The 60,948-nt window shown below is 58.4% G+C and overlaps 1 protein-coding gene and 1 pseudogene across 2 annotated transcripts; one reads left to right on the plus strand and one right to left on the minus strand.

The window, feature by feature from the left end:
* The first annotated feature begins 7,277 nt into the window (after positions 1-7,277).
* On the plus strand, positions 7,278-34,891 carry EPHA2 (EPH receptor A2). 2 transcript variants are annotated; one of them, XM_069575171.1, is made up of 17 exons: positions 7,278-7,481; positions 11,750-11,817; positions 13,926-14,595; positions 22,675-22,830; positions 22,914-23,246; positions 23,944-24,059; positions 24,485-24,638; positions 25,082-25,181; positions 25,697-25,752; positions 25,918-26,043; positions 26,137-26,322; positions 26,452-26,513; positions 26,675-26,884; positions 27,041-27,190; positions 27,846-28,039; positions 28,584-28,739; positions 33,958-34,891. In XM_069575171.1, exons 1-17 carry the CDS (start codon positions 7,397-7,399, stop codon positions 34,061-34,063), a joined length of 2,928 nt encoding a protein of 975 aa, XP_069431272.1. In that variant the 5' UTR covers positions 7,278-7,396; the 3' UTR covers positions 34,064-34,891. The 2 variants fall into 2 exon arrangements, with proteins under 2 accessions (XP_069431272.1, XP_069431271.1); XM_069575170.1 differs by having other exon boundaries at positions 7,300-7,481; positions 26,137-26,513.
* Positions 34,892-54,656: 19,765 nt separating this feature from the next.
* On the minus strand, positions 54,657-55,218 carry LOC138434772 (small ribosomal subunit protein eS10-like; annotated as a pseudogene).
* Positions 55,219-60,948: the final 5,730 nt, after the last annotated feature.

Genomic DNA, 60,948 nt, shown 5'->3' on the forward strand with positions numbered 1-60,948 from the left:
CAAGGGCAGGATTTGCAAGGAACCCACTTCAAAGGGTCCCAGGAAGCTTGAGCAAGCCCCAGAGGAAGCAGCGCAGCCTCAAGCCCAGCTCCGGGAGGGGGCTTCCTCCCACCCGGCCTCCTCTCCAAATGTGGGCGCCACCTTCAAGTTCCCCTTCCCCAGCCTCAGACCACCGCACCTGGGGAGCGGAGCTCAGGAGCAGTCTGCTCCGCCACGTGCACCCCTGGAGGCTCACGTGAAGGCTGTGCTCAGGCCTGCCTTGCGGCCGCTGCTGGGAAGGCGTTTCCTTGAGCAAGGTGCAGCCCTAGTACTGGCACATGTGTGCAACGCACATTTGCTGAGCACCTGCTGTATGCCAGCTCCCCGGGCACGGCGCGATGGAGTGAAACTGGGCTTCTGTCCCGAATGGAGTCCCTCTGCCTGAAGGGGAGGGAAGGTGAGGAAGTAATTATAACCCCGGGTGAGAGCTGAGGTTTGTTCCAGGGTGAGATGATTGATTCGCCTGGGAGTGCCCAGCTTGCTTTTCAAAGTGACTTTTGATTGTAAAGGCAAAAGTAGCTAAGGTTTAACGCTCACTCACCGTATGCCAGACACTGTGCTAAGGGCTTAATGTATAATCTCCTTTAATCCCAGCAGCCATCCTGGAGGCTGGAAGCCATCATTATGCCCATTTTACAGATGTGGCAGTTGAGATTGTAAGACTTGCCCAAGGCCACACAGTTGGTTAACAGCAGAATCCAGGTCTGCTGGGCCCGTGATTCGGTCATTCACCTGCCAGATCTGTCCTGGCCCACACTGCAGGCGAGAAGCTCTCCTACATTTAGTGGCGGGGCAGGGCACGGGGGGCGGCGGGGGGGGGGGGGTCCAGTGTCTCTCCTCCAACGTTGTTCCAAGGCAAGACTTGAAGAAGGAAAAGGAGAGGACCTCTCTTGGTGGTCCAGCGGTTAAGACGCCACACTCCCAATGCAGGGGGCCCGGGTTCAAGCCCTGGTCAGGGAACTAGATCCCACACGCCACAAGTAAGACCTGGCACCACCAAGTAAATGACTTTCAAATAAGTACATGAATGAAACAAAATGGTTCGTTGTAAAAAAAGAAGGGATAGGAGTTGCTGAAGTGGAAAGGGCACCTGGGGAGATGATACAGTTTGGACAACAGCAGGCAGATATGAGACCACATGGTGTGTTAAAAGAAGGCTGGCTAGACTGGGCTCTGGGGTGAAGCACACTCAGCTGTTTAGCTCCACCTCTGTGGTCCTGGCAGTGTGGCTTTAGGCAGGCAAGTTCTTTCTGAGCCTCAGTTTCTTCACCTGCAGAAGTGGAGACAATATTAACTTCCCCTTCTAGGGATGAGTTCACAAGTAAAAGTGGCTTGGCACATAGTAGGCCTTTGAGAAAATGAGTGCACGGAAGGGAGAGAACTGGTTCAGAGGGCCAGCGCCAAATGTGGCCGTCTGTGGAGAGGCTCCTGTGCCCGGGCACTGCTGTAACTGGTGCTGGGGCTGAGAAGGGCTGTTGGATTCATACCTCGCCTCCGGGAGCTTACAGTCTAGTCCAGACAGTGCAGAGGCTCCGAAGACAAGTAAGAGTTGAGCTGGCTGAGACCAGGGTCCCAGGGCCTGTAGTAGGGGGTTCCCGGAGGTCGAGGAGAGCCTGATCCCTGGGGGCTTCGCTGCAGAGGTGGCCGCTGGACTGCCCTTGAAGACTGCTGCAGGGCATCATTCCCGGTATCCAGCCGCAGTGGCCCTCTGGGTTCTGAGCAGTTCAGTTCTTCCAGAGGCAGTGGAGAGAAGTACCTGGAAGAGGGCATGCCAGATCTGTCTAGGCTGCCTGGGCTAGGACTCCAGTTATTTTCCAACTTAAATTATTTGGCTGCGCTGGGTCTTAGCTGCACACAGAGGCTCTTCATCGCATCAGGCAGGGCCTTCCGCTGCGGCGTGCAGGCTTCGTTGTTCTGCAACGTGTGGGATCTCTGTTCTCTGACCAGGGATCAAACCCACGTCCCCTGCGCTGCAGGGCAGATTCTTAATCCCTGGGTCACCAGGGAAGCCCCTGTTTCCCAGCTTTTACAAGCAAGCCTGATCCTTTGCAAAAGGACACAGGAACAGCGCTCCCCTCATGGGCGAGACCGTGGTTTCAGTGTTCACCGTTATCTGGCTGTCCTGAGCACCCCCGCCCCCAGTAAGTCCTAGCAAAGGTGGGCACCTGCGCATGCTGGTGGGCTGAAATCGGGGATTAGCAGGTGAGAGCCCTGCAGCCACACCCACACACACACACACCTACACACAGACACACACCCACACACTCACTTTCACACCTACACACACTCACACACATATGCACACACACCCAGACACACACACATTCACTCACTCACACACCCACACTCACACACATACACCCCCCACACACACCTACACACAGCCACACACATATGCACACACCCATACACACACACACCCCCACACACACACACACCCACTCACACACATATTCACACACACCCACACACTCACACTCACACCTACACACATACATGCACACACCCACACACACCCACACTCACACAAACACACCCACACCCACACATATTCACTCACACCCACACATGCACACACCCACACACCCTCACACACACACACACCTACAGTCACACACATATGTATACACCCACACACCCACACCCAGACACACACACACACACATTCACTCACACACATACACCCACACCCACACCCACACACTCACACCTACAGTCACACACATAGGCACACACCCATACACACTCACACACACACACTCACCCACTCACACACACACCCATCCACCCACACACACCCACACTTACACACATATGCACACACACACCCACACCCAGACACACACACACACATTTACTCACACACCCACACTCACACACATACACCCCCCACACACACCTACACACAGTCACACACATATGCACACACCCATACACACTCACACACCCACACACACACACACACCCACTCACACACATACACACCCACACACTCACACTCACACCTACACACATAGATGCACACACCCACACACACCCACACTCACACAAACACATCCACACCCGCACACTCACATTCACTCACACACACATGAACACACCCACACACCCTCACACACACACACACCTACAGTCACACACATATGTACACACCCACACACCCACACCCAGATACACACTCACACACACATTCACTCACTCACACACATACACCCACACCCACACACACTCACACCTACAGTCACACACATGCACACACCCATACACACACACACTCACCCACTCACACACACCCATCCACCCACACACACCCACACTTATACACTCACCCACACACACCCACACTTACACACATATGCACACACACTCACACCCCCACACAGTAACACACACACACTTACACCCACACACTCAGTCACACACACTCACACCCACCCCACCCCCACATACACTGACACACCCACACATACACACACACACCCACACACACACTCACACACCTACACACACCCACACACTCAAAATCCCACCTACACACACTCACACACATATGCACACACCCACACACACCCACATCCACACACCCACACACTCACAGAAACACACCCACACCCACACACACTCACATTCACTCACTCACACACCTACTCACACACATACACACCCATACACACAAACACACCCACACCCACACCCACACATTCACTCACACACACACACATACACACACCTGCACACTCACGCTCACACACACAGCTACACAGAGACACACATGCACACACCCACACTCAACACACACACTCACACACACACACACGCTCACACACACACAGCCACACTCACATACACACACACTCATACACTCCCACACACCCACACACACACCCACCCCCCCACACACCCACATTCACTCACACCTACAATCACACCCCCACTCACCCACACTCACACCCCCCACACACACCCATTCACACTCACACCTACACACACCCACACACCCACACTCACCCACTCACACACACACACACCCATCCACCCACACACACCCGCACACACCCACACACTTACACACACCCACACACTTACACACATATGCACACACACTCACACCCCCACACACTAACTCACTCACACACACTCACACTCACACCCACAGTCACTCACGCACACCTAACCACAGTCACACACACACTGATACACCCACACATACACACACCCACCCACACACTCACACACACACATGCTCACACAAACTCATTCACACACCCACACTCAGTCACTCACACACACACACCTACCCACACACATAATCACACATACACTCACACACTCACACCCACACACTCACACACACCCACACACTCACACACACACCCACACCCACACACTCACACACACACTCACACCCACACACACTCACACACTCACACTCACACACACACACACACTCACACACACTCACTCACTCGGGCCCCACTTGCCTGCAGTATAAGCCCTGCCCGCTGCAGTGGCACTAAGGCCCCAGGGCTCTCTGGGGCCTTTATGGGGTGATTCCATCTCCATTAGGGCTTACTATGTCGCTATAAATACCACCTTTCAGGGCGCTTTATAAGACTCACTGAAGAACTTTCCTTGTTAACAGTCAGCAGAGCAGGAAGGACTCAGGGTCAGACAGGAAGAGAGGCAAGCGCGTGTCACAGGTGAGTGACTGCAGACCAAGGTGCCCGCTCCACGCCCTCTGGCCGCTGACCATCCTGCCCACAAGCTTCTGCTGCTGTCCTGTGTCACAGATGAGACACAGCTCTAGGCTCTCAGTCCGGAGCTGAGCACAGCCTCCAGGCACTCAGCGCCCAGCCAGCAGGGCCTGCCTGCCTGCAGCCGGCATGAGGGTTCAAGGAGACGTACACACCCCGCACGAGGCCCAAACAACACCGCGAGGTCTCTCACACACCTGCCGACACCTGCCTTCACCCCTCGGTTCACGAGCTCAGCCAACTACGTGTCAGATGCTGTTCCCCACACACTTCCCTGCCCTCTGGGACAGCATCTTCTGGTGGCACACCCAGCATACAGAGCCTGCAGTGGAGTGGAGCACAGCACACGCAGCCTTACACACAGCACACAGGAAACCTGATGCCCACCATGTAAGGCCCATAACCCAGAGGGCCCAACACAACTGCAAAACCCTCATGCATACTATGTACTACACACACACACACACACACACACACCCTTCACGGGCATCCACAGGGCCCTGTGCACACCTCCTGCCCCTTCCCCTCAGCCACAGACGCTGCTTCCTCTGGCTGAACCATGTGTAACCACAATAACAGCTGAGATTTAAGAAGCGCCTTCCATCGTCTTGGCCTCTGCGGTTAACATGCACGATCATTTTCATCTTCACAGTAACCCTCTGAAGTAGGTTCACACATCTTCCGGATGAGCAAACTGAGCCTCCAAGAAGTGAAATGTCCAAAAACTCATAGACTGCCTCCACAGGTCACGCTCGCAACCTCTGCCGAGTGCAGCACGCTCACAGCCACGTATAAATCCTCTCTTGTCCACACGTGCTCACACACAGAGACACACGTCCACACACTCGCACAGACACTTGTGCACTCACACGCTCTCAGGGGACAAGGTTCTCCTCCCGTCGTCTTGGCCAAAGGCTTTAGTTATGCTGCCCACACCTGTAGCTAATCCCTCCCCCCTCTCCTGGGGAGATGTCTGAACCCGCTTCCCAAGGGCGGGCGCCAAGGCTGACAGGCCGAGATGTCCACATCTGGCAGGGAGGACCCAGGAGCCAGAGTAGCCCAGTGTGGCTGTTGGGTGAGAAGGTCCAAGGGGGTCAAGAAGAGGCTGGGGTGAGAGGGGAGGTGGGCAGAGGGGGCGGTGGCTTTCCAGGAAGCCAGGCCCGCTACAGCGGTTCCTCCTGGACTGGGCTGGCCACGTGGTGGGTTGGGCAATGGGGGGTGATGGGTGGAGAGGTAGTCAGGCAGGAGAGAGAACACTTCCCGCTTCTTTCACTAATACCAGGCACTTCTGTCAGGAGGAGCAATGAGCTCACATCTAGGAACATTTGGGGAGAGGCTCCTTGAAGGAGCAAGTGGGAAGCCAGCGTCCTCCAAAGTGTTAAAACGGACCAACTGATTCTCCCATTCCAGGGCTGGCGGGGAGGGGTGCTCTGCACAGCAGCCTCTGGGCCTCCCTTTCCCAGGATAGGCAGCAGTTAGAGCAGAGACTAGGCAGATTCAAATACTCCTCTACCTTTGAGCTGTGCAACCTTTGGGCATATTGTTTAGGCTGTTGCAGCCTTAGTTTACTCTTGTTCAGTCCCTAAGTCTTGTCCAACTCTTTGAGACCCCAGGGACTGCAGCAAGCCAGGCTTCCCTGTCACTCACTATCTCTCGGAGCTTGCTTAAACTCATGTCCATTGAGTCGATGATGCCATCCAACCATCTCATCCTCTGTCGTCCCTTTTTTGCCTTCAGTCTTTCCCAGCATCAGGATCTTTACGGAAGAGTTGGCTCTTCGCATCGGGGGGTCAAAGTATTGGAGCTTCAGCTTCAGCATCAGTCCTTCCAATGAATATTCAGGGTTTGACCTCTTTGCTGTCCAAGGGGCTCTCAAGAGTCTTCTCCAACACGACAGTTCAAAAGCATCAGTTCTTCAGTGCTCAGCCTTCTTTGTGGTCCATCTCTCACATCCATACGTGACTACTGGAAAAACCATAGCTTCGACTATACGGACGGGGATAATGACATCTACCTCCCAGAGGAGAATTAAGTGATACGCATGTCTGACTCGTCCTTAGACGCGGCTGCTCTCAGATTCCTGAATTCTTAGAGGCGCCTGAGCGGAGAAGCTCTCTCTGACCGACGATGGTTGGGTGCACAGTTCAGAAATACCAGGAAGCAGGGCGTCAAGCTGCTCAGCGGGCGACTGCTTCTTGAGCCTTTAGGCCATTTCAGCTGAGGCCTTCGGGCCAGTGTTGAGCTCGGCCCCGGAGGGCAGAGGGTAAGAGCGGGGCTCGGCGCAGGATCCCTCAAGGCTAGCCTCGGTTGCACAGGCTCTTGGAGGCGCTCAAACCTGCGAGGACCTGGGGGCGCCAGCGAGTCCCGAGGGCCTGGAGAGCCTCCCCGCCCCCGCTGGGAGCAGGTCCGGCCCCTTCGGAGACACCGGGGGCGTGGCCCGTGACGTCACCCGGGCATGAATGGACAGGGGCCGGTCCGCTCTCCGCCCGCATTAAGCTCTCGGGCGGGCGGGAGGAAGCTGCGGGCAGGAGGCGGACCGGGGCCGGCCGGCGGCGGGCGTGCGGAGCGGGGCGCGGAGCCGGGCGGAGAGCGAGGAGCGCGGCATGGGGCGTCGGGCGCCGCCCGCCTGCCTCGCGCTCCTGTGGGGCTGCGCGCTGGCCGCGGCCTTCGCGGCGCAGGGCAAGGAAGGTAAGTGCTCGCGGCCCGACCCCGGCCCCTGCTCCGTCCCGAGCCCGGCGCGCCGGGACGCGCGCCACTTCGGAAACTCCAGTCCTAGCGTGCTGAGGTCCGGAGGGCTCGCGGGCTGCGAGCCGGGCGAGTCTGGGACCCCCGCCCCAGCCCACGCGGGGCTGTAGGCGCTCCTAGTACTAAGAGGCTGGGGCCCGGGCGCGCGGGGCTCAGAGGCCGCAGAGAAGCGGACTCGGCGCCGGCCACGAGGCTTCAGGAACGCGTCCCGGCGGGGTCGCGGGGTCTCTTGGATCAGGAGTGTCCGGGGGTCTTTCCCGGGGCTCAACTTCGTGGTGACCTGAATTCGCTAACCCTCTTGCCCCGATTTTGCGGAGAAAGCGTTTCTGTGGAGGCCACTCACGTTGGGGAGGGGCTCTATGGCCGGCAGGGAGACCCTTGCAGAAGCCCCAGCTCCCTGAAGTTTTCTCTACACCCCGTGATGCCTCCAGTCGGGGAGGAGAGCTCGCGGAGAGTTTCCGGCCAGTTTGCCCACGCACAGCCCTCCTTCCCGCCCCGCACTCCGGGACTCGGGGGGCCGGTCCCCGGGCCGCGAGTGCGGACAGGAAGTCCCAAAGTCAAGCGTTCTGAGCGACGGGTGACTCAGAGCCAGGAAATGCAGCAGGTGGGGGCGCGGCCTGCCAAGGTGTGGAGCCGGCACCCCAGAGCCACCGCGGAGTCCGGGCACCCGGGGGTGGGGGCCTGACTCACCCGCCCCCGCCGCCGCGCTGGGTGAGGGGCCGCGAGGACTTCGCCCAGGGCGGGGCCGCGGGTGGGTGGGAGCGTTGCCGCCTTGGCTGGGGTCGCGGAGCGGACGGGGGCTCTTGCCCTTGGCCGAGGCGCTTCCTGTCCACCCGTCCACCCGGCCGAGGCCGGCTTCAGTTTCCGACTGAGGTCTGCCCGCCCGCGGGGGCAGAGGAGGTTTCCGCAGGCTCCACCAGAGGGAAGTGCGGAGGAAACCCGGGCCCCGTGAGAAGTTTCCTTCAGCCTTGCCTTCCTTTTCCGCCTCCCGACCTGGGGTTGGAAGTTTTGCTGTTCCAAGTTGGGAGTAAAAGAGGCCCGAGCCGGAACTCTTTGGGGGTGGGGGTGGGGGCGGCATCTTGCCCGCGCCCCTGGTCAGTCGGGGTTCCCGGTCCCAGCTTGCAGGCTAAGTGGGTGGGCTCTTCTGTGACCCTCAGTATCCCCCCACCCCACCTTTTTGTCCTCCTCCTTCTGGGGGATTGTGGTTGGAGGGAAGGAGGGAGACAGCCGCATTCACTGCAGGCCTTTCCTGAAGGCCCGGGAGGTGGGGTAGGGGGATCAGGCAGGACTGGTGTCCTGGGTGATGGCTGTGCTGTAGCCTTGCCCGGGGCCGCTGTCGAGCCCCTCCTAGCCTAGATGACTAGTGCCCGCCACACCCCGACGTGCGTGGCATGGGGGAGGAAAAGGACCAGGGAAGGTTTTTGCTCAGGCTCCGAGAGTCCCTGTGAGGGCCTCCCCAGGGAGCTGTGCCGGGGGAGCGGGGGTGGGGGGTACGAGTGGGATGTCCCAGCTGGGGCTCCACGGTTGTGGAGCCTCTGCCTGGAGATGGGCTGGGGGTGCAGACACAAGCCCCTTCCACCTTCGCCCAGCTGCTGCCCTGTCCCTCCTCCTTTGCGTAAGTGCAGGACTCGGCTGCCTTAGGAGCCTTAGGCCCCATGGAGCCTGTTAAACTCTTAGCAGCCCCTGAATCCGTCCTTTTACAAATGGGGAACCTGAGGGCGCCCTGAGCCCTTTGTCTCCAGAGGGTTAGCTCTGAACATCTGGCTTCTTGGGCTCCAGAGCCCAGGGCCCCTGCACCCAGATCCTGGGCTGGGTTTTCCTGAGACGTGAGAATGCCTGCAGGGCTTGCTGGCCTGAACTGGGAGGTGGGCTGGAGAGCGCTCCCGAGGCCTGGGAGCCCTTGGCGTCTTGGTTCTCTCAGAGCCCAGTGTGCCCTCTGTCCCCTGTCCCCTTTTCTCTTCGTTTCTCTCCCCATCCTGTCCCCCAGCCCCAGTCCCCTGCCTCCCCGCTTCCGTTAGGAACCAGCCTGTCTCCTTCGGAGGGATGGGGAGACCAGGGAGGTGATGCCTTTGAGTAAAGAGCTCTCAAGCGTTGTGGACCCACAGGGTTATTTGCGACGGAATTTCAGACTGAGAAGAAGGTTTTCCTGCGGGTGGGGTGAGGGCCGGGGCCCCTGGATGAGCCCAGCTTAGCCCAGGCCTTGGTGAAGCCTTCAGGGCCCGCGGAGGGGCTCCCGGGCCCTGCCCTGCCCTTGCCCCGTACCAGCTGGGTCCCTGGAAGCGGCTCAGGGAGAAGCCACCCGTCAGGGTGGGGCCGACGGGGCCGGGCGCCTGTTCCTGGTGATCGGCTCTAGGGAATTTCCCCCGGGAGGGAGGGGGCTCCTTCCTGTGTGAAGGCTTCTTTTCTTCTCCAATGAGCCCTACATTTCTAAAAGTAGGTCTTGGGCTGAAAGGGGAGCAAGCTCTGGCAGGGGTAGTGGGGGTCCCTCCGTGCCAGGTTAACCCTTCAGCACCTGGGAGCCATGAGCCCCTCCCTCAGGAGTGTAGACTGCAACCCCCCCCCCCGCCCCGCCCCGTCTAGGGAAGGGGGGCGTCCTCTCACCTTTGTCCTCCTACTTCCCCGGGCTGGAGCCAGGAACCCCCAGATTCCTTCCTGTGCAGCCAGAACATTCCATTTGCCAGTGGGCCTAGTGAATTTCCCAAGCCTGTGCCTCGGGCATGTCCGAGCAGATCCCTGCCCCTGCCCACCCCCCAGCCGCCCTCCCCTGTCCCCTCAGCCTCAGGCTGTGCCATCCCCAGCCGCGCTGTGGGCCTTTCCTGGAGGGCCTGGCCAGGTCAGCAGCGGTCAGCTGGCAGCTCTCCGCTCCCAGTCCCGGGGGAGTGGGGTGGTCTGCCCTCAGCAAAGGGTTTCTCAGAGTCTGCCAGGCTCCCCTCCCCATCCTCTGCATCTGTCTGAATCAGCTCCATCTCCACCTGCCTGGGATTCCACCCTGAGAGGCATTCGGGTCCAGGCCTTGAAGAATGCTGCTTCTTGGGGCCATGCTCCTCAGGTTTCAGAGTCCAGAAGAAGTCAGCACTAGGCCCCTCCCCGCCCCCTCACCTCAGGGCTTTTCCTGAATCTGGGGACCTTACAGAGGGTCCCTGCTTGTTCTCCAGGCCCCAGATCCTCCGGGGAGGGTCGCTCTTATTGGTAGCTGCCTGGACGTTACTCGGAAATGGGGCAGGAGGCTGCACCAGTGGTCTTGACTGCAGTTGATGGGGCTGGCAAAGCTAGGGGTGGGCAGTGGGAGGTGCCTGAGGGCACGGCTGGATCTGGGGAAGCCCCTGGCAACGTGTCCTTCCCGAGAATGCCGATGCCTCTCTGGGGACAGTGAGGTCCTGGCAGCTGTTTGCTCTGGGCCCGGATGCTCCCTTTAAGGGTTTCCATTTCAGTCCCTGGACACCTCTGGCAGGTCAGTGGCCAGGGTGTCAGGGACTGGAGGCAGCGGGAACGGCTCTCCAGGGCCAGGCCTCGCCAGCTATGTGTGTCTGTGGGTCCCTCCTGGAGGCCCCGTGGGTTCAGGGCTTTGTCCTGCCTGTTCTGTGGCTTTTGTGGGGGGAAGATCCGTTTCCAGACACCCCCCAGCAATCCCACTCCCCTTTCTGGAGTCGTTGCCACCTGTTGACAGCTCTGTCCTCTTGGAGGGCCAGGAGACACGTGTGTGCACGCGTGTGCTGCATCTGGGTGGCCTTTGTGGGCCTGAGGGTATTTTGTGCTATGTGTGTGGGGTGGGGGATGTGGCTGGAGCAGATAAGCGTGCCCCCAAGTCCTGCGTGCGTGTGAACTGCTGCAGAAGGGCCTCTTCCGGAAGCAGGCAGAGAGGCGTGGTGTCACTCAGGGCTGGCCGCTATCCCCTGCTGGGCTGAGCTCTGCCCTCTTTGCCCAGCTGGGGCTGTGAGCGGGCGGCGTGGCTGGAGGGAGAGGCCTAGTCCTCACCTGTCCTGCGCTGTGACTGTGAAGAGGTCCCCTCCCTCCCTATGGGCCCTGCGTCCCTGTTTCTGGAGAGATGGGTCTTCTTGGCCGTGCTGACCCTGAGCGGTGGGGTCTCTCTCTGGGGGCTGGGGAAGCCTGTAAGGCCAGTGGGGATTCCTGAGGGGCTCCTGCCTTTTCCACACGGCCTGCCCCCGAAGACCTCCAAGCTGACCCAGTTTCCCCTCTCTGATCTCTTACAGTTGTCCTGTTGGATTTCGCTGCGGCTAAAGGGGAACTCGGCTGGCTCACACACCCCTATGGCAAAGGGGTAAGCTGTCTGCGGTGGGTGGGGGCCTGGGGATGGGGAAGCTGAGACCCGGGGAGGATGGGGCCTGGCCCAGAGCTGATGGCTCAGCCAGGGTTTAAATCCAGGTTTCTCACCAATTAGGCAGGCTGGGGCGAGAGGGCAGGGAAGGGCCCTGAGAGGTAGGGAGAGCTGGGAGACAGCCGGAGGCCTAGCAGAGCAGGACCCCAAGATGCCCCAGAAGGCTGACGCCCAGAGGAACCCCTCTGGCTCCCACCATCCCCCTCTTGGAGGGAAAGAGTTCGAGGCTCCCCCTGTCTCTGAGGTCCCGGCTCAGGAGGCAGGGATGAGCTAGAGACACAGATCGGTGTTCCCAGGTCCCCGCAGCCCCGGAAGCCGGGTTGGGTTCCTCCCGGCCAGGCCCCTCTCCGTGCTTCTCCAGAGGCTGCTTCCCTTTCCTGCTTGAGGCTGAGTTCGCTTTGTCTCTTTCCCACCAAGTCCAGCCCTCCCCTGCCCACCGGTCCCCTGCCCTCCCCTCCCCCTGCCCTCCCCTGCCCACCGGTCCCCTGCCCACCGGTCCCCTGCCCTCCCCTGCCCACCGGTCCCCTGCCCACCCCTCCCCTGCCCTCCCCTGCCCACCGGTCCCCTGCCCACCCCTCCCCCTGCCCTCCCCTGCCCACCGGTCCCCTGCCCTCCCCTCCCCTGCCCACCGGTCCCCTGCCCTCCCCTCCCCTGCCCACCGGTCCCCTGCCCTCCCCTCCCCCTGCCCTCCCCTGCCCACTGGTCCCCTGCCCTCCCCTCCCCTGCCCACCGGTCCCCTGCCCTCCCCTCCCCCTGCCCTCCCCTGCCCACCAGTCCCCTGCCCTCCCCTCCCCCTGCCCTCCCCTGCCCACTGGTCCCCTGCCCTCCCCTCCCCCCCGCCCTCCCCTCCCCCCCCGCCCTCCCCTCCCCCCCCGCCCTCCCCTCCCCCCCCGCCCTCCCCTGCCCTCCCCTCTCCTGCCCCTCCCCTCCCCTCCCCCTCCCCTCCCTTCACCCTGCCTTGCTGTGTCCTGGACGGGTGGGCAAGACCCCAGGGCCCCCTCCCCAGCTTTGTGTGTGCTGCTGTGTGGCCTTGGGGAGGATACTGATGCTCTGGGCTCCGGTTTCCCCCGTATTGAATTTGTTCTGGAGCCTGAGCTGTCTCCAGGGGGTACTCAAGGCCGTTTCTGTTGCTGGCCAGATCTGTGAGTGAGCTGGGCACTGGCCCCTGGTCACCTTAGCTCCGTAGGCCTGGAGTTTAATGTCAGCAGGTTCCAGGATCCTGGAATGTCATCCAGCCAAGTCATGACACAGAGTAGGAAACTGAGGCCCAAGGGCATCTGAGGCCAAGGTCGCACAGTGCAGCCCAAGCCTTTCTCCTTGGCCCCTTCCGCTTTTTTCACACCTATGTTCATTCATTCAACAAATACTTTCCTGAGTACCTACTGCATTTGAGGTAGGCCCTGGGGATGCAGAAATGCCCTAAGGAGCTCAGACTCTGCTGTGGCAGCAAGATGTAGCTGTCACCACGTGGGTGCTAAGACGGCGGAGGCCGTGGGAGTCTGAAGGAAGCACTCGCCCCAGCCGTGGCCCAAGCTGGGGAGCCTTCCTGGAGGAGGCTGAGCAGTCATCTGAGCAGTGATGCGGAATCAGCTGCTGTTGCTGACCCGCCCCCTCCCCTGCCACTAGCCTGCGTCTGCACAGGGCGTGATGGTGATGGCGATGGTGCCAGGTGCCTTGTGTGCCCGCCGCCCACGCCAGGCCGTGCGCTCAGCGTTCGGTAGCCCTTCTGCGTTCATCTTCGCAGCGAGTTTGTGGAGTGGCTCTGGCCCCCATGGCAGGATGGCGACTTTGAGGCTCAGAGAGCTAAAGCCACCTGCCTGAGGTCACGTGGGATCCCAGCCTCCGCCGTCTGCTCACTCTCTAATACAGGGGTTTAGCACCCCGGCACTGGCGTCAGGGGTGACACCAGGGGGTCAGATCCAGTTCAGCCACTGGTAACGCGTGAGGGAGACTCGGAGCCCCTTCCTGGACCCGAGAGTGAGGCTGGCAGGAACCGGAGAGCCTAGCGCCTGGCCCGCCTCCCTGCCCACACTCCCCTTTCGCCCGCGCAGTGGGACCTCCTGCAGAACATCATGAATGATGCGCCCATCTACATGTACTCCGTGTGCAACGTGGTGGCCGGCGACCAGGACAACTGGCTCCGCACCAACTGGGTCTACCGCGGGGAGGCCGAGCGCATCTTCATCGAGCTCAGGTTCACCGTGCGGGACTGCAACAGCTTCCCCGGGGGTGCCAGCTCCTGCAAGGAGACCTTCAACCTCTATTACGCCGAGTCGGACGTGGACTACGGCACCAACTTCCAGAAGCGCCAGTTCACCAAGATCGACACCATCGCGCCCGACGAGATCACGGGCAGCAGCGACTTCGAGGCGCGCAACGTGAGGCTGAACGTGGAGGAGCGGTCCGTGGGGCCGCTGACGCGCAAGGGCTTCTACCTGGCCTTCCAGGACGTGGGCGCCTGCGTGGCGCTGCTCTCTGTGCGTGTCTACTACAAGCAGTGCCCCGAGCTGCTCAAGGGCCTGGCCCGCTTCCCCGAGACCATCGCCGGCTCCGACGCGCCCGCCCTGGCCACCGTCGCGGGCACCTGCGTGGAGCACGCCGTGGTGCCCCCCGGGGGCGAGGAGCCGCGCATGCACTGCGCCATGGATGGCGAGTGGCTGGTGCCCATTGGCCAGTGCCTGTGCCAGGCGGGCTACGAGAAGGTGGAGGACGCCTGCCAGGGTGAGTGAGGGCGCTGCGGCGGAGGCCGTGCTCCCGGGCTCTGGTCTCTGCCCTTGCAGGCGGGGGCCTTGGTGAGGCTGTCCTTGCTCTGACACGCGGTGGTTCTGTTAGTGGAAATCTCAGAGGCTTCCTAGTTCATGAGAACGATCCCACTGAGTAAAGGACAGGGTGGAGAATGTGCGTGAAGACTCTCAGACAGGAATGGAGGTGAGAGTGTTAGTCGCCCAGTCATGTCTGACTCTTTGCAGCCCCGTGGACTGTAGCCCACCAGGCTCCTGGGTCCATGGGATTCTCCAGGCAAGGATGCTGGAGTGGGCTGCCCTTTCCTCCTCCAGGGATCTTCCCAGCCCAGGGATCGAACCCAGGTCTTTCGCATCGCAGGCGGACTCTTCACTGTTTGCGCCACCGGGGAAGCCCCCAGACAGGAATCCTGGCGTTCACGTCCAGCGGTGTGGCTTTCAGCCAGCTCTTCACCCTCTCTGCATCTGGGTTTCCTCGTCTGTACGATGGACGGGAACACAGTGCCCATCTTGTAGGGTTGTTATGGCAGTCAGGTGACTTAATACTCGTGAAATGCTGAGGTCAGTGTCTGACACAGAAGTGTTTTTAAGTGTGATTGTTGTTTTTGGTTCATCCCAGAAGTTTACCTTGAGTATCTATTGTGAAATAGTGCGGTGGGCACAGTGCCTTCAGTCCCAGGAGCCGGTTCCTTCTCTGTTGACTCACTGTGTGACTCTGGGCAAGTCACTGAATCTCTCTGGGGCTCAGGCCCCTCTTTGGTTCTCGGAGGCGAGTGAAGTGGACCCAGGGTTTGCATCCCCTGGCCGCACGTGACAGTCCCCTGAGAAGCTGTTTGAAAAAGGCCTGCTTGGGAGGGGTGCTCAGGACTGCCTCCGCTGCCTCCCCCACCCCGGGCCATGGGCCCAGATCTGCCCACCGGGGCTTCTGCTGATGACGAGGGGGCCGGCATCATCAGACTCTCTGGGGACAGGGCCCGAGCTCTCATCGAGAGGCCATGGCTTGGCACAGCCAGGCCTGTGATAGCGGAGTGCGCTGAAGTGACGTGGATTCTTTCAGTGGTGACTTTTTCTGGAAATGGCTGTGGGGCAGGGCCTTTGTGGAATGTGGGCTGACCTTTGGCAGGCTCTGGGAGCTTCTTTGCTGAGATAAGCGGGGTGTTGAGAAATCGGGGGTTCGGGGCCTGCACTTACACACACCGACCGGTGACCTTTGGTGAGTGTCTCTTCACCTCTGGCCTCAGGCTTCCTGATCGAAAGATGAGAAGTTCAACTGTTCTAGCAGATTGTATTGTTACCTAGCAACTGTGTATCCTGCGAGGTTTCAGGTACTGGAGGACTCTGAAGCCCTTTCTCACGGGCTGCACTTGCCTCTTAGAGCCAGTCCTCAGAACCTTGCTTAACGCAGTCTGTAGCCCCGAATGAGAAGTCTGCTGAGAGCCTCTCTGCCTGTGGCGCAGTCTCTGCCCTGGCCCTCCCACCGCCCTCTGGCCTCCCAGCTGCCCTCTGCTCCTCAGCTGGCCCTGCCTGTGGTGACCTCAGGTGCACGCCCCCGGGTTTTAGACAGTGGCCGCCGGGGGCTGGGGGGGAGGCCGCCCTGGGTGAGCAGACTCCTCCCCATGACATCCTCACACAGGAATGCAGGCGGGGGGTGGGGGGCAGCTGAGAACTTTCCACAGGCTGGTGATTCAGGCCCGGCCGTGATAAGTGGACAGTTGAAGTGGGGGGTGTCTCTGCATGAAGGGGGGTTGGGCTTCCCTCCCTGGGAGCGGGGGATCCGGCCTCTCAGGCTTTGTTTGTGAAGAGTTGAGCTGCCCCAGGAGGGAGGCCTGGTTTCCAGGACCGGAATCTTTGACTTTGCTCCAGGGACCCTCTGCCCCACCAGCCACCTGTTGCCCTGGTTTTTCCCCCTTGGAGTCCCTCTCCCTAAAGTCCCTTCCGTGTGGCTCAGGGGCCCTCTGTGTGGTTGGGAACTCCCAGCCTGGCGACTCTGAGCCTGCAGACCTTCCCCAGCCCCCCAGGACCCTGATGGCGGGGGAGACCCAGTTACAGAGCTCGGTGCTGCCCCGGGCAGGCGCTCCGTCAATCTGCTCCTGCAGGTCTGTTCTGCCGCTCTGAGAGGCAGGGACTGCTGCCCGTCCCATCTCACAGACAGGGAACTGAGGCTCAGAAAGGTGAAGAAACCTGCCTGGCATCACACGGCTGAGACTAGTCGCCCCAGGACTGGATCTGGCCGAGGCAGCGGCATCCAAGCCAGAGGATGGCTCAGGAGGCGGGGCGGGAAGTGACCGGTTCCTCTGGAATCCCTGAGTCAGCGCCCGGCCCGGATGGACGCTCAGGGCAGCAGGGTGGCAGGTCGTGGCACAGGCGGTGAGGGGGCTGGGGGCGGGGGCTCTTCCTGAGCACGTTATGGAGGAAACAGGGAGCTGTCAGGCCTGTCCCCTGCCTGCCCTCCGCAGAGCCGTGTGCCGAGAGGGTCCCGCTGGGGCTTGACTGGTGACAAGCCAGGCCCAGAGTGGGGCTGGGCAGCCCCAGGTTACCAGCAGCCGGCCCAGGTGATCGCCAGCTCCTCCCTAGGGTCCCCTCCCCAGGAAGCTCAGGAGAGAGCTACGTGGGCAGTGGAAGGGAGCCGCCACCCAGGTGCTGTGCGGACAGGTGGGCACGCGGCCCGCTCTGCCAAGCTATGTCAGGAATGAGCCCGCTCCCCTCCGGCGCCCCTGCCCCCAGCCCTGCCTCGGGGACGCTGGAGCCGCTCAGGCTGACTGCCATGTCCCTCGGGGCGGCTCTGTCTCCCTGTTTGTCTCGGCTTCCTGTCCTGGCACAGCAGCTGGCAGCTCGGCCCGGGGACTGCGGGCCAGGTGAGCAGGTGGCCAGCAGCTTGGTCCAGAGGCTTGGTCCAGCAGCTGGGGCGGGGGCTTGGGGGTCAGGAGGTCTCTCCTTGGGGGCTTCTGCTCCCTCGAGGGGCCCAGCCCCTCCCCGCTTCGGTCTCTGTACCCCAGTGCATGGACACCTCATCCCATGCCGAGCATTTCCCAAGCGAAATTTCCTCCATCTTCACAAACAACCCAGAGAGCCTGAGCAGTTTACTCCCATTTTACAGATGAGGAGACTGAGGCCCTGGGAGAGGAAGTGAGGGAGGGAGCTGGGGCCTGGCACGGGGAGGGCAGTGCACTGTCTTCAAATGCCCCTGGCACGTAGCTTTCTACCTGCAAGCTGTGTGACCTTGGTGAATCCCTTCGGGGCTTCATTCTCCCCACCTATAAAATGGATGGGCTGGAGCCTTAGCACCCAGAGCTACCTCCTGTGACTTTCTGCTGTGGTTCCTCCTGAGAACCTGGCTTGCTCTGGCAGTCTGCAGACGGGGTGACCTCTGCATGGCTGGCACCTGAGTGGCCCAGACCTGGCCCAGGGTCCAGAGCTGAAGAGGAGGCACCCCATAGGGAGGCAGTGGCTCTGGGTGAGGGGCAGGGTGTCCCTAAGCACAGCAGGGGCTGATGCCCAGGCCGAGCGGGCAGTGATCTGTGATCTCTGGGGAGGGCCCCTGGCATCACTTCCATGGTTTCTTCTGGCCTGAATGGGGGTTGGAGCTGTGGAACCCCCCCCCCCCGCCCCCGCCCAGCCCTCAGCTCACACCGAGGGAGCGCAAAACCTCCGTGGGGGGCCCTCCCTTCCTCCCGCACTGAGGTGAGCGGGTCCCTAGAACGGAAGGAAGGAAGCAGGGAAAGCAAACAGCAGATGAAAGGCTGGTGCCGGGGAGGCGGAGTCTGGCTTATCGCAGCCTGGTGGAGGAATGTGCCCACAGAACGTCCCGGGGTGTGTGGGAGCCGGGCCCCTGGGGCTGGGGCTGTCAGCGCCCCGCATTTGCAGGGTTGCCGACTGCTGCCCGTCAGGTGCGGGGCAAAGTCCAGGCTTTGTGCCTTTGGGCTTGAGTGGCCAGCTGGCCCGGGCTGGGGCAGGTGACTGACCACAGGTGGATTGCCACCGCCACCTCTTGACCCTGTGGCCTTGCCACCACCGGCCGGGGAGGGGCTGGGCCTGGAGGAGGGGCTCTGCCGCTGGATCTGCGTCATGCCAGAGGGCGTATGTCCCTGAGTCATCCCACGCTGCCACCTGAGGGGCTGGCATCGGGAACTGGAAAAACCAGGGTACACCCCTGGGCGCAGCCACCCTGCCCCCGTTCCCCCGCTCAGAGAGGCCTGGGCCTGCCAGGCGACAGGGCCGGGGAAGTTCCCCACGGGTGTGCCAGAGCCGGGATCTGGAGCTGGGCAGGTAACATCTCGGGCACCATCCCCCAGGTCTCCTGGGCACTGAGACGTTCGTTTCTGTGGCCCTGGAGCCTGTTTGTGATGGGCACGCAGGCTCCGTCTTTACTCACCTTCATTCACCCGTCCAGCTGGCAGATGTTAGCTGAGCGTCTGCTGTGTGCCAGGCCCTCTGTCGGGCCAGGGGACACAGAGAAAGCGGATTCCACTCCTGCGCCCCACCAGCTGCCTGTCTCACAGAAGACCCAAAATCGTTTCAGAAGGAGTCCGAAAGCCAGGGCTGTGAATTCCCCTGGAACAGAAGCGGTGTTTGCTTTTCTTGCTGCGGGCAGCTAGCATTATGTCAGACACGTAGGAAGTGCTCCGTTTCTGTTTGGTAAACACAAGATTGAGTAAGAGATGCCCTGATGGTCAGAAGGGGCCAGAAACTGGAGAGTCTGGAGGGCTGTGTAGAGGAGCTCAAGCTGGGTATTGAAGGATGCATAGGAGTTTGCTGATGGGTGAAGGGACAGTGGGTATTCTGTGAGTGAGTCACGTTTCGGAGTGTGTGAGCACCCAGTGTGTGGCCCCTGTCCCCGTCATCTGCCCAGAATGCCAGGAAATGCAACCCTGCAAGGTCAGGAAGATGCGGGGGCCTGCCAGTGGCAGACGCGTGGGCTCCGGGGCCCCTGAGCTTGGGCACACTCTGCCGGGGCCCGGGGAGGGCCCCGGGGAGCTCTGCGGCTGGAGGAGGGGGCAGCACATTCCCGTCAGGCCAGCACATGCCCTGCTGGGGCTGCCTCTCCGCTATTCTCTGGCACATGCCCAGCGGAAATCTCTCCAAATTCCCTCTTTCCTGCCGGCAGCAGGCGGGCCACCCCCGGCTCAGACACCAAAGAACGGAGCCCGCCTCTCTCTGCTCCCGCTTCCTCCTCTGGCCCGGGGCTGGGGGGCTGGGGAGCAGCCACTGGGGGCGAGGGGCCCTGTGGGGTTTACAGGTGCCGAAAGCCTTGTGGGGGTTGGGTCCCTCCCCAGCCTTTGTGCTTGAGCTGGGGGGTGTGATTATGTTCTTGGGGGTCCCTGAGCACCCCGCCTCTGCGGGGCCTGGACCACCTGCAGCCAGTACTTAGCCAGGGTGTAAGCCCCTCTGGCAGACAAGTCAGGGCATTCAGGGGAACTGAGATCCCAGGATAAACAGGGCCCAGCTTTCTGAAGTCTCAGTCTAACTTGTAGGTTTGGGGGAGGAGAGAGCTATTTTTGTATTGTAACAGATAAGTAATGAGAAAGAATGCAAGATACACAGGGGTTCCTTAAACGCAACTGGAGGCTTGAAAGGCCTTTGGGCCTTAACGTAGGAGGTCATGCTGGTGGGCCCTACCAGCCCCTCCCGAGTGGCCTGGGTGATGCCGCTGTTTTCTCCCCAAGGACACAGAAGTGCCCCGTGTTAGGAGGCGTCACCAACTCCCCTCCCCCAGCTGCTCTGAAATCAGTCTTGGGATTTTCTGGCTGTTGAAGCGGTCGGGCCTCCTCTCTTCTCTCTTTGGGGTTAAGAACTTTGATTTCTCTTTGCTCCAAACTGACATGTTTGTGGGGGAAAGGAGGGGGCTTTGAGGTCTGGCATCCGGGGTTTTGGTTTTGGTTTCGTGACTTAGGAGCTTGTTGACCTTGACCAAGGTGTTTTACCTCTCTGAGCAGCAGTTTCCTCACCTCCAAAGTGGAAAGCATCATAACAGCGCCGAGTATGATAACAGACTTATTGTGACGGCTAAATGAATGTCAAGTGCTTGCTCCAGAAACTGCACAGAGCAGCTGCCTAATCAGTGGTCGCTGTGTGTGACGGGCTCCAGGCTACACTGTCCTGGACAAGCCCCCGCCCCTGTGGTGTGTGCCTGAGCTCTCTCAGGGCCTGTGTTGACATTGTGCCGTGGCAGGACGGGCAGGAGATGGGGGAGAAGCTTCCAGGATAGTCCCCTCGGGCCTCGGCAAGCAAAGTCATTAACGGGAGTCACCACTGAAGACTAGAAACTGGGTGTCCTTTAATTCCTTTCCCCTGACTCTCCACTCTGCTCACACAGGGAGCTAGGCAAGCAGGGAGGCTGTCCCCAGCTTCTGACTCTCCACTCTGCTCACACAGGGAGCTAGGCAAGCAGGCAGGCTGTCCCCAGCTTCTGACTCTCCACTCTGCTCACACAGGGAGCTAGGCAAGCAGGCAGGCTGTCCCCAGCTTCTTTCAGCAGCATAGATCTGACCATACCATTATTCTCGACAGCAAACCTTCAGTGGCTCTCACTGCCCCTAGGATAAAGTCCCAGTTCCTTGATCTGACATTAAGGGCCTTTCTCAGCTTGTCCCTTGAGGCGGCCCAGACGTACTCCCTGCTACTCTCCAGGACTGTGCCCACAAAGCCACGCATACTTCCCGTCAGTCTTGCTCTTTCGCACCGCTAACGCCACCTCCCACCGTTTCTGCCCTGCTGAACTCCTACTCAGCTCCTAAGCCCCGGCTGAAATATCCCATATTTGACTCCACAAGCCTCTGGCCAAGGTTGTTTCTACCCCGTAGGCCTTTGCCCACCCCTTTCTGGTGGACATCGTCCTGTGCGTCTCCTCCCTGAGGTCAGGGGCTTTGTCTCAGGGCTTCCCTGCTGGTTCAGATGGTAAAGAATATGCCTGTGATACAGGAAGCCTGTGTTATCCTGGGTAATCCTTGGGTCTGGAAGGTCCCCTGGGGAAGGGAATGGCTACCCACTGCAGTATTCATACCTGGAGAATCCCATGGACAGAGGAGACTGGTGGGCCACAGTCCCTGGGGTCGCAGAGAGTCAGACACGACTGAGCGACTAACACTTCCACACTTTCGCGTGCATAGGGCTGGACAGAGTCGAGGATCAGCGTTTGATGGGCATGACACCGGAGCTAGAGGCGTCTCACTCCGCGTCTTCCCACCGAACAAGCTGAGGGTGGGGGACAGTAATCGCAGGCTTGGGGAAGAGGACCCTGGGGGCCCCCACCGCATTCTGGCTGCTCCAGCAGCTGCCCAGCCCCGGGAGAGCCCTGCTCAGGGTCTGCGTAGTTTCCGGCCTGTGGGGCCAGGAAGGGGCCTGGGGCTGGGGCAGGACAGGGTGACAGGAGGAAGAAGCCTCCGGAATGAGGTTTCTGAGGCCCTTCCTGGCCTGGCCGGGACTGTACCTGCCACCAGGGAAGGAAGAGCTGCTTCCTGGCGGCCCTTGTGAGCAGAGGAAGTGACTCGGTCCCTGAAAGCAGATCCAGAGAAAATGCTGGGGGTCTGGCCTTTCCTGCTTCTTGGGGCCAGCCCCAGGACAGGAAGGCGGTCCAGCCTCGGGGTGGCGGGAGCCCCCACAGAGCTGGCATCCTGATGCTCCTGGCTGATCTGCTGGGAGGCCAGGCTGGGGGTGTTATCAGTCAACAAACCACATGGAGAAGAAGGCAGTCACTGCCCAGTCAGCTCGCAGTCCAGGGGGGACCTGCCAGGCTGCACAGACTCAAGGAGGCAAAGCAGACAGGCAGCTTCCTGGGGAGCTGGAAGCTGAGATGTGGGCCTTGAACGCCCAGCACAGGGGTGGGGCGTTTCTTGCAAGAGCTTGTTGGGGTGGGTTTGCAAAGGTTTCGAGCAGGCTGGCCAGGCACTTCCTGGGCCCCCTGCCTGAGCTAGGTGCTTACCACACACTTCGTCACCACTCTCGCCAGTGACCGGACTGGCCCACAGAGGCTCAGTGGCTTGCCTGGGGACCCAGGGAGAGGGAGAGGAAGAGTCGCTGGGGCTGGGAGCAGGCTGAGCTGACTCTGTCCCCGTGCCCCCAGCCTGCTCGCCGGGGTTCTTCAAGCCCGAGGCATCCGAGAGCCCATGTCTGGAGTGCCCCGCACACACCCTGCCATCCTCCGAGGGTGCCACCACCTGCGAGTGTGAGGACGGCTACTTCCGGGCCCCGCAGGACCCGCTGTTCCTGCCCTGCACGCGTGAGTCTCCTGGGGGCCGGGGCGGGCTGGCTCAGGGGGGCAGCTGATGCTGACCTGTCCATGCCCCACCCCACCCCGTGCAGGCCCCCCGTCCGCCCCGCACTACCTGACGGCTGTGGGCATGGGCGCCAAGGTGGAGCTGCGTTGGACGCCCCCCCAGGACAGCGGGGGCCGCGAGGACCTCACCTACAGCGTCTCCTGTGAGCAGTGCTGGCCCGAGTCGGGCGAGTGCGGGCCCTGCGAGGCCAGTGTGCGCTACTCGGAGCCGCCGCTGGGGCTGACCCGCACCAGCGTGACTATCAGCGACCTAGAGCCCCACATGAACTACACTTTCACCGTGGAGGCCCGCAACGGCGTCTCGGGCCTGGTGAGCACCCGCAGCTTCCGCACCGCCAGCGTCAGCATCAACCAGACCGGTGAGGGCCCCGGGGTGGGGCCGTGCCCGTGTGGCCCGCCCAGGTGGGGGCACTTCCCTAGGAGGGCCACCCGGGACTCCACCAGGCTCGGAGGGAGGCAGCACAGAGGGGTCAAGGCGCGGTCCCTGGAACCTCTTCTGAGCTCTGTGACTGTGGGCAAGTCACTTAATCTCTCTGAGCCTGTTTCCTCACTTGCCAAGTGTCCGTCGCTGAGTCGTGTCTGACTCTGTGACCCCAGGGACTGTCGCCTGCCAGGCTCCTGTGTCCATGGGATTCTCCAGGCAGGAATACTGGAGCGGGTTGCCATGCCCTCCTTCAGGGGACCTTCCCAGCCCAGGGATCAAACCCCTGTCTCCTGCACTGCAGGCAGATGCTTTACCCTCTGAGCCACTGGGGAAGCACCTGTAAAATGGGGGTTATTTAAGGGCTGTTGAGAGAATTTAAGAAACACTTATATGTAGCCTGGTCCGTGGAGAGGTTATCGCTTCCCTCTTAGCATTCAGCACTCATAGACACTCATGGGGCCCCTCATGTTGCCAGCCTGTGTTGGGGCCCCAGCCTGGGGCTTTGTGTTCTGGGCTGGAAGTTGAGAACCCCAGGTCAGGCTGTGGATGGGACTGTGTCTGGGTGCTCCCTCAGGAGCCCCTGCCCCTGGGTGGCTTCTCACACCCCTTCCCGCCGCCACTGTCCCGCCCAGAGCCCCCCAAGGTGAAGCTGGAGAGCCGCAGCACCACCTCGCTGAGCGTCTCCTGGATCATCCCTCCGCTGCAGCAGAGCCGCGTGTGGAAGTATGAGGTCACCTACCGTAAGAAGGTAACGCGCACAGGGCCGCGGCTGGGCGCAGGGATGCTCCCTGCACAACGCAGCCGTCTGGAGAAGCTCTGCTCTGCAGATGTGGAAATGGGGGTCTGGGGTCTACCTGGGAGTTGCGTCTCCGAGGCCAGCCAGCAGGGGTTTGTGGGAGAGAAGATGCAGTGTTCTGGAATCCCTGGAAGAGGTGGGAGTGCAGGAGAGCCCAGTCCTGGAGATCAGGCAGACCTGGGTTTGAGTCCTGGGTCCTGCGCTTGCTGGCTGTGACCTGCAGCGAGTCACTTCGCTTCACTGAGCCTCAGTTGCACCATCTGTAAGAAGGGCACCGACCCCACTAACACAGCGACTAACCCTGCTAAGCTGGAGTAGCTTTCCGGCAGGCTGAGCTGACAGCCCTCCCCCGTCCTCACTGTCTGTCCCTCCCGCAGGGCGACTCCAACAGCTACAACGTGCGGCGCACGGAAGGCTTCTCGGTGACGCTGGACGGCCTGGCCCCAGACACTGCCTACCTGGTGCAGGTGCAGGCACTGACGCAGGAGGGCCAGGGTGCGGGCAGCAAGGTGCACGAGTTCCAGACGCTGCGTGAGTGGGGGCCGGGGTGGGGCCGGGCCAGCGGCCCGACACTGCCGGGACATCTGGCCAGAGGGAGCAGATTGAAGGACTTGGAAGTGCCCCCTTCCTGGTCAGCCAAGGCCTCAGACGGCCCTGCATGGGTCAGCCCCAAGCCTGGGAAGGGGGCAGGATGGAGGGCAGGGGCAACCAGGGCTGTGCTGTGAGAAGAGAAGGATGTAGGCTCTGGCCTTGACAGGCCCGGTTCAGATCCTGCAGTGTGGAGAGAGTCCCCCACACCTGCTCTGTTCCCTGGGGAGGGCCTCTCGTTTGCCGTCTGTGAAATGGGGATAAGTATCCTCATGGACCCTCAGGAGTAGGGGCCCCCAGCAAGTGTCTAAGGCTCTAAGTGCCAGGGGGTCACCATGGTTTGGAGCGTGGGGCTCCTTTGTCACGCTCTGGTCTCCCCCCGACAGCCACGGGAGGGTCTGGCAACACGGCAGTGGTCGGCGGCGTGGCTGCTGGCGCGGCCTTGCTCCTGGTGCTGGCAGGGATCGGCTTCTTCATCCACCGCAGGTGCGCGGGAACTCCTGGCCGGGCTCCCCAGGGACTGAGGCGGGCCATGGAGATGCAAACCTCGGTTTCCTGAGGGACAATGAGGTTGATAGGAATCTAGTCCCTGTCTCCCGGGGTGTGTGTGTGAAGATGCGGGACTTGTGAAGGGCTCCGCATAGGGCCTGGAGAGCTGTGTGTGTGTGTGTGTGTGTGTGAAGATGGCAGTGACTTGTGAAGGGCTCTGCACAGGGGCTGGGGGGCCCCGGGGGCCCCGGGCAGAGAGGTCATCAGGATGGCATGTCGATACTTCCTCGGGACACAAGGGCAGGAAGCTCCGGGCGCTCTAATGCAGGAAGCCTGCATTACAGCCACTTAAAGGTCATTACAGGGTGTAGGTGCCAAGGAGGGAGCCGGCTTGCTCATTTCCTCTGCCCGAGGATACCAGGCTCCCACTCAGGGCCAGGGTAGGGTCAGGAGGCTCTGACACAGGGGTCACTGAGCTCCCTATGTGTCTGGTCTCCCACGGGACCTCACAGGAGGAAGAGCCTGCGGACACGCCAGTCCTCGGAGGACGTTTACTTCTCCAAGTCGGGTGAGCTGTGGCCCTTGCCGCCCGCCTGCTGTCCTCATGCCCCTTGTCTGTGATGGAGCTGGGCCTCCCCTGGGGCCCCTGGCCCATCGCCTCCTCCTCCTGCTGCTCTGGGGGCCCCTCCCCTCCCCAAGCTGTCTGTGACCCTGCCTCTCCTTCACCTCCCAGAGCAACTGAAGCCCCTGAAGACCTATGTGGACCCCCACACCTACGAGGACCCCAACCAGGCTGTGCTCAAGTTCACCACGGAGATCCATCCATCTTGCGTCACGCGGCAGAAGGTGATCGGAGCCGGTGAGGCTGTGCGCCGTGGAGGGGCCTGGGGTAGGTTGGGAGCGCCCGATACCCAGGCTGACGGGGCGCTTCTCCCACCTCACCTGCCTGCAGGAGAGTTTGGGGAGGTGTACAAGGGCACCCTGAAGGCGTCGGGGAAGAAGGAGGTACCTGTGGCCATCAAGACGCTGAAAGCTGGCTACACGGAGAAGCAGCGAGTGGACTTTCTCAGCGAGGCCAGCATCATGGGCCAGTTCAGCCACCACAACATCATCCGCCTGGAGGGCGTGGTCTCCAAGTGTGAGTCCCGGCTCCGGGCTGGGGGTGGGGGACCCCGGTACGGGACGGGAGGGGTGCCTGCTGGGGCCCCCGGTAGGGCCTCTGCTGCGAGCTGGGCCCCTGCCCTGACACCTGTGCGCACCTCCGCAGACAAACCCCTGATGATCATCACCGAATACATGGAGAACGGGGCCCTGGACAAGTTCCTGCGGGTGAGGATGTGGGCCCGGGTGGGCTGGGACCCTGGCTGGCGGCTGGGGGCCCCTGGTGGGCGTGGCCCGCCTGGGGTACGCGGTGGGCGTGGCCTCGCGGCCCCACCCCCACGTCCTGGTGGGCGTGGTCGGCTGGCGGCTGAGGCCCAGTGCCCCCGCAGGAGAAGGACGGCGAGTTCAGCGTGCTGCAGCTGGTGGGCATGCTGCGAGGCGTTGCGGCCGGCATGAAGTACCTGGCCAACATGAGCTACGTCCACCGCGACCTGGCCGCCCGCAACATCCTCGTCAACAGCAACCTGGTCTGCAAGGTGTCTGACTTCGGCCTGTCCCGCGTGCTGGAGGACGACCCCGAGGCCACCTACACCACCAGCGTGAGTGCCGGGCGGCTCTCGCTGGGACAGGGAGCCTCGGGCTGGCGCTGCCTTTTCCCTCTCACACCTGGGGCCTGGGTCTCCGGGGAGCGTGGCCCTGACTGGGATTGTCCCGGAGTGCCGAGGGGACAGTCGTGACTGGCCTGGTCCCTGCAGGGTGGCAAGATCCCAATCCGCTGGACGGCTCCGGAGGCCATTTCCTACCGGAAGTTCACCTCGGCCAGCGATGTGTGGAGCTACGGCATCGTCATGTGGGAGGTGATGACGTATGGGGAGCGGCCCTACTGGGAGCTGTCGAACCATGAGGTAGGCCCCCTTGCCCTGCCCAGCCCGGTCTGGACCTGGGCTTAGCCCTTTACTCATCCCCGAACCCCAGGGGTTGGGCAGAGAGGAGTTTGGGGCCCTTCATTGGTTCAGTGAATGTCTGTTGAGGGCCTACTGTGTGTCAGGCTGAGTGCTAGGCTCAGACCCAGTCCCTGCTGACACTCAGCGAAAGACCAAAGAAAGAAGCAGTGGGGTGGGGAGAGCGTGCGTGCCTGCACGTGTGTGTGTGTGTGTGTGTCTGTGTGTACAGGTACCTGGCACCTCATGCAACCAGGAGGCCTGGAAGGCTTCCCAGAGGAGGTGGCATCTCAGCTGAGACTGAGGCATAGTCAGGCGGCGGCCAGGTGAAGACACAGAGGGGAAGAGTGTGCAGGCTAAAGGGGGCACTGTGTAGGCACCCAGAAACTGCCAAGAGTCTGGCTACAGGGCCCACGGCATGGCTGTTGGCCAGGTGCCCTGCGAGGAGGCACGGCCAGGGGCCCTTCCTCTGGAGACAGCCTCTTAGCACTGAAGGTGGTGTGTCGGGCTCAAGAAAGGAGGCCCATGCCCTCTGTCTGGGGCTCCCCTTCCTTCTGCCAAGCACTCTGTGGGAGTCTGGGGGCTGTGAAGGCGCCCTGACCGCCCTGCCCGCCCCCAGGTGATGAAGGCCATCAGCGACGGCTTCCGGCTGCCCGCGCCCATGGACTGCCCGTCCGCCATCTACCAGCTGATGGCGCAGTGCTGGCAGCAGGAACGCTCCCGCCGCCCCAAGTTCGCCGACATCGTCAGCATCCTGGACAAGCTCATCCGCGCCCCCGACTCCCTCAAGACCCTGGCTGACTTTGACCCCCGGTGAGTTCTGTGCTTTCGGTCCGGGCCGCCCCCCAGGCATCCTCCTGAGCCGCTTCAGTGTGGCGGGCAGCGAAGGGTGGGGGGCGAGGGCTCAGAAGTGACACGTGGGCGTTACTTAGCCCGGACCAGGGTGGCTCAGGCGATGCTAACGGAAGCAATCAGCATGTGTGGTAAATGGGCCGGCCTGGCGCTTGGCATGTTCTAACTCATTTAGACAGCTGAGGAGATGGTCCTGTAATTATCCCCCTTTTGTAGATGAGGAAACAGACACGAGCAATCAGGTGTCTTACATGCTGGCAAGTGGTCAGGCTGGGACCGTGGCTCTGAAAACCCGGCTCTCTTAACGTTTGGTTCTTCTGTGGAAACTGCTGGTGCTGCTGCCGGTGGAAGCAGGAGGCGGCCGGAGCCGGGGACGCAGGGTGCCCCCGACCTGCCAGGGCGCTGTCTCCCGGAGCGCTTCCTGACCTGGCGTCCCGTCGCCCAGATGAGGAAGCCAGGCGGGGCGGCGGGGGGCTCACCCGCAGCCCGGTGTCTGCCGTTGCAGGGTGTCCATCCGGCTGCCCAGCACCAGCGGCTCCGAGGGCACGCCGTTCCGCTCGGTGCCCGAGTGGCTGGAGTCCCTCAGAATGCAGCAGTACACGGAGCTCTTCCTGGCGGCCGGCTACACCTCCATCGAGGAGGTGGTGCAGCTGAGCAGCGAGTGAGTGCGCGCCGGCCCCACCCGCCCTGCCACTGCCCGGCCCGGCCCGGCCTGGCCCGGGTGCGCGTCCGCCCACGCGTCTGTCTACCGCCCCGACCTGCCCGCCCCGCCACGGCCCCGGCTGCCTCTGGGCCTCCCACCCGCCCACGCGTCTCTCTACCCGCCCTGCTCGCCCCCTCCTCTCTTTCTCTCTCCTTCTCTCTCCGGGAGAGTGGCTTTGCAGGAAGGGCAGAACCAGGCCAGCAGCCAGCAGTCCTGGGCACTTACCCGCGGCTCCGGTGAGAAAACAATAGTAATTGTAGTAGTAACTGGCATCTGTTGAAGGCTGACCACGTGCCAGCTCTGCTTGAGCACGCTTGGTTTTGGTTTTACTAAACGCTTTATTGCTATAACTTAGATATTACGGAGGGCACATATCCTCACTGTGCAGCTCAAAGTTGGGTTTTTTGGCTGTGCCGTGTGGGATCTTAGTTGCCGATGGGGGACTGAGCCTGTCTCCTCTGTGTTGGAAGCATGAAGTCTTAACCACTGGGCCACCAGGGGAGCCCCACGTGCTTGAGCACTTTGACTCAGCCTTGCTGATAACTCGGCAGGGCGCCCCTGTCAGTAGCCGCAGTGGGCAGGTGAGAAGCAGTACCACCCAGGGTTCCACGGCCGTTAGGGGTACTCCAGCCCGGGGCAGTCAGGCTCAAGAAGTCAGACACCGTGGAGGTCGTTAGTGGAGGAGTGGAGGCTCAGAGAGCTTACTGCAGGTCACCCAGTTTGTAGCTGAGAAAAGAAAGGCTTTGTTTCACAGCCATCACCTGGTTGAATTCCCTGTTTGACTCGTGAATAGAGGCTATTGTTACTGCTCCTTCCCCACTTAACAAGTAGGGAAACTGAGGCTGAGAGGTGATGCAGGTGGCCCGAGGTCACACAGCCAATGAGGCGCACCGTTCTCCTCCGGGACGCCGAGCAGACTGAGCAGAGACCTTGCACTTTCTTGGCTGACGTGAAGAGAGGGTACTGCCCACCCACCCCTGGCACCGCCCCCCTGTATGGTTGCCTTGCAGCCCTTCGGTCCAGCGTGGGAAGTGGTGCCAGCCCCTTCGGCCCCGCCCCGGCTTCCGCCCTGCGGGAGCTCTCGTCTCCTCCCAGCTGCAGCATCAGGGACCCTTCCCGACACGGCCTTGGCACAGACACATCTTCCCATCCTGAGAGGGAGAGGACACTGTCCTCTTGGCCTTTTGTGCGTCTAAAGATAGTGGTAGTTCCCAGCTGTGTCAGGTCCAAGGTTGTGGAGGAAACGAGCCTTGGGGTGAGAGGTTTTGGGAATCGCATGGGAAGGGCTCACCCAGGCCCTCTGCAGTTCTGGGTCACAGTTCTGGGGCTAGGGCCTCTGTCTGAACATTCTCCAAGGCCTCTAAAAACTGCTCAGCTGGACTTCTGACCTGCTGGTCAAAGCCTGTCAGAGCAAGCCCTGGCCTGTCCCAGGGGACAGCCCGGATGAGAGTCAGGCAGAGACAGCTGACTGGAGGGAGGCATGGAAAAGTAGAGGAGAGAGACAGATGTCTGTCTTTTTTCACGTAGAAGCTCAGCTGACGCACAGTGCCGGGCCGTCTGTGCTGCGCGGCACAGCGGCTCAGTAATGTCCGTGCACATGGTCTCCTCTGCTCTTCCCCTCGCGGCTCTGAGTACAGCGGGTGCTGGATGCGTCCCCTGTGCTGTACGTTAGGACCTTGTGAGACGGGCCTCTCAGGGTGCCAGCCACTCGCAGGGTCCCGACCGTGGGCTCTGCAGTCACACCTGGGTTCGGGTCCCACACTGGCCCCCTCCTAGCAGGTGGTTTTTGTCAGGTCAGGCTCCATCTTTGACCCTTGGCCTCCATTCCCCTGTGTGGGCGCGACGCACGTGGCTCACCTGGCACACAGTAGGGGCTTAATCCATGTCCCGCACCCCTTTTCCTCCATTCTGTTGCTGCCCTCCCCAGCCCGTGGGCAGATACCAGGGTTCCTCGGCCACTTCCTGTAACCTGGGAGCCTAGAGCGGCTGCTTGGCCCTCCCCGGGGGCCCTGAGGAGCGTAGAGCCTCTCTGCCGGGTGAGCAGAGCTGAGGTCAGGGAGACACGCTTCCAGGAGACTCAGCTCCTGGAAGCTTCCTGAAATAGCCCCAGGGGCTCCTCGGCCAGTTCATTCCCATGAGCGGGAGCAGGGCTGTCTTGGACCGATGGGGGTGAGTGTGTGTTGAGATCCGAGCAGGCCTGGATAAAGGCAGGAAGTCCTTGCACGCCTCCCCGCCTCCCCGCAACCTCACTGGTGCTCCAGCCTGGGGCCTGTGTGAGTCACGACGCTGCCTCCGTCTTTATCTCCAATTAGACGAGGGAGAGGGGGACCTCAGAGTACTTTTTAACCCCGGGGGCTGTGTCTACACATGCTGTGGGTCCCGGTGGGAGGCTCTGTGCTGCTTTCAGAAGTCAGCCCTCCTGGGATGGCGTGTGGACTTCGGCTCCACTGTCTCACCCCTGCCCTGAGTCCACACGCGTCTCCGTCCCAAGGGGCAGGCTGCTCAGTCCCCTGGGGTCCCACTGTGTGCACAGTCAGTCGTGTCCAACTCTTCACGACCCCAGGGACTGTAGCCCACCAGGCGCCTCCGTCCATGGGATTCTCCAGGTAAGAACGCTGGAGCCGGTTGTCATTTCCTTCTCCAGGGGATCTTCCCGACCCCGGGACTGAATCCGGGCCTCCTGCTTGGCAGGCAGACCCCACCACCGAGCCCCCTGGGAAGCCCCTGGGGCTGTCCCACTGTGGCAGTCTTTTCTCAGCTTGAGCATTCACCGTGTTATTTTGGAGCCACTTGAGATTCTAGCTAGGCTAGTGAGTGGTTCTGAATGATTTTCGAGGAGCTAATGGAAGTCATAAGTGTTGCACCCCAGAAAAATACCGAGTCCAACAAAGGGCCTCTGCAGTGTCCGGGGCTGTGGCCCGCCGCATCCTGGGGGCCGGGGGGCACTGGCTGACGGGTCTCTGGTCTCCACGTGCCCTCAGCACAGCTTGACGCTGATGGGACGTTTGCTGGGAGGATGAAAGGCCAGGCCGCTTTCCCTCCGCCCTGCTGTCCCCTGGCTCCCGTAGCCAGTGCGCAGCGGGCGCTCGCTGGCGAGGTTGTGGGCTCTGAACTCCCTCGGTGGGGAGGGGGCTGGCATTGCCAGGGCTCAGGAAAATGGTGGGCTTGGTCATGTGCATCCCCACGCCTGTGCTGGCAGTTGATCCAGGGATGCCTGCCCAAGGATCCCCCGAGGCAGCATCTGAGGCTGGGGCAGGAACAAAGCCGGATGGTCTGCCACAGGCCGCAGGCGTCGGCCGCTTCGTGGGGGCAGCGATGCTGCTTTTCTAGCGCCTCTGCTGTGCTGGTCAGCAGTGGCGCTGCTGCGGTGGGTGAGGGAGTTCTCCCAGGTATCTGACTTCGGGCCTTCCTGCTGCAGTCCCGGGGCTGCCTCCCACACCTCCGCCCTTCCGAGCTCAGCACTTCTCCAGGGGCTCCCAGAGCCTGTGGGAAAGTCGTGTCTCTGGAGTTGCTTGCACCATATAATTAGCTCCCTTTACAGCCAGGAGAGGGCCCATAAAAACCTGGGTGTTTTCATGGGTTGGGGCTGATGGGTGAGGATGGCAAAGGGGGAAACTCCCAGCGTGAGCAGTAAAGGTCTGCTCCAGGGTCCCTGGCAGTGTAAGTGGTTTACGAGGGGATGGAGGGTCATGGGGGAGGCGGGGGAGGCCCCTGGGCACGTCTTTCTACCATGCTGATGCCACCTTCCCCTCTGCTGCCAGTTTCCAGGATCTCCCACCCTCCAGTTAGGCACAGTTGCCTCCTTTTACAGGTGAGGAAATTGGGGTTCCTAAAGGGAAAGCCCCTGCCTCAGGGGAAGCTGGTCACCAGAAGCCCCTCCGGTTAGAGACCCACAGAATGTTAACCTCGGATGGCCCCTCAGGGGCTTCCCAGGTGGCGCTAGTGGTAAAGAACCCGCCTGCCAATGCGGGTGCTGCAAGGGATGCAGCTTTGACCCCTGGGTCAGGAGGAGCCCCTGGAGTGGGGCGTGGCAGCCCCCTCCAGCATTTTTGCCTGGAGAATCCCGGGGACAGAGGAGTCTGGAGGGCTGTAGCCCACGAGGTCGCAAAGAGCCGGACACGACTGAAACGACTTAGCACCTAGCACCCACGCCCCCTCAGTAAGGATTTCCTGAGTCCTTCTTCCGTTATGAGAATTTGGAGGGAGTGCAGGTGAAACAAGGCGGTGGCTGTGAAGAGACCTGGGGCAGAGAGCCTTCAGAGTCCCCCCGAGGGTCCCTGGCATCCGCCGATGGCATCCATGCTGCCTGGGGAGGAGCCTTAGCTGGGCCTTTAGGACAGAGCCAGCTAAGGGGAACGGCCTTCCTTCACAGCTGGCTTGTTCGGCTCCTCCACCTCTCAGCTGTATCCCTCTGGGCAAGTCAGTTCACCTTGCTGAGCCTCAGTTTTCTAATCTGCAAAATGGGGTCAAAACCAGCATCTACTATACGGATTTTGTGCCGATTTGATTAAAAAAAAAAAAAAAAAAGCCTCTCGCACTCAGAGCTCTGTCCTTTCTGAACTTGTTGGTGTCGGCGGGCTTGCTGGCCCTGGGCCCGCCTTCTGAAGCTGCAGCCCCGCCCCAGGTGCCACGCCCCTCTCCCCGCGCCGCCCCCCTCTCGCCACCCCCTCCCACAACCCCTCTCCCCCACCCCCCTCCCGACGCGACCCCCTCCCCATGCGACCCCCTCCCCGTGCCCCTTCCCACGCGCCCCCTCTCCGCACCGCACCCCTCTCCCCACGCGCCCCCTTCTCCCCGCCCCCTCCCCACACACCCCCCTCCCCGCGAGCCCCCGTCTCCCCATGCTCCCCCTCCCCGTGCCGCCCCCCTCTCCCCACCCCCCCACACAACCCCTCTCCCCCACCCCCTCCCCATGCGACCCCCTCCCCGTGCCGCCCTCCTCTCCCCATGCTCCTCCCCACGTGCCCCCCTCTCCCCACACGCCCCCCTCTCCCCACCCCCCTTCACACGCGCCCCCATCCCTGTGCCGCGCCCCCACCACGCCCCCCCCAACAAGCCCCGTCTCCCCACTCCCCCTCCCCGCGCCCCCTCTCCTGACGTCCCCACCCCCGCACCCCCCGCGCCGCCCTCCCCAGAGCAGCCCCTCACTGTCTCCCGCTCTGTCTCGCCCGCACAGCGACATCAAGAGGATTGGGGTGCGGCTGCCTGGCCACCAGAAGCGCATTGCCTACAGCCTGCTGGGCCTGAAGGACCAGGTGAACACGGTGGGGGTCCCCATCTGAGCCCTGACGCCCTGGAGAACCATCTGCTGAGAATACTTGAAGAAGAAACGGACTGGCTTCCTTCCGCACTGGGCCACCAGGGACCGTATTTATTTCTAGTTTTTCTTTGTTGACACCATCCTGAGGCCTCTGCTTTGGGGAGGTCTTCGACGATACCTTGGCCTGAGCTGAGGAGATGCTCAGGGATCCTGGGCCGGACCGCCTCTTCGCTGACAAAGGACCGACCAGGCCTCCACTCACGCGGCAGCTTCGTCGCGTTCCCAGCATCCCCGCCAAGGCCGCGGACCCACAGGTGGGCCATCACCACAGTGACCGTCGCCTCGCTGACCATCTCCACGTGGGCCATCGCCACGGTGACCATCTCCACGGTGACCGTCACCTTGCTGACCATCACCTCGCTGACCCCTGCCTTCCAGAGGAGGAGCAGGGACCTCTTGCTGAGATGAGGAGGAGCCACACTCAGCGGGCAAGACCCAGCGCGGTCCTCAGCCCCCAGCCCCGTCCTCAGCCCCCACAGGCCAAACTCTTGCTCCCCCGGGGCCCCCGCAGGATGCTTGGTTGTGTGGAGATTTTTTAAAATATATATATATTTTGTACCTTGTGGAGAGGATGTGTGTACAGCGGGGGGCCTGGCCGGGGCTCGGGGCAGACAGCGCCTGCATCAGACATTCCCAGACCCGCTCAGACACCATTTACTACTCTGTCAGTGTTAATGATTTTGTTCTGTTGGGGTTTTTTTTTTTTCAAACCTTAATTTATTATTTTTTTATATTTATTGTTAGAAAATGACTTATTTCTGCTCTGGAATAAAGTTGCAGATTGTTGGAACTGAGTTTGGTTTTCAGCCTTCAGAGGAGCAGTGGGGTTGAGAGACTGCGTCTGAGGTAGGGGTGGGCATGTCCCTAGGGTCTGGTGGTGAAGAGTCCTCACCTCCGATGCGGGCTGTGGGTTGGATCCCTGGTCCAGAAACTAAGATCCCACATGCCATGTGGTCGAAAACTGTTTTGCAGATAAAAAAATAAAACTGGGTCTTTAAAAAAATGAAGTGGGGTGGGGAGGTCTCACCCCCACCCTGGAAAGTAAACAGAGCTTCCTATGCAATGCACACGTCATGTAGCCCTGGGAATGCGGTGGGCGGGAGGTGGGCAGGGGACCAGGAGTCAGGCCTCCCATGTCAACAGGCCTTCATCACCATTGATCCCAGGGCTTCTGGAGGGCGGGGGCAGGGGGCGATGGGGGAGGGCGGGGGGAGGGCACTTAGCCCAGCCATCAGCCTCCCTCCCACACATCTCCACAGAGCTGTTGAAATAAATTCTTCATCCATGTCGGGCTCTGAGGTTTACAAAAGCTTTTCACAAGTTTGGGCTTGTTGGTGCCTTAGCACTCCCGAGTTTCGAGTTTCGTGGGCAGCCCCGTTTCACAGAAGAAGAAAACTGAGGCTGGGCCCAGAGAAGGGGCTTGCCCAAGGCCACGGCGAGTTAGAGGCAGAGGCCAGACTTGAAAGCAAGCCTTGCATCCCAATTAGGTGCTTTTCCCACAGAGGGGAGACTCGGGCTCAGAGATGTGCAGTGACTTGCCCTGAGTCACACAGCAGGGAGGAGCAGGGGCCTTGGAGGCACGGCCCTGGTCACACCCCAAGCCTGCACTATACCAGGCCACTGCCCAGGACACCAGAGGCCATTCTTGGTGGGCCTTAGGAAGGTGTCATACCCTGGGCATCAGAGGCAGGATCAGATGGGCAGAAGTGATCCAGGGCACGGGAGGAAGTCTTCTGGAGGAGGTCGTCCAGAGCTAAGAGCTCAGGCGCAAGTAGGGGTTAACCACTGAAGCAGTGGGAAGGGTGATGCGGGCAGGGTAGATTGTGGAGGTGTGAAACGGATTGTGTAAGCAGTCACAAGCGATTCGGCGTTGTCAGGGCGTGACACAGAGTGCCAAAGCGATCTCCAGGGAAGGCAGGTCCAGCGCTGAGGGCAATGGGGAGCCCGTGGAGATGCTGAGCAGGGTGAGACATAGTTACTATGCCCCAAAAGGAAGTCAGCTCTAGAGAGGCCCTGACCTCTTGACTCCAGCCTAGAACTATGGGGAGACAGGAGGCATTCTGGCAAAGGTGGGAGGCCACGCAGCTTGCCTTGGGGCCTCAAGCTGCCCACCCGGCCCTGACGCCCTGCCTCCATGGGGAGCCGGTTCTGGGCCCTGGCCCACTGAGCGCCAGTGTCTCCTGCAGGGCTGGGCTGCACTGGGCATGGGAGAGGTGAGGGAGCACAGGGGCCAGCGCCCCAGGCCTCGCACTCCTCAGCACCGGCCGCCTGGGTGTGCTGAGAGGGGCGGCGGGTCCGGCCTTCCGAGGAGCTGACCCTTGCCCAGCCTGCCCCAGCTTGCCCCCAGGGTTATGGCTGGGTTATGGCTACTGCCGCTACCGCTGACGAAGCTGTCGGTCTGGCAGGGAGCAGGCCTGCCACAGCGTGGAGGCCTGGCTGAGTCCAATCTCCAGAGCCACTCAGCCCCCGATGGCCCCGCTGGGGAGCAAGGCCGGCTCAGCCTAGGGGGGGGCTGGCTGCATGTGCCCCCACTCAGAGCCCCCGAGGGCATGAGGCCCTCCAAGGGCGCATGAGACTGCGCAGCCTGCCTGTGGGCTGCAGGCTGGAGTCTGTGCTGAAAGGCCAGGGAGCAGCTCTCCGGAGCCTCCAACAGGCCCCATGATCGGCAAGAGGGGGACTTCATCTTGGTTTGTTTTTTTTTCCACACAGCGTGACATGTGGCATGTGGGATCTCAGTTTCTATCCAGGGATCAAACCCACACCTCCTGCAGTAGAAGTCTAGAGCTTTAACCACTGGACCACAAGGAAGGCCCTGGAAACTTAATTTTTTATGTTAAAGCAAAGCTAGTCCTCCCCCCTCGAGAGCCTGGAAGTAGTGACAGGACCCTGGCGGCGACAAGCACATCCGCCCTCTACACACCACTCTCTAATGGTACGAGCAAGAGCTCCCTCGAGAGACGACTGATTCCGGGGCGGAGGCAAGGAAAACGGCAGATGAGCCCGGAGCATCTTGGACTGCTAGAGAGTAAGGCAATGCTAAAAAAAACAAACGAAAAAACAGACAGACAGATGGGGTGTGAGCACAGGAGCCAACCGGAAAGAGATCCCAGTGGCCAAACCGAGGCCAGGGTGAGCAACAGGACAAGGGATAGCATCGGACGATAACCCAACACATAAGATAAATATCCATGAGTCCACACTGATGCGGTGATTGAAGAAGCAAGTAAATGGGGGAGACTAGACAAAGCTTCCTTACAGAAGAATTCCCAATAATTCATGTAGGTTTCCCCGCTCTGGGAGGTGGAGCTTAATTCCCCACTGCTTTGACTGTGGACTGAACTTAGTGAAATCTTCGAAAGACAAGAAGTATAAAAAGGTTTTAAAAAAAGAAAAAGAAACAATTTTATAGTAGAGAAGCCTGACAAATACTACCATGATCAAGTTAACGGCACCGACGGAGTGAACAGACCCAGAGCAGCAGGAGCGTGTCTCGTGAATCCGATCGGTGTCAGCGAACACCCAGAAGTTGCTGGGCGCCACCCGCTGCTCCAAGTGTTTTGCCCATCAGTTCAGCTCAGGCGCTCGGTCGTGTCCGACTCTTGGCGACCCCGTGGACTGCAGCACGCCAGGCCTCCCTGTCCATCACCAACTCCCAGAGCCTACTCAAACTCATGCCCATTGACTCTGTGATGCCATCCAACCATCTCATCCTCTGTCGACCCCTTCTCCTCCCACCTTCAATCTTTCCCAGCATCAGGGTCTTTTCCAAGAAGTCAGTTTTCCGCATCAGGTGGACAAATATTGGAGTCTCAGCTTTAGCATCATTCCTTCCAAAGAACACCCAGGACTGATCTCCTTCAGAATGGACTGGTTGGATCTCCTTGCAGTCCAAGGGACTCTCAAGAGTCTTCTCCAATACCACAGTTCAAAAGCATCAATCCTTCCGCACTCAGCTTTCTTCAGAGTCCAACTCTCACATCCATACATGACCACTGGAAAAACTGTAGCTTTGACTAGGCGGATCTTTGTTGGCAAAGTAATGTCTCTGCTTTTTAATATGCTGTCTAGGTTGATCATAGCTTTTCTTCCAAGGAGCAAGCATCTTTTAATTTCATGGCTGCAGTCACTATCTGCAGTGATTTTGGAGCCCCCCAAAATAAAGTCTGACACTGTTTCCATTGTTTTCCCATCTATTTGCCATGAAGTGATGGGACCGGATGCCATGATCTTAGTTTTCTGAATGTTGAGTTTTAAGCCAACTTTTTCACTCTCCTCTTTCACTTTCATCAAGAGGCTAAATTCTTCTTCACTTTCTGCCAAAACGGTGGTATCATTTGCGTATCTGAGGTTATTGATATTTCTCCCGGAAATCTTGATTCCAGCTTGTGCTTCCTCCAGCCCAGTGTTTCTCATGATGTACTCTGCATATAAGTTAAATAAGCAGGGTGACAATATACAGCCTTGACGTACTCCTTTTCCTATTTGGAACCAGTCTGTTGTTCCATGTCCAGTTCTAACTGTTGCTTTCTGACCTGTATACAGGTTTCTCAAGAGGCAGGTCAGGTGGTCTGGTATTCCCATCTCTTTCAGAATTTTCCACAGTTTGTTGTGATCCACACAGTCAAAGGCTTTGGTATAGTTAATAAAGCAGAAGTAGATGTTTTTCTGGAACTCTCTTGCTTTTTCCATGATCCAGCGGATGTTGGCAATTTGATCTCTGGCTCCTCTGCCTTTTCTAAAATCAGCTTGAACATCTGGAAGTTCATGGGTCACGTACTGTTGAAGCCTGGCTTGGAGAATTTTGAGCATTACTTTGCTAGCATGTGAGATGAGTGCAATTGTGCAGTAGTTTGAGCATTCCTTGGCATTGCCTTTCCTTGGGATTGGAATGAAAACTAACCTTTTCCAGTCCTGTGGCCACTGCTGAGTTTTCCAAATTTGCTGGCATATTGAGTGTAGCACTTTCACAGCATCATCTTTCAGGATTTGAAACAGCTCAACTGGAATTCCATCACCTCCACTAGCTTTGTTGGGTTGATGCTTCTTGACTTCACATTCCAAGATGTCTGGTTCTAGATGAGTGATCACACCATCGTGATTATCCGGGTCATGAAGATCCTTTTTGTACAGTTCTTCTGTGTATTCTTGCCACCTCTTCTTAATATCTTCTGCTTCTGTTAGGTCCATACCATTTATGTCCTCTATCGAGCCCATCTTTGCATGAAATGTTCCCTTGGTATCTCTAATTTTCTTGAAGAGATCTCTAGTCTTTTCCATTCTATTGTTTTCCTCTCTTTCTCTGCACTGATCACTGAGGAAGGCTTTCTTATCTCTCCTTGCTATTCTTTGGAATTCTGCATTCAAATGGGTATATCTTTCCTTTTCTCCTTTGCCTTTTGCTTCTCTTCTTTTCACAGCTATTTGTAAGGCCTCCTCAGACAATCATTTTACCTTTTTGCATTACTTTTTCTTGGGGATGGTCTTGATCCCTGCCTCCTATACAATGTCATGAATCTCCGTCCATTGTTCTTCAGGCACTGTCTATCAGATCTAGTCCCTTAAATCTATTTCTCACTTCCACTATATAATCATAAAGGATTTGATTTAGTTCATACCTGAATGATCTAATGGTTTTCCCTACTTTCTTCAGTTAAGTCTGAATTTGGCAATAAGGAGTTCATGATCTGAGCCACAGTAAGCTCCCAGTCTTGTTTTTGCTGCCTGTATAGAGTTTCTCCATCTTTGGCTACAAAAAATATAATCAATCTGATTTCGGTATTGACCATCTGGTGACGTCCCTGTGTAGAGTCTTCTCTTGTGTTGTTGGAAGAGGGCGTTTGCTATGACCAGCGCGTTGTCTTGGCAAAACTCTGTTAGCCTTTGCCCTGCTTCATTCTGCAATCCAAGGCCAAATTTGCCTGTTACTCCAGGTGTCTCTTGACTTCCTACTTTTGCATTCCAGTCCCCTATGATGAAAAGGACATCTTTTTTAGGCATTAGTTCTAGAAGATCTTGTAGGTCTTCATGGAACCGTTCAACTTGCAATGAGACAGTGAGAGAGAGTGAAGTTAAAGAACTCATCAGAGCCGTCAGCTCAAGCACAGAAAGAGCAGGGCTCAAGCCCAGGTAGTGGGGGCCTTGATAAAATGGTTTTCTATTCGCCCCCGTCAACGGCCAAGACAGGACATTCTCCATGCTCTGCATGATGGGCATCTGCCTAGAGAAGCTTGAGAACACTGGGTCTGGGGCAACTGAGGCCACATAGCCCGCCCGAGGTCTCCTGATGCCATAGCATTCCACACGCCAGGCGCTCACACCGCAGGGAGGAGGGGAAGGCGGGGGTGGTTTGCAGTCTCTTCCTGCTCTGAGCGAGGCTGGGCACGGGGGGCCACGGAGATGAATCAGGCCCTTCTCTGCCCTCATGGAGCTCTTAAGCTGAGGCAACAGCGGCAACACAGGGATCCTGGCCTGGAAGGAGAGGAGCTGGGTGTCATGGGACCCAGCCTGGAAGACTCAGGCAGGCTTCTTGGAGGAAGAGGAGCCATCCGGGTTGAAGCCGAGGTCATGTGGGAGTCCCCCGGGTGAAGGGCAGAGAGGGGTCCCCGGAAGGGCCTGCCCTTGCCCTCCGCACTGCAGGCCTCTGAGACTGGGGCCTGCGTCTCCCCCGTTTGACCAGGACAAGCCCTACTCTGGCTCCGATGCCATCCCAGCCTCTGGCTATCATGCCATCAGCAGCCCCAGGACCTTCATCTCTGGCCTCAGTCGTCTCAGCTGGGAAGTGGGCCTGCAGCCCGCTGCCCTCCCTGGGCTCTGGGCCTTGGCACCCTTTGATGCACCCAGCAAAGCCCTGAAGGAGGCCAAGGCAGCAATTATGAGGGTGCTGGGTGGGAAGCTGCCCTCTTTCCCTGCTGCTCTCAGTCTGAGTGGCAAGTCAAAACAGTATCACCAGGCACTGGCCTTGTATTTTCTAATTAATTAGTAACCCACAGAGGAATGCCCCACCACTCCCAACTCTCGCTGCAGCCCCGGGGCTGAGGATGGGGCTTGGTGCACTGCAGATGCTGCGAGAACAGAGGCTGGCGCTCACGGTGTGTGCGGTGCTTGCGTTCTCAGCTCTGACCTTCTCTGTCTTTGTCCATGATCAACATGCCTCCATCTCCCCCTCCTCAGAGCAGCGGCCAGCACAGTAGGCCCTCAGGAAACATCTGCTCAATAAACGAAGAACGAGGAAGACAGCGGCCAGGCTTCGGGGACCTGGGGGCCCAGTGGGTCCGCGTGTGTTAGTTGCTCAGTCCCGTCTGACTCTGCGACACCATAGACTTCTCAGCCCATGGGATTCTCCAGGCAAGAGTGCTGGAGTGGGCTGCCATTCCCTTCTCCAGGGGATCTTCCCGACCGTGGGATCGAACCTGGGTCTTCTGCATTCCAAGCAGATTCTCTACCATTTGAGCCACCAGCGAAGTTAGGGGAGCCTATGTAGCCAGATTATTCAATATCCCTCAACGTGGGTTGTGTCTGGGAGACATGCTATGCAGACGGCCCCAGCTCCTGCAGGCTGCCCAGAACCATGCTGGCAGGAAAGGAGAAGGGATCGAGCATTTCTGAGCACCTACTATGTGCCAGTCAGCATGCCAAGCCCGAGACCCATGTTGTCTTACTGAAGGATCACAATGACCCTGCAAAGTATGGATTATCCCCAATTTCCAGATGGGGACACTGAGGCTCAGTGAGGTTATGATCTCAGACCAAGAGCCCACAGCCAGGAGGTGACAGAAAGAATATAAGACAAGGGCCATCTCGTCCCACTGCCTGCTGCTGAGTGACATCTGGGGAGGTTGTGGGGGGTCCTAGGAAGCAGGAAGCCTCTTGACTGGGAAAGGAAGAGGGGCTCTGGTGGGTCATCTCTTGATGACCTTGCTGTAGGACCCGGACATGTCCTTCAAGGGCTCTGGCTCTTGGTCTACTTGTCATGCGGAGGGCCTGGGGAAATCCTGGGGGCTCCTGCCGCCCACCACAGGTTGCCCCCTACTCCTGGTACCCGCTTCCATGCAGCTCCAGGCGGCGGGCCCCACTCCAGCCCCTCGGGGTCTCGCTTGCCAATGCGAACCTCGTCAGCTCTTCTCTGTTGGCAGGGCCAGGGTTCTGGGAAGCCGCGGCCGCGTCCCCTGCCGGGGGCCCTGTTTCAGCAGCCTCATCACATTCCCCGGCGGCCTCGGGAGTCTGGACGGTCGGATACAGTTTCCACTCTGGTCTGGCAGCCAGGCAGCTGTGTGACCAGGTCCCCTGCTGGGCGGAGGGTCCTTCCCCGGGGACCAGGCCTCAGGGGCCAGGTAGCCCAGTAGACCCCAGGTGGTTACAGCCAAATCTGTGAAGGTATCCACTGGGCCTCTCCGCAGAGCCACAGACTCCCAGACCCCCAGCCTGTCCTTAGGGCTCACCCGAGCCCTCCCTGCCGCTGCACGGACCTCCCTTGTTTACGCCTGTGGAAACTGCACTCACTGCTCCAGGCCAACTTGAGCTCTCCAGCCTCTCAGGGACCTCCAGAACCGATGGATTTGGCAAAACTCAGCCCCACTCTCCCGTGTGGTCTCGGCACACGGACCACAGCGGGGCTGCAATGGCATTCAGAGGCGGGGCCCTCCTCCCGGCCCTCCCGGCAGCCCCAGTCCCTTCATCTCTTCAAGAACCCCGCGAACTAGCACTGCTTCCATCTACCCCGTGGGTGGGGGGGCTGTGGACCCCATCTGTCCAGGACCCGGTTTAGCTCACGTGTCCCGTATAGCTAGCAAAGCGCCCCTCTCCACTCTGTGTCCCCACCTGGATGACCCCTCAGTTGGTGACCCCACCATGAGGCGCACAGAAGAGAACTGTGTGCTCGGCCGCGTCTGACTCTTTGCGACCCCTGGACCGTATTCCGCCAGGCTCCTCTGTCCATGGGGTTTTTCAGGCAAGAAGACGAGTGAATTGCCACCCTCCTCCAGCGCATCTCTCCAACCGAGACTGAGCCCGCGTCTCTTACATCTCCTGCGCTGGCAGCGGATTCTTTGCCACTGAGCCACTCGGGAAGGGAAAGCTTTGCCCAAAGCCCAAGGGCCAGAAGGTGCAGAGTCAGAGAGGGAATCTGGCATCTTGCCCCGAGCCCTGCTGCCCATGGCAGGGGGTCCGAGTGACTGAGACTAGGCTTCCCCCGGGGCCCACTCTGTGACACCTGCTGCCTGGAACTTTCCCCAAGACTCTTGGCACTACCCATCAGCTTCCTCTGAGCTTTTAGCTCACCCACCACCCGACTTAAAGGTATCCCTGACCCCCACCCCCACCCCCACCATCTCTCCTTCACGCGCTTTTGACTCTTTGCAGTCACAGGCTCACAGAATGTGATGATTATCTGTTGCAGACACACCTTCCTGCCTGGAAGCCAGTTCCATGAGGCCTGACACCTGGAGGTTGCCCCTCCACGTTTTGCAAGTCGGGATCAATGACCGGATCTTGGTGCCAGGGAAAGCGTGGGTGGCGAGAGGATCCAGGTGGTCCCCTCGCAGACCCCACGCATCGCAGCTCATGGCAAAAAGAATATTCAGAAGTCCAACCTGCTATGACCCAGAGAAGGAGCAATTTCATTCCGGAGTGGGTCAGGGAAGGCTTCCTGGAGGAGGCAGTTTCTAAGCTGACTTGAAGGATGAGGTGATAGGGGACGAATGAGGACATTCGCTCAGAAGCCGAAGGAAGGCCAGTGTGGCAGAGTCTGACCGAGACCTCCGCTGCCGTTCCCAGGATGGGCGCCAAGGAGCAGCTCAGTGGGTCTTAACTTGGGGGTGGGGGGATGGGCAAGAAAAATGTCAACTTTAATTTTTTTCAGGGTTCTGCTACCCTCGTGTGAAAACAAAAAAATCAGCTAAGCATCGACTCTTAAAAAGAGAAAATTCAAATTTTTTTTTTTTGCCTGCTATTTGTGAGACCAGAGCTGCGGCGGCCTGCCTGGCCCTGCAGGGCCTGCTCTCAGAACAGGACTGAGCTGCAGGTGCCCCGGCCCCCCAATCCCTGGCCATCTGTCTGGGAAGGCCCATTGTGGGGGCTCTGACATCACAGCGGGGGGCAGCGTGATGTCACAGGCCCCATTGTGGAGGCTGAGGCGCCCCCTCCAGAGGCAGCCGCCCAATCCTATTATGCACAGGCTCCGGACAAAGGCAGGCGCTTTGTGTTCTACCCCGACTGAAGCGAGTCCCGGCTCGGAGGGCGGGGCGGAGAGGGGCTGTGCATTCCAGAGGCCGCCTCCCCCCCGCGGGCCCCGGGTCAGGCGCGAGGCCCCGCTGCCCCACCCCCCCCACCCCCGGGCCCAACCCTGCTCACTGGACTCCCAGCAAGTGGGACAGCAGAGATAAAGAGAGCCAAGGTCCCACACTTCCTGCCCCAGACCCAAGGCCACCACCTGTGATGAGAAGCCAGAGACAGAAGCTCCTGAACGCCCTATGGGACAGGCAGCCTCGAGACAGGGGGAGAGGCCAGGGCGGGGAGAGGGGGCAGGGGTGGCTGGAGTCAGAGGGGAAAGCGCCGGGAGCACTGACCTGGGAAGCTGGCCTCGGCCGCAGGTGGGGACCGGCCGAGACAGGGCAGGACCGGCCACCCAGCAGCGTCAGTGAGCAGCTCTGAGCGCCTACTGAGCGCACCCTGGCCTGGGCAGTGGACTGCTCATCTGGTCCCTGAAACCCTGGGCCGTGGTGCCCAGTGCCAACTGCAGGCCTGGCTGCTTCCGACAGGGACTCAGGGGTCCCTCGGGGAGGGGGGCGGGCCTCCTGAGGCTCAAGCTCTGGGTTTGCAGTTCCTCCTCTGCCACTGACGTGCGGGCTCCCCCCTCACTGAGCCTCCCTTTACACAGCCATGAAGTGGAATATTTACTGGAAGGGCTCCTGCTGAAGCTGAAGCCCCAATATTTGGGCGCCTGATGCAAAGACCTGATTCGCTGGAAAACACCTTGATGCTGGGAAAGACTGAGGGCAGAAGGAGAAGGGGACGACAGAGGATGAGATGGTTGGATGGCATCACTGACTAGATGGACATGAATTTGAGTAAACGCCGGGAGATGCTGAAGGACAGGGAAGCCTGGCGTGCTGCAGTCCATGGGGTCGCAGAGTCGGACACGACTGGGCGACTGAACAGCAGTCGTGAACTGGGACTCAGTGTCCCTCACAGGGCGGTCCTAATGGCTGGACAAGACAGTGTGGGCGCCCAGGACGCTGCTCCCGGTGGGGAGGGCAGGGACTGCTCCGGTCCTGGCCCCCCAGCCCCACCGCCATCCCTCCTGGGGTTTCAATCCTCCCCAGCTGGCATCTGCATCCTTTGAAGGACCTGTCTGGGGACACCTAGGTGGGGGAGGGACAGCCCCTCCAGGAGAGGTCTGCGCTCCGCCCCGGTGCCTTCTAGTGGGTCTCTCCATCCTTGGCAGAGTGCCCGGGTGTGCAAGGAGGCCAGGGGTAGCTTGGTTTCGGACAACAAAGTCCTCTTTCTCCCCAGCCTGAGGAATGCCTGGCACCTCTCCCACCCCCGCCCCATCCGTATCTGTTACCCAGACCCAGTGCTCGCTCCGCGGGGCCCAGGCTGGGCATGGGCTCCGCCCTGAGCCTCTGGGGCAGCGAGGACCCTCTGTGCTGTGGACGTGGCTTCCCTGCCCCTGAGCAGCCTCCCCTGCCTGCCATCTCTCTCTCTCACACGCACACACACGCGCGCACACACGCACACGGTCCCCCGGAACAGCCCAGCCCTGGGCTCGCGGGCCTGAGCCCCATTCAGAACCCATGGCCGGCCCAGCCTGGGCCGTGGACGCCTGCAGCAGCCTGAGCAGGAGGACGAGCCCCCGAGGGTGAGCGCCGCCTCACCCTGTTGTTCCTGTGACTTTGTACTTGATGATGTTTTTAAAAATACCCTAACTTGGCAAAGCAGGAAGTCACAGCCCCACCCACGCTTGCCCCCTTTCTCTGAATCGGTGTGGGCATGTGAGGCCCCAAGGTCTGAGCTCCTGACTGTTCAAGCCTCTCATGTCTACCAAGGTGGACGCAGAGGCCCAGAATGGGCGAGAGGTTCCGAGGCCTTGGAGCCTGGTCGGGCTGGACCCGCAGGGAGGATGGGCCGGTGAGGCCACGTGAGCTCTGACGGGAGCTCAGTCTGAGCCCAGCCAAGGGCAGGAGGAGGGCTGACTCCCCTCCGTCCAGATGGGGACACTGAGGAGCGGCAAGGAGCCTCCCGAGGCTGCCAGTGGGGAGCAGTGAGAGTGTGCACTCCAGTCCTGGTCCCGCGGTGGGAGGGGCGGTCAGAGATGCCGAGCCCCGGGTGCCCTCCCTGCCCACCGCAGCGCCCAGGACGGCCCGAGGACTCAGCAAGGGCAGGCCTGATGGGGCGGCGGGGAGGGGCCTTCAGATCCAGGCTGCTGCCCTGGTCTTGACCCCCCCTGGCGGGGCTGCCCTCTTGCCATAGCCCTGGGCAGATTCTGCCCAGACACCCCAGGAATGTGTGGGGAACAGGGCTCAGGAGGATGAGGCCTGGGGACCAGGGCGGGCAGAACACGAGAGCTGCGTGTCTGGACGCTCCCTGCGCCCTGGGGCTGGACCGCGGCCGGCAGAGGGGGCCCCAAGGGCACGCGGTCATCCCTGAGTGCTGTGTGACCCTCGGGGTGTGGCTACTCGTCTCTGGTTTCCCGGGCTGCAAAGCGGAGCCCAGCAGCAGGGGATTAAGGCCTCGGATCCTGCTGACGGCATGAGGTTGGGACTTCTGGCAGGAGGGGAGACAGAGGTGGGGGCATCCCAATGTGGGCTCTGCTCCCTGCCTTCCACTGCAGCCTCAGGAATCGCCTTAATTACAGTGTCAGCCTCCCTGCGCTTCCTGCCATAAACCCAGGAATCTAAATTAGAAGGCAGCAGACCTGCTCCCCCTTCTCTCCGACCCCCCAAGTCTGCCGGGAAGTTCTCCTGGAGACAGGCCACCAGCGGGGGGCTGCCGACAGAGGTGCCCAGGGCTTAGACTGGGGTGGGGGCCCGCGGGAGGGAGGCTGTCCCCAGAATCCCTGCGCCTGTCCCTGCGAGTGCCTGCTGTGTGCCAGGCACGGGGCTGAAGGAGCACGTTTCCTCCTCCTGGCGGTGGTGTTAGGCAGACTCCAAGGTCCTTTGTACAGAGGGAGAAACTGAGGCACGCGTCCAAGGCCAGCTGGGGTGCTGGAGGCTCAGCTGGCTGCACTCCGGGCCCCAGCTCCCAGGCGGGGGTTGGCCCTTCTGCAGAAGGCGGCGTCCATCCTGGGCCGGGCCTACCCAGAGCCTGCTCCCTGGCAGCCGCAGCGGGAGGGTGCTGGGCTGGGGTCGGGGAGCCTCTGGGCAGCTACCAGGCAGGGCCGGAGCGATGCCTCCAGCCAGACCAGGTCACCCAGCGCTGGGGCTGGGCCCTCAGATTAGGGGTGAAGCCCAGCCAGGGGCCAGGGTGAGTGCATGTGTGTGTGTGTGTGTGGGGTTTGTGTCTGTGTGTGACAGTGAGTGTGTGTGCGCGTGTGTGGTGGGGAAGTGAGGTCATCTGGGCAGAAGGGAGCTGAGCCTGTCCAAACCACTGGAGCCTCTGGGGAGGAGAGACAGACGTCTGCGGGGAGATGGAGGGTGGAGGGTGCTCGGGGTGGGGAGGAGACCAAGGCAGGAAGGGAGAGAAAGGATGGACAGAGCCAGAGGGCTGGGGTGGGGGGTGGGCGGGAGGCGGACAGACGGACAGGACGGACGGGACCCTGGAGGGGTCGGGATGGTGCGGGGGAGACGAACCATGCCCAGGGAGAGGGCGAATCTGACAAAGAGGGAGCTGAGGCTGGAGGTGGGAGGGGGCATCCCAGAGGGAAGGAGGCCGTCCAGGCAGCTTCTGCCCGTGCGCCCCTGAGTAGCGGCCCAGCGAGGACCCCTTACGTCTGCTTTTGGTCGGGGGTCTAAGATCACTCCTTGCCTGCATGTTGCCTGGTGTGGTCCACCTAAAGGGCGAGACCGGAGGCCGGGCGGTCAGGGGGTGGCCCCAGGGTGACCCCGAGGGCGCGGGGACGAGCAGGGGAGGCGGGAGGGCAGGAGGGGCCGCTCAGCAGCAGGAGCGGCACAGGCTGCTCGGAGGCGGGTGCAGAGCTGGGTCCGTCCCAGAGCCTGGCAGGGCAAGGCAGGGCCCAGGCAGCCGCTTCTCAGCAGCCGCAGCTCCGTCCTGCTCTGGCCTCTCGTCACCCAGCTCTCAGTGCGGCTTACTGGGCGCCGCGGGCCCGGCGGCCCGGCTGACTGCTCACTGTGCTTGCTCTGACCCCGCGGCTCTCAGGCATGATGACTTTCCCCTATGGGGCATCTGACGGCGTCTGAGACATGCTTGGTCGTACAGCCGGGGTGTGTGTGTTGCTGGTGTCTAGTGGTAAAGGCCAGCGATGCTAACCATCCTACAGGACACCTCATGTAAGTGAGAGAAAGCTGAATGGCTGTGAAGACCTGCAAGACCTTCTAGAACTAACACCCCCAAAAGATGTCCTTTTCATCGTAGGGGACTGGAATGCAAAAGTAGGAAGTCAAGAGATACCTGGAGTAACACAAATTCGGCCTTGGAGTACAGAATGAAGCAGGGCAAAGGCTAACAGTTTTGCCAAGACAACGCGCTGGTCATAGCAAACACTCTCTTCCAACAACACAAGAGAAGACTCTACACACAGCCATCACCAGATGGTCAATACCACAATCAGACTGATTATATTCTTTGTAGGCAAAGATGGAGAAGCTCTATACAATCAGCAAAAACAAGACTGGGAGCTTACTGTGGCTCAGATCATGAACTCCTTATAGCCAAATTCAGACTTAAATTGAAGAAAGTGGGGAAAACCACTCGACCATTCAGGGAGGACCTAAATCAAATCCCTTACAATTATGCAGTGGAAGTGAGAAATAGATTTAAGGGACTAGATCTGATAGATAGAGTGCCTGATGAACTATGGAATGAGGTTCGTGACATTGTACAGGAGACAGGGATCAAGACCATCCCCATGGAAAAGAAATGCAAAAGGGCAAAATGATTATCTGAGGAGGCCTTACAAATAGCTGTGAAAAGAAGAGAAGGGAAAGGCAAAGGAGAAAAGGAAAGATATACCCATCTGAATGCAGAATTCCAAAGAATAGCAAGGAGAGATAAGAAAGCCTTCCTCAGTGATCAGTGCAAAGAAAGAGAGGAAAACAACAGAATGGGAAAGACTAGAGATCTCTTCAAGAAAATTAGAGATGCCAAGGAAACATTTCATGTAAAGATGGGCTCGATAAAGGACATAAATGGTCTGGACCTAACAGAAGCAGAAGATATTAAGAAGAGGTGGCAAGAATACACAGAAGAACTGTACAAAAAAGATCTTCACGACCCAGATAATCATGATGGTGTGATCACTCACCTAGAGCCAGACATCCTGGAATGTGAAGTCAAGTGGGCCTTAGAAAGCATCAACCCAAACAAAGCCAGTGGAGGTGATGGAATTCCAGTTGAGCTATTTCCAATCCTAAAAGATGATGCTGTGAAAGTGCTGCACTCAATATGCCAGCAAATTTGGAAAACTCAGCAGTGGCCACAGGACTGGAAAAGGTCAGTTTTCATTCCAATCCCAAGGAAAGGCAATGCCAAGGAATGCTCAAACTACTGCACAGTTGCACTCATCTCACATGCTAGCAAAGCAATGCTCAAAATTCTCCAAGCCAGGCTTCAACAGTACGTGACCCATGAACTTCCAGATGTTCAAGCTGATTTTAGAAAAGGCAGAGGAACCAGAGATCAAATTGCCAACATCCGCTGGATCATGGGAAAAGCAAGAGAGTTCCAGAAAAACATCTATTTCTGCTTTATTGACTATACCAAAGCGTTTGATTGTGTGGATCACAATAAACTGTGGAAAATTCTGAAAGAGATGGGACTACCAGACCACCTGACCTGCCTCTTGAGAAATCTGTATGCAGGTCAGGAAGCAACAGTCAGAACTGAACATGGAACAACAGACTGGTTCCAAATAGGAAAAGGAGTACGTCAAGGCTGTATATTGTCACCCTGCTTATTTGACTTATATGCAGAGTACATCATGAGAAACGCTGGACTGGATGAAGCACAAGCTGGAATCAAGATTGCCGGGAGAAATATCAATAACCTCAGATATGCAGATGACACCACCCTTATGGCAGAAAGTGAAGAGGAACTAAAAAGCCTCTTGATGAAAGTGAAAGAGGAGAGTGAAAAAGTTGGCTTAAAACTCAACATTCAGAAAACTAAGATCATGGCATCTGGTCCCATCACTTCATGGCAAATAGATGGGGAAAGAGTGGAAACAGTGTCAGACTTTATTTTGGGGGGCTCCAAAATCACTGCAGATGGTGATTGCAGCCATGAAATTAAAAGATGCTTGCTCCTTGGAAGAAAAGCTGTGATCAACCTAGATAGCATATTAAAAAGCAGAGACATTACTTTGCCAACAAAGATCCATCTAGTCAAAGCTATGGTTTTTCCAGTGGTCATGTATGGATGTGAGAGTTGGACTATAAAGAAAGCTGAGCGCCGAAGAATTGATGCTTTTGAACTGTGGTGTTGGAGAAGACTCTTGAGAGTCCCTTGGACTGCAAGGAGATCCAACCAGTCCATTTTAAAGGAAATCAGTCCTGAATATTCATGGGAAGGACTGATACTCAAGCTGAGTTTGGCCACCTGATGTGAAGAACTGACCCATTTGAAAAGACCTTGATGCTGGAAAAGATTGAAGGCGTTAGGAGAAGGGGGCAACAGAGGATGAGATGGTTGGATGACATCACCAACTCAATGGGCATCAGTTTGAGCAATTCCGGGAGCTGGTGGTGGACAGGGAGGCCTGGCGTGCTGCAGTCCATGGGGTCGCAAAGAGCCAGGCCTGCCTGAGCGACTGACCTGTCCCAGCGTATCCGCCCCTTTCTGTTCTCAGCTGTGCCATCTTAGTTCGCGCCTCAGGGCCTTTGAGCTGCCTTGCACTTGCCGTACTCGGAATTCCCTCTCCCCAGATCGTCACATAGCTGCTTGCTTTCTTATCCTTCCAGAACCAGCTCACTCATTCTCTTCTTCGAGTGGCTGACGTCCCCACACCCTCCCACGCTGTCCACTGTAAACCTCTTGAGTATTTCCCTTCCAGCATTTACCCCAAATCGTGGAGATCTTGTTTATTTATTCAAGCCCTTATTTATAGTTTGTTTACCCTCTACTCGGCTGTGAGCTCCATGAAGCCTGGGAACTTTGGCTCCCAGCGGGACCCAGGCTCTGAACACCGGGTGATAAGATTCAGAACTCAACTAGAACAACTGGGGCTGTTTTGAGAGCTTTGCGTAGCTCAGTCCTATGAGGTAGGCAACACTGCAGTGCCCGATTCAGACGAGGAAACTGAGGCTCAGGGATACCCAGTGGCTTGGTCAAAGGAACGCAGCTAGCTAGTGCCTGAGCCGGGGTGGGAACCCGGCAGGCTGGCTTCTGAGGCCAGCCCGAGCCGTGCCGCGCTGCGGCCTCTCTGCAGCCTCAGTGGCGGGGTGACCTGCTCACCAGGACGCTTGCCTGTCTCTCCCTGAGAGAGCCTCCCCCCGCCGTCCGCTTGCCCCCCACGTTTGGGAAGCTGCTGTCAGTGGAGTGGAGGTTTTGACAAGGAGGCAGTCAGGGTGCCTTTGTCTCCCAGTCAGCAGAGAGAAACGGCTCCTCTGGGCAGCTCCTGACGGTGGGGAGGCTTGGGGAGCCAGAGTGGGGGGCTCCACCCGTGGGGCTCGCCCACCGCAGTCACCACACTGGGGGCACGTGCACTGCCCTGGGTCCCTGTCAACTCTGCCAGGTGCTCCTGGGCCCGGAGAGGAGGGGTCCCCCTGTCTGCCTGGCAGGGCAGGGGCAGAGCGCAGGCTGAGTCGGGACATTGTGCACAAGCTCCCCACGGGGGCCTTCCCGCCCAGCTGGCAGTCTCTAAGGAAGAGCTGCAACCACGAGGGGCCGCCATGGCAGGGGAGGAGGAAGCCCCCTGCAGCAGGCTGGGGCGCCCGGTGTGCGGGCGGGGTGGGGAGAGGAACTTGGGAGGCTTGCCGCCCGGATTCTGGCAGGAAGCCCTCCGGGCCCGAGCCCGCCGCCCGGCCCTTCTCCGTACTCCTGGGCCCTGTCTGCCTGGCTCTGGTGCCTCCTGATCTCCAGCAGCCGTGCTGTCCCGCCTGTTTCCCCCACGCCGCTTTCCCCGGTCCCGACCCGCCGCCAGCATCTGCGGTGCCGATCGAGCGACACCCTGGACCTGCGCTCTGCCAGTGGCGCTGTGCGCGGCTGTGTCCAAAACTTTGCGGCCCCATGGACTGCGGCCCGCCAGGCTCCTCTGTCCATGGGATTTCCCAGGCAGGAATGCTGGCGTGGGCCGCCATGCCCGCCTCCAGGGCACCTTCCCGACCCGGGGACCACGCCCACGTCTCTTGGGTCCAGGGGCCACGCCCACGTCTCTTGGGTCCAGGGGCCACGCCCACGTCTCTTGGGTCCAGGGGCCACGCCCACGTCTCTTGGGTCCAGAGGCCACGCCCACGTCTCTTGGGTCCAGGGGCCACGCCCACGTCCCTTGGGTCCGGGGCCACGCCCACGTCCCTTGGGTCCAGGGGCCACGCCCACGTCTCTTGGGTCCGGGGGCCACGCCCACGTCTCTTGGGTCCGGGGGCCACGCCCACGTCTCTTGGGTCTCTGCATGGCAGGCCGGCTCTCTGCCGCTGCGCCCCCTGGGAAGCTCATTCCTTCGCTCTCACGTTCTTTTCTTGTGGGCTGGTTAGATCGTGGCTGCTAATCCCACAGGGCTGCGTTCATATTGTGCTTCATCACTGACTAGCTGTGTGATCTTGGGAAAGTCTCACCATCTTTCTGAGCCCCCAGTTTTGCAACAATGAGAAGAGGGACGATAAACAGGGATTTAGAGGTTTCACTGGGGTGAGGCATAGTGTTGAGTGTAAGGCCAGGCTTGTGGTAAGTGTTGCAGCCTCGGGAGCTTTTTTTAAATCTTTGCAAAACCTTTTCTGGGGCTTCCAGGGGCACATAGACTCCTAATAGCATCGCCCAACCCAATAAGACACGATTCTGAAGGCCTCCTGAAGGAAAGCAGGCAGCGGGCCCCGGGTTCTCGTCCTGACTCTGCATCGGGTTGCTGTGTGACCTGGGGTGTGCCATCACCCTCTCTGGGCCCCAGGTTCCCCGTCTGAACCCAGTGACTTGGACGACCTTAAGCAACAGACCTTTCTCCATCTCAGTTGTTATCGGTAAAACGGAGGAGTAACAGTACCTACCTACAGGAAAGCTGAGAGGCACCCATGAATTAATGTACGTAAAGTACTTAGAACAGGTCTGATACGGTGGTTAGTGCTGCACAGATGTTAGCCGTTATTAGCTAACCTTGTCTCTGAGGATCTTTTAAAAATCTGAGATATAATTTGCGTACTATAAAGTTCACCGTTTAAAAATATACGATTTGTCGTTTTTAGCATTTTCACCAGGCTGTGCAGCCATCGACGCGGTAATTCCAGGACACGCTCATCGCCCCCAAATGAGGCTTCGTGCCTGTCAGCCTTGCTCATCCTGTACCCCTGGCAACCGCTAATCCATCTTCTTTTTTATTGTTTAAATTTTTAATTAAAGTATAGTTGATATATGACATTATGTAATATGGGTACATAATATAATGATTCACAATTTTTAAACTCCATTTATAGTTACTATAAAATATTGGTTACATTCCCTGTGTTATACGACGTATCTTTATAGTTTATTTTACATGTAATAGTTGGTATCATTTACTCCCCTGTTCCTAAATTGCACCCCCCAACTGGTAACCGCTAGCTTTTTCTCTGCATCTATGAGGCTTTCTTTTCTGTTATATTCACTAGGCTTTTTTTTTTTTTTTAGGCTGAGCCGCGCAGTATATGGAATCTTAGCTCTCCAACCAGGGGTCAAGCCCCTGCCAGCCATTGGGAGCATGAAGTCTTAACCCCTGGACTGCCAGGGAAGTCCCTGTTGTATGTTCCAGACTCCATACATAGGTGGCACCATACAGTATTTGTCCCTCTCTGTCTGACTTATTTCATTTAGCATAATATCCTCCAAGGGGCTTCCCTGGTGGCTGAGTGTTGGAGAGACCACCCGCCCCCGCAGGAGACCAGGGTTCCATCCCTGAGTCAGGAAGACCCCCTGGAGAAGGAGATGGCAACCCACTCTGGTATTCTTGCCTGAAAAATCCTACCGACAGAGGAGCCTCGCAGGCTGCGGTCCATGGGGTCACAAGAGTCGGACATGACTTAGTGACTAAACCAACCCCAACAAACCTCCAAGTCCCTCCAGTCGTTGCAAATCCCCTTCTGTTTTACGGCTGAGCAGTGTCCCACTGCACACCTGTACATCACATCTTCCCGAACACACTCGTCTGTTGATGGGCATTTAGGTTGCTTCCAAATCTCGGCAACGGCATTGTGAAGAACGCTGTAACGGACACTGGGATGCACATATCTTCACAAATCAGTGGTTTAATTTTTTTCTTTCTTTTTTTTTTTTCTGTTTACAGGTTTATTCAACATAAAACAACCCCTTTCAACTTTACTGAGGTGGCTGACCACGTCCACGACAAAATCCGCCTCTAAACTGGAATTCAGTTGCTGACCCAGCTCCGGCCTCGGCTTTCTTGTCGGCACCAGGGGGCACAGCGCTTCGTCTGTAGGTGTCTCTGTCGGCTTCCCCTTGTGTGAGTCTTGCAGGTCGTTCTGCCCCAGACCTCTGGGCCGTGGCCGGCCAGTCTCAGGACGGCTGCGGCGCAGGGTGGCGGGCACGATCTCAGGGGGCAGGTGGAGGTAACCGCGGAGATGCTGGACGCCCTCGCTGGTGAGGTACCAGCAGAAATGTCTCCAGGCAGACTGTTCCTTCACATAGCCTCGTGCCCTGGGAGACTGCCCGGCTTCCATGGCGTGGAGATTGGGCACATTCTTGTCTGCCAGCTCCGGGTGCTTGGGCATGTGGACATCCTTCTTGGTCACCATCACCCCCTCCTTAAAAAGGAGTTCATAAATGGCAATCCGGTTCTTCTTGGGCATCAGCATCGCAACGGTCGCTGTGTCCTGGGCTGGCGCTGGATGTATGCCTACAAGTCGAATTGCTGGATCATCTGAGAATTCTATTTTTAGCATTTTGAGAACCTCCCTGCCATTCTCCACATTGGCTGACCAGTTCACGTTCTGACCAACCGCGTGTGAGGCTCCCTTTCTCCACACTCTCGCCAGCACTGGTTCCTGTGCTCTGTTTGAGGATCACCATCCTGAAAGGACTGAGGTGATGTCTCACTGTGGTTTCGATGCTCATTTCCCCAGTGATGAGCATCTCTTCACGTGCAGTTGGCCATCTGCACTTCCTCTTTGGAAGAACATCTATTTAGTTCTGTCTAAATCAGGCTAAATCGGTCCCATCACTTCATGGGAAACAGATGGGGAAACAGTGGAAACAGTGTCAGACTTTATTCTTCTGGGCTCCAAAATCACAGCAGATGGTGATTGCAGCCATGGAATTAAAAGATGCTTACTCCTTGGAAGAAAAGTTATGACCAACCTAGATAGCATATTCAAAAGCAGAGACATTACTTTGCTGACTAAGGTCCGTCTAGTCAAGGCTATGGTTTTCCCAGTGGTCATGTATGGATGTGAGAGCTGGACTGTGAAGAAGGCTGAGCGCCAAAGAATGGATGCTTTTGAACTGTGGTGTTGGAGAAGACTCTTGAGAGTCCCTTGGACTGCAAGGAGATCCAACCAGTCCATCCTCAAGGAGATCAGCCCTGGGATTTCTTTGGAAGGAATGATGCTGAAACTGAAACTCCAGTACTTTGGCCACCTCATGCGAAGAGTTGGCTCATTGGAAAAGACTCTGTTGCTGGGAGGGATTGGGGGCAGGAGGAGAAGGGGACAACCGAGGATGAGATGGCTGGATGGCATCATGGACTCGATGGACGCGAGTGTGAGTGCACTCCAGGAGATGGTGATGGACAGGGAGGCCTGGTGTGCTGGGATTCATGGGGTCGCAAAGAGTCGGACACGACTTAGCGACTGAACTGAACTGAAATCAGGCTTCTCTTTTTTTGATGTTGAGCTGTATGAGCTGTTTATATATTTTGGATATTAATCCTTATCTGTCATATCATTTTCAAATATTTTCTCCCATTCAGTAAGTTGAAGTTTTCGTTTTGTTGATGTTCACAAAACCCTGCTCTGCAGAAGTTTTCACGTTGTGTTGATGTTCAGTCTCTCAGTTGTGTCTGACTGCTTGTGGCCTCATGGACTGCGGCGCGTCAGGCTTCTCTGCGCCTCGCTATCTCCTGGAGCTTGCTCAAACTCATGTTCGTTGAGTCAGTGATGCCAGCCAGCCATCTCACCCTCTGTCACTCCCTTCTCTTCCTGCCCTCAGTCTTTCCCAGCGTGAGGGTCTTTTCCAAAGTCAGCTCTTCACATCAGGTGGCCAAACTCCTGGAGCTTCAGCTTCAGCATCAGTGCTTCCAATGAACATTCAGGGCTGATCTCCTTTAGGTTGGACTGGTTGGATCTCCTTGCAGTCCAAGGGACTCTCAAAAGTCTTCTCCAACACACAGTTCAAAAACATCAATTCTTCGGCGCTCAGCTTTCTTTCTAGTCTAACTCTCACATCCATATGTGACTATTGGAAAAATCATACCTTTGACTAGATGCACCTTTGTTGGCAAAGTAATGTCTCTGCTTTTTAATATGCTGTCTAGGTTGGTCATTGCTTTTCTTCCAAGGACCAAGAGTCTTCTAATTTCCTGGCTGTCCGCAGTGATTTTGGAGCCTAAGAAAATAAAGCCTTCCACTGTTTCCATTTTCTCCCTATCTATCTTTTATAGATTTAGTTAGGTCCCATTTGGGTTTCCCAGGTGGCACTGGTGGTGAAGAACCCACCTGCCAGTGCAGGTTAGACACAAGAGACTCAAGCTCCATCCCTGGGTTGGGAAGATCCCCTGGAGGAGGGCATGGCAACCCACTCCTGTATTCTTGCCTGGAGAATCCCATGGACAGAGGAGCCTGGTGGGCTGTGGTTCATAGGGTCATAAAGAGTCGAACATGACTGAAGCAACTTAGCATGTAGGTCCCATTTGTTTATTTTTGCTGATATTTCCCTTGCTTTAGGGAAACAGAGCCAAAGGAAAATATTGCTGGGATTTATGCACCGCTTCTCTGGTGGCTCAGACAGTGGAGAATCCGCTTGGATGCGGAAGACCTGGGTTCGATCCCTGGGTTGGGACGGTCCCCTGGAGGAGGGCATGGCAACCCACTCCAGTGTTCTCGCCTGGAGAACTCAGGGACAGAGGAGCCTGGCGGGCTGCAGTCCATGGGGTCGCATAGAGTCGGACACGGCTGAGCGACTAAGCACTGCGTAAGCTGCTTTCCATCTCCACGACTCTCCCTATTTGCGACGTTTCATAAAAGACGGGAACGCACAGTTCTGCATCTTTCATTTAACATGATGTTTTCAAGGCTCAGTCACAGTGGTATCTGTGTTGTGTTCCTTCTCGTGGGTGAATAAGATTCGGTTGCATGGCTACACCGTTTGGGTTGTTTCCACTTTTTGGAGATTATGAACAATGCAGCTGTAAGCATTCGTGTAGAAGTTCTGTGTGAGCGTATGTTTTTTATTCTCTTGGGTATCTCTGTTGGAATGGCACTGCTGGGTCACATTTAGCTTTCTGTGGAATTGCCAAACTCTTTTCCAAAGTGATCGCACCAGTTCATATTCTTGCCAGCCGTGTATGAAGATTCCAGTTTCTTCAAAGGCTTACAACCCTTGTTAATGTCTGTCTCTTTTATTGTAACCATCTTAGTTGGTGTCACTGGTGTCTCCTTGTGGTTTTGATTTGCATTTTCCCAATGACTAATGATTTGAGTGTCATGTGCTTCTTGGCCATTCATGTATCTTTGGAGAAATACGTACTCAAGCCCCTGCTCGCTTTTTAATGGGCTGTTTGTCGACTTTACTCTTGTGCTGTAAGAATTCTTTTTAAAATTTTATTTATTTTTAATAGAAGGATAATTGCTTTATAGAACTTTGTTGCTTTCTGTCAAACATCAGTAGGGAAGAGTTCTTTATATATTCTAAATCTGCTGCTAAGTCGCTTCAGTCGTGTCCGACTCTGTGCGACCCCACAGACGGCAGCCCACCAGGCTCCCCCATCCCTGGGATTCTCCAGGCAAGAACACTGACGTGGGTTGCCATTTCCTTCTCCAGTGCACGAAAATGAAAAGTGAAAGTGAAGTCACTCGGTCGTGTCTGACTCTTCGAGACCCCATGGACTGCAGCCCACCAGGCTCCTCCGTCCACGGGACCTTCCAGGCGAGAGGACTGATGAGTGGGGTGCCGTTGCCTTCTCCGTATATTCTAAACAGTAGGCCCTTATCAGATGTCTGAATTGCAGGTACGTTTTTTTTTTTTTTCCATCCTGTGGGTTGTCTTTTCACCTTTTTGATGGTATCCTTTGAAGTATAGCGGTTTTAAATGTTGATGAAGTCCAGTTTCTCTACTTTCGCTTTGCTTGTGCTGAGTCATCATTTCTAAGAAACCACTGTCGAATATCCAAGGTTACACAGATTCACACTTGTTTTCATCTTTTTTGGGGCCACATCCCGCGGCTTGTGTGACTTTACTTCCTCAGCCAGGGATCAAACCCGTGCTCCCTGCACTGGAAGGTCAAAGTCCCAACCACTGGACCGCCAGGGAATTCCCTACTCTTGTTTACTTCCAAGAGGTTTATAATTCCAGCTCTTAGATTTAAAACTTTGGACCTTTCTGAGGGAATGGTGTATGTGAAATACGGGGTCAAATAGAAGTCCAATTCCATTCTTTTGCATGGGAAAATCCAGTTGTCCCACCTTTATGTGTCGAGAAAGCTATTTCCCCATTGCATTTTCTTGGCACCCTTGTCAAAAACCAATTGGCCATAGTGTGAGGGTCTAATTCTGGGCTTTAGCTCTGTTTCTTGGGTCTAAATGTCTGTCCTGATGCCACTATTACACAGTCTTGATTACTGTGGCCTTGGAGTAAGTTTTGAGGTTAGGAAGTGTGAGTTTTCTAAATTTGTTATTTTTCAAGAATTTTTTTTCTAGTCTGGGTCCCTTGAATTTCCAAATGAATTCTAGAATGAGTTTGTCCATGAGGATCTTTGAACCTGTGATTCTGAAGCGATAATTTTTGAAAATTTCGATATCTGAAGCCATTGTGGTCTGTGTCTGTCATAGTGTTAAGAATTTAGTGAAATGTTATTGACATGTAACATTACGCAGGTCCAAGGTGTGCCGGATGCTGGCTCGACGCATTTCTATGTTGCGGTGCACTTTCCGCCTTGGTGCTAGCCGGCGCCTCTGCCGCGTTGCACGGCGGCTATCTGCAGTGCCTTCCGTTGCTGCTGCTTCGGTCTTATTTCCTTATGGACCTAGTTACCCTTGACTGTGTTCAACTCACTGTATTTGAAAATTTGAAATACTTTGAAATTGCTAAGATTATAATTGAAGACTCTCTGTGGAAATAGCAGGAGGCCCGGGACGGCGGCATCTCGGCCAGGTGAGCGCTTCGCCAGCTCCCCCCAGCCCCCGGAGACTGCCGGCCCACGGCCACCGCGACCCAAGACCTGAGCTTCACGAGTCATCCTGGCGACTGGGCTCAAGGCTGGCTTTTCTTCTGGTTCGCCTTATTCTGAGGATGTCTCTGCTTAAAGATGTGGGGTATCAGGCTCCTCGTCTTGGGCAAAAGCTAGGTTTCCCTTTTTTCTTCCTCTTTCCCTGCCTCCCTTGAGGCCATCACAGGAGCTCGGTCTCAATGCTGATTCTCCCAGATTGGCAGCTACCCTCAGGGCAAGCGGGATCTCCGCACTGGGCTTTCCCCTCTGGATTTTTGCCTTCTGCTGGGCTCTTACTGTGGAATTCTTTTTTCTTTCTTTTAGAAAATTTATTTTTGGCTGCACGACTGGGCAGTGGGGTCTTTGTCTCCTCACCAGGGGTCGAACCCAGGCCCCCTGCATTGGGAGCACGGAGTCTTAGCCACTGGGCCTCCAGGGAAGTCCCCTTTCTTTCTTTTAAAGCCTGATTTATTACGCCCTTCTTGGCTGTGCACGGGCTTTCTCCGGCTGTGGAGAGCAGGGGCTACTCTCCGTAGCTGCAAACCCACGTCCCCAGCATTGGCAGGTGGAGCCTTAACCACTGGGCCACCAGTGAAGTCCTTGGAATTCTTGTTGATTGTTCGATGGTCTTAAGAAGACGATCTCTTTGAATTGGGTCTAGGGACTCTGTTTGTCTTCAGAGGAGGGCTGTTGCCGATTACACGTCCCAGGAGCCCTGGTGTGGAAGTGCCTCGCTCCCGCCTCTGCTGCTGCTTCTCTACCCCTGTCCAGGCTGTGTTCCGGCGGCTCAGACGGCGAAGAGTCCGCCCGCAATGCGGGACACCTGGGTTCGATCCCTGAGTTGGGAGGATCCCCTGGAGGACAGCTTGGCAACCCACTCCAGTGTCCTTGCCTGCAGAATCCCATGGACAGAGGGGCGGGTTCCAAAGAGTGAGACACCACCGAGCTACTGAGCACGGCGGTGGGCTGCATTCAGGCGAGATCCCCTCCCGCCTCATCTCAGGCATGCCTACTCTCAAAGCCCTACTCAGAATTTGGCCACTATAGGCTCTCCCAACTCACGGTCCCTTGCTCGCAGCCCTGGTCCCTAGAGTCCACCTCTCCACGCCTGTGTTTATTTACCATCAAACATGTGTGTGGTACTCACAGTCTGCCAGGCCCGTTCCAAGCCCCGGCAA

This window comes from Ovis canadensis, chromosome 2 (genome assembly GCF_042477335.2).
Source record: "Ovis canadensis isolate MfBH-ARS-UI-01 breed Bighorn chromosome 2, ARS-UI_OviCan_v2, whole genome shotgun sequence".
Taxonomy (NCBI): Eukaryota; Metazoa; Chordata; class Mammalia; order Artiodactyla; family Bovidae; genus Ovis; species Ovis canadensis.

What these genes read in the sequence shown, in the direction of transcription:
- EPHA2 (XM_069575170.1), top strand. Translation starts at nt 7,397, where the DNA reads ATGGGGCGTCGGGCGCCGCCCGCCTGCCTCGCGCTCCTGTGGGGCTGC. An exon ending in GGGAGCTGTCGAACCATGAG is followed by an intron (nt 27,191 to 27,845) that starts GTAGGCCCCCTT and finishes GCCCGCCCCCAG; the next exon opens with GTGATGAAGGCCATCAGCGA. An exon ending in CTGGCTGACTTTGACCCCCG is followed by an intron (nt 28,040 to 28,583) that starts GTGAGTTCTGTG and finishes CTGCCGTTGCAG; the next exon opens with GGTGTCCATCCGGCTGCCCA.